The following is a 72,089-nucleotide window of genomic DNA, read 5'->3' as shown; positions in this document are numbered from 1 at the left end:
TCTCTTATACCAGCGGGGAAGTGAAAATCCCATTTCCCAGTTAGCACAGCTGGCTGAGAGAAATCATTTTCTTCATTTCATTTAATTTCTTGTGCAGAATGGGCTAAGGATATAGCCTGAAGGCACCCTAGGGTTCCATATACAAAGATGCCAAAGCACTACATTTCCTAAAGAGGAAATCCACCATAAAAAGTGTTCCCCCAAGCCCATCTCCCCCCCCCTCCAAACACACACAGTGAAAATGTACAAATATCAGTTCAGATAACTCTGAGTACAGATTACAGGCTTCCTGCTGTATAGCACCTTGGCAAATTTGGGGCTATCAATGCAATGCTGTAGCATTATAAAATGGAAATGTATAAATACAAGGGAAGATTATTTTAAATAAAATTACTGTAACTAGCTTGTGTAGTGGTTAAGAGTGCAGAACTCTAATCTGGAGAGCCAGGTTTGATTCTTCACTCCTCCACTTGAAGCTAGCTGGGCGACCTTGGGTCAGTCACAGCTTCTCGGAGCTCTCTCAGCCCCACCCACCTCACAGGGTGATTGTCATGAGGATAATACTTTGTAAACCGCTCTGAGTGGGTGTTAAGTCATCCTGAAGGATGGTATATAAATTAAATGTTGTTGTTGTTGTTGTTATTGTGAATCATAACACTAATCATGCAAATGTTGATTTTAGGGTTCATCTCCTTCTGTACTGGGTCATAGTACCAATCCCTCTGACAACCACTGCAGATATATTACTTCTTATTGCTTAACTACTGTAAAGCAAATAGTAACAAGCCAAAGGATCACATGTATTCCTTTCCCTCCTTGTCCCAGCATTGTTTAAAAATTCTCCTTTTCTTTCTAGACTTATTCATTGACTTTTGTTGTGTGTGCATTGATGCTACATGCAAACCAAGGTCACTTTCACACATCCTTAATGAAACAGCCTGCTAACAGAACTTTGGTGGGTTATCTCACTCATTACATACAACATCATCTCCCATGCACGAACAGGTCGTCATGATCCCGGGTTTTGAGCGCTTTTTGTGAAACTTGTTTTGTTCTGTTTTCATTTTTGATGCTGCTTTTTCTCACGATTATCTAAGGTATCAATGCATCTGGAGGCTTTTTTGTGCTTTTGAAGTGCCCTCCCACAAATCTTCAACTTCTTCTCTTGCCATTACCCCTCCCACACAAGTGTCTGGCTCACATGCGCGATCATATAAGTCGTCTTTCTTTCTTTCTTTCTTTCTTTCTTTCTTTCTTTCTTTCTTTCTTTCTTTCTTTCTTTCTTTCTTTCTTTCTTTCTTTCTTTCTTTCCTTTTAAAAACAGTTCTTGTGCTATTACGATGCAGTGCTTGCTACACTGGATCACTCAGTAATCAGCCTATCAGTTTAGGAACAACATTGGGAACAGAACGCCATTTCTGACTTTATTTCAAACTAGCATCAAAGCCTGTTGTTTTGGAAAATATAGCAGCTCCTAGCAGTGCTTCCCTCCACCCCCGCACCTCTCCCTGCAGCATCAGTCAAGAGGGGGATGGGAAAGAGAGCAGGGGCTCCTTCCTCCTCTGATCCCTCAGCCATTGCTTGGCTTGTGCCTGGCCCTCCCAAGGCCCCATGGAGGCAGCAGGGAGCACCACCCCTGCTGCTGTGGGATGTTGGGAGGGCCTCGCTGCCACATTGAGCCTTTCCACAGCCTGTGCTGAGCTATTGTTTTGCCCCTCACTCGCTTCTTATCTCTGCATACTGCACCTCTGTGGGGATAAGGAGTGAGTGCTAGGGAACATGGTTTGCCTCTTATATAGTAGGAGGATATGAAATCGTGTGATTGTGCTACTCTCCTGTTTGCATATTTATTAAACACTTTTGCATTTAAAACTTTGGAAAATCAACAGTAGAGAATGGAGTACTACACATGCCTAGTTTATACAGAAACTGAAAGACAGGACAATGATATAGTGCAATCCCACATGCGCTCCAAAAAAAAAAAAAAAGGAAAGTTGGGCAGGACTGCACCAACGTCATTTGTGACGAGGTGCAGAAAGAACGCGCTTTTTGTTTTGGGACTTTTTCCCCTTCTACTATGAACACACATAAGAAATGCACGAGGACGCCGTGTATGGAAGGTGAGTTATGAAAGCGGGTTGGGAAGACTCAGCTTCAGGACAGAGAAAGCCTGAAAAAAAGGGAACATGTGGAAGCGACCCAAGTTTCTTCTTAATTAGGGCTTGTAAACCAGCTTCAGACATTGGTTATCGTAGAAATCCTCCTCCTGTAGAGGATTATGCAGAGAAACAGCTGTAAGAGTATAATAAAATCAAGAGTTTTCATCACCTTTCATGCTTATTTTCTCTCCAATCTGTCAGCATTATTCTGATAATAAACATTGCCCTATAGCTATTTCCAGGTAATGAAGACATTTCAATAAACAGTGAACATGAATGTCTTGCTTTGTTTCTTATGTTTTTCCCTCCTTGCTGTTTAATGATCTAGTTATAATTTACTGCCTTCATCACAGATGCAAACAATGTCTGCTAAAGAGATCTGTTTGTTTTAACCTGAATTCTGAAGGAGTCATCAAAAGAGGTAACAACCCTGATTACAATAACTTTAATGAAGAGCGGCAAATCACTAATGGCATTATAGGTAAAGCAGTAGAAAGCAAAGGAACAATAAAGGAACTATCAAGATTGAATGGGAATACAAAAAAGTCTTTTTCTTGCAGAAGAAATCTTAATTGTATTAGCTGCTGTCTTTTTTCCCCTACAGTTCAGTCAGTAGAACTACAAACCTGAAAGGCATTTTCTATCAGCTATTGCTTTTGTCTAAGAATTCAACCTTAGGCTCTTGACTAAGTTGTTGTGATATCCAATAATGTTTATGAAGAGTTTAATTGTCAAGAGGAAAGCTTCAAAAATGGAAAGAGGAAAATTAGTTTAACTGATGTAAGGGAAGCAGAGAGTTATATAGGACAGAATGACCTATACAATGTCAAAAGAGGGAATATGTGATTTTTTTTAAGTGAAAAAGAAAATAAATAAACATGCAGAATAAAATTTCACATATTGATTTATAATTCATCTAGGCATACCATTCTCCAGCTAACAAAAATGGTTTCTTTTTCTATCATAATTCATAATATCCCATATTTCATGAATTTTCTCTACCAAATTTGGTAGAGAAGCACATTTTTTCCCAATCTTTCCCTAATTTTTTATCTAGAAATAATTGGTAGTGAATTTTGAATGAGTAATCAGTCTTCCTTCTATGAACCTTAGTGGAAGTGCCTGTCCAGATTGGTGGATTAAATTACAGGGTTATAAATTTGCCAAATATCTGTTAGTTTTTAAAAAGTAAAGGCTTTTAAAAACACATGAATCAATGTTTTCCCAATGTTTCCCCCCCCCAAAGGTATATCCATTAAATTATTCATTACTGTGTTGAAATCACCCTCAAAATAATCTCTTCAGAGGCAAAGGAAATAATAACTTCTTGGAGTTCTTTGAGGTGGGTGGGTGTAGCATTTTAATCATGGTTTGGAGCATAGATGTTTCCTATTGTAATAAATTAGTAGTTATTTGTTCCTTTTAGGAATAATCATATTTTTTTGCTTGTATGTGTGTGTGCACGCTCATGTGCATGCATGCATGCGCATGTGTGTATGTGTATCTGTCTGTCCGTCCATCCATCCATCTGCTGCGATATAGATATAGATATAGATATTTATTTTAATTTATTTATTTGTGTCATTTATATTCCACCTTTCTCACTGAGACTGAAGGCAGATTACATAGCGTGGGATTAGTACAATCAGTGACAAGGACAAGGGCAGGCATTTCCAAACAGTGTCAAAAACATTTCCATAAACATAGATATAGATATAAGTCTGCCTTTCTTGTCTAGTAAAGAATCAGCTGTCTTAATGATGGTGGTGGAGAGTGCCATCAAGTCACAGTTGACTTATGGTGACCTCTGGTAGGGTTTTCATGACAAGAGACTAATAGAAGTCGTTTGCCATTGCCTGCCTCTGCAACCCTGGTCTTCCTTCCCATCCAATTACTAACCAAGACCAACCCTGCTTAGCTTCTGTGATCTGACAAGATCAGGCTTCCCTGGGCTATCCAGGTTGAAATACATGGTGACTACCTTTACTTTGGTGGCGGGGGGGGGGGGGGCGGAATCTGAAGCTGAAACCAGAATGCCAGCAGAGGTGAGAAGATATGATATGTGCCGCTTGTAGTAATTATGCTGGCTTTTTCTTTCCATAATTTGCACTTTCATCAGATCTGCTTACATTAACAGAGAAGACTTTAAACAATTTCCTGTTTAAGGGAGATTTAATTAATTAAGAAAAGTATTAGGAGATATTGCTTACATCATAAATTAGAAAATTAGAAAATATATGACTACTTTTTTTCTGCTTCCTCAACTATGGCTTTGACTCTCAAAAGCTCATACTCTAGAAATCTAGTTGGTCTTTATGGTGTATCCAAATCTTGACTTCACATTGTAATTCTTTCCATTATATTTGAAGTATAATCTGAAAGGAAATCCCTATCTGTAGGACACTCATCATTTCTTAGTGTATCAGTAAGAAACTTCATATTTATCCTCTTTTGAAGGAGGTTGGGAAATGGGAAGTCCTCCTGACTCCTGAATACTACCTACACTAATTTTGAGAGGTTCTTTGCATATTTTTCCAAGAATTACTTCCTTAATTGAAACCATTTCAAGCATTACAATAATGTGCCCACATATTTGATGACAATGAGCAATTTGTGAATTAACCCTAACGTCTCAGTTAACAGCACCAGTATAGTCAGAGCCCAAAATTCCAGATTGGTTTTCAAGATTGACACTTTGGCCCTTTTCACATTTATGGTTTAAACCGCCATTTAAGAGCATTCACCGCAATTGCAATAGCTTCGGCATGACACCCCCATGTTCCACACTGTCCGAGGCAGTTCCAATTTGCTGTCTTGTTTTTCATTTTAGATGGGCTTTGAAGCCTTGGTGTAGTTTAAGGCTTTCGGGGCTTTGTAATTCACATCACACTTTTTAAAAAGTGTGAGCAGGCATAGTAATGTTGCAGTGTTGGAACCCAAGCCGGTAAAAGGTTAAAATGTTACTACTTCATCCCTTCTCAGCAGTTTCTCCGCTGCTTTGTTTTGCAAAGGGTTGTGCAAAATGCTTGGGGGGGGGTGGCATTGACAGGAGACCCTGGGAGGGAGGGGGGAAAACAGCCATTTAACCCTTTCTTGGCTTTTAAAGCCAGGAATGATGAGCAGTAACATTACAACACAACAACTCATCCCTGGCTTTGAAAAAGAGAGAGAGTGTGAGCATACCCTTGAGGGAGGAAGGGCAAAGCAGCCATTTAACCCTTTCCTGGCCTTTAAAGCCAGCAGGAAATAAGCAGCAACATTAGAAATCATTCCTGGCTTTGAAAAAAAATAAGAGTGTGTGTGCATACCTGGGAGGAAGGAAGCCAACGGAGAAGCAGCCTTATGACCCTTACTGAGTGTTACTGATAGAAATGGCAGACAAGGAGTTCAGAGAGCTGAGGATGGTGGAAGTGGTTAATTCTGCATAGATCAATCAGCTCCCAGGGAAAAGGAGAGGGGGGGAGAAGAGAAGCAGAAGGGGAGTATAGAGTTTGCACTGACATTAATCAGATCAGATGCAACTTGGCAGTGGCCTGTCTGCATAGGGTATGTCTGCATGGGGAAAAATTGGGAACAACGTGGACAAACATTGGTACTGCATCCCATGACTATTTTGCAAGTCTGAAACTCGTGCAAACACAGGAAGCAGAACAGATACTGAAAAGCTTTAAAGTCTCAGTGCGAAAAGGACCTTTATTCTTTCTCTCTAATTCCCCCTAGCTTAAGGTAAAATATGTGACTCCTGTTGTCCAGCTCTTCAATTTTATCCTCTCATTCTAAGATCATCATAATCCCTAATAGCTACCACCTCATTAATAATATATTTAGATTCTAATCTGCATTAGATTTTAATCAATAGTTATTTTCTGTTCCTAAAATTCACATATTCTCTGCAACACTTCTTCTGTTCTTTTCTCATTACTTAACAACCTTTTCACCAGTTGATCAATTTTTTCTTCCAATAGTGTGTTAGATTCCTTGAGTTTATTCATAATTTTCTCTTCAAAAGTCATTTAAAGAGATATTTCAACAAGAGTGTAATCATTCAAATTTCTTGAAAGAATGTTTCCATTTCTATATAATAACAATAAAATGTTTTCAACATTTGCCAAATCATGTTTCCCAATGTGCAATACTACATTACAGAAATATTAAATCAATCAGCTTTGTATAAGTGCCATAACATGGAATGTCATGTACACAATACTAGAAATCATTTTTAGACGAACACCCCAAAGTCCGAGAATATCAAAGCAATGTGTCTGTCTAAAGAAATTAAGCACATCTTTAACTTCTTGAGCACTAATGAAATTTGCAAAAATAGATTGTATCATTCTTATAGTAAATATCCAAGGGTGGCTTCCATGTGGATAAAAAATTCTGCGCAATGGATCCAATCAATGTTGCTTCTAAGCTGTGTGGTGTTGTGAGCCAAAAATCTACTTTGTGAGCCAAAACACGCACCTCCTTTTTTACAAACATTATTTCAGTATACAAATATACAAAATACAAAAACTAACTACGAATTACTTTAATTTGTATTGTTTCTCACTTAGAAACAACAATGCAGGCCGTCATTCATACATGGTTTCTAAATATCAAACTAAATTACTCTGCAGGTAAAGTTATTAATACTTCTCCTTCCCAACTGTTTGATATACAAATTTAAATATATCTGAGAATATGTGCTAGGATTTGCATCCCATCCTGGGCACATCCTGTACAAAGTAACTCCAGTCTAAGCCCATTGATTTATAGCCTCTGTAGAATCCAAAAACAGAAACCATGTAATACGTTTTGATTTCAATCAAAACAAATTAACAATAAAAAACCAGTTGTCCATGACCATCTATTCCCATTATGTTCATTGCTGATTGCAAAGGGGTAGCTGTGTTAGTCTGTTGCTGCAAAATAAAGCAGACATCAAGCAGCTCCTTAAAGACAAACACATTTATTTCAAGATGAGCTTTTGTAAGTCAGTGCTGACTTTACCAGATATGTGTGGAAATCAACCTGAGAATCATTCTTACTTTTCCCCATATAATGAATCTGCACTTGAAAAACTCATGACAGAATTCATCCTTGATCTTAATCCCCGCCCTGCCCAACCTGCCCTATAAGAAGGATTCTAAATTTGACTTCCACATCTGAAGAAGTGAGCAGTGACTCACAGATAGAGGAGGGCATGGACTGAAAAATGGACCAAAATTCAGCACAGGCCAGCCCAGTTTGATGTTTGCAAACAGGCAGGTCGTGGGAAGCACATTTTTAATGGATGCGACAACTTTTGGGCCAGTCCATCGGTCCATCAGTCCATGAAACCAGACATCCTGGTGTTGAGCAATCAATTCCCTAGGCAACATAAGGGAGTCACCAGCAGACCTTCTATTGCCTTTGGAACACACTATTTTTAGCTCTGAAAACCTTGATAGGCAGCTCTGGCTGCCAACCAGAGAGCTCTCATTACTCTCTATGAGAAAAAGAAGTATATATAACACCCAGCACTGAGCTGCAGTTTCACTTTCCAGCTGGTTACTGAGGGACGAACAGCTTGTTGCAGGAGTTTTTTTGGATTTCACAAGAGGGAGTCTTGGGCTTGTGCTGCAGCAAGGCTCTGGGAACAAGCTTATTGGGTTTCCTTGGCTGAGGGCTCACTCTTCTGTTTAATATTTTTAATTGAATTCTTATTTGCTTGTGGAGTGGTGGGCTAGCCTAGGCCTCTGCCCCAGCCCAGTCTCAGGACTACAGGAAGGCTCTGGAACCAAGCTTATTAGGGACCTTGAGGGCTCACTCTTCTGCTTCATTGTTTTTTCAATTCTTATTTGATTGTAGGGTGTTGGGCTAGCCTAGGGCTCTGCCAATTGCTGCAAGCCAATGCAAGTTAATTGGCATTTGCAGCTCCTATCTACTGGAAGTTTCCTGGGGGAAATCACTTTGGGAGTCTGTAACTCAGACCTCCGAAATGCAATCTTGGCCAAACTTGGAGGGTGGCTGGAGGAGAAGTAGACATGGGCATGGAACAAAAAAAAATGAACCATGAACCGTGGAACTGGACCAGTTATAAACCAGTTCATGGTTCATGGGGTTTAAATGCCCCTTTCTGGCCTTAACAGCAGCAGAGGAAGGGGCATTTAACAGTTTAAAGGGCCCTTTCCTGCCTTGCAAGTGGCAGGTCCCTTTAAATTATCAGCTGGCAGGCGGCGGGGGGATCCCCGCCTGCCGCCTGCCAGCTGATAGTTTAAAGGGACCTGCTGGTGGCAGGGCCTTTTAAACTGCCCAAACCCCAGCCCCCCTCCCCCCACCCCTGCCCCCGCCCCCGCCCCCGCCCCACACTTACCTTATCCTGCAGCACAGTCCTTTCTCTCCTCCCAGGAGGGGCAGGAAGGCCATTTTCGGCCTCTGCTGCGGTGGCCATTTGAGGGGTGACAAGGCCATTTTTGGCTTCCTGCCCCTCAAATGGCCACCGCGGCAGACAATTGAAGGGCAGGAAGGCCGTTTTCAGCCTCTTTCATTGCCCTGCAGGCCCCCAGGATGGTGGACAAGGCCAAAAATGACCTTCCCACCCCTCCTGGGAGGAAAGGAAGGACGCTGCACTGCAGAATAAGATAAGTGTGGGGCTGTGGCTGGGGGGTGGGGGGTAGGGGGGCTGGGCTTTGGGCAGTTTAAAGGAACCTGCCGTGGCAGGGCCCTTAAAGGGGCAGATTAAATGGCCATTTCCCTGGGGAAATGGCCATTTAAACTGCCCCTGTAATTATGACCCAATGAACCAGCATGGAAAGGAGCTTCCACAAACCCTGGTTCATGAACCCCGAACCAGCCTGGTTTGTGGGGTTTTTTGGATTGTATTTAGGTATGTGCCCATCTCTAGAGGAAAGCCTGCTGAAGACCCACTGCGAGTTTGGCATCTCTGAGTATGAAGTGGGCAGTCCTAGGGCCCCCATAAGTGACAGACCATGGACTGACGAACCAGTCCATGAAAAGGTGTGGGTCTGTGAAAAGTTCATGGTCTGTGGTCTGTGATGGAACACGGACTGATGGTCCATGGTTTTTTCCAGGTCCGTTCCCACCTCTACTCACAAAAGCTCATACTGAAATAAAAGTTAATCTTTCATGCTTATTATCTTGTGGTTCGTGTGCAATTCTGACTGGATTTCTCAGCTCAGGTAGTTAGCCATTACCTTATACAAGCACCTGTAAATCTAACACCATATACTTTGAATAATTATGCTTTAGACAATTACAAAACACATAAAAGCTGTCCAAATGCAGTATCTCTCTAATAGACATCTAATCTTTTCTATGTCACAAAGAAAATGTGGCTTATCTACCCCTTTCATTTTAGACAATAGCTCAGGAATGGCAAACTTGATGCCTTAGTAACTTTGTGCATGCAATTTCAATAGCCTGAAGTCCATTTGCCAGTTTTCTGGAGCAAATGAACAAGATCTGTACAGTGTTGCAAATCAGAGGGATAGGATGGCTTTGCTCTGTTCCCTAGCTAGAGAGTCCATGGTGGCTGGAGGCACTCTCTAGCTCCACCCCAGGAGCCCAGCCAGTCACAGCTAGGAACGGAGGAGAGAAGCGGGATGGAGCTCCATTCTTATAGAGTCCATCCATAGGCACCAGCTGAGTGGGGTGGGGCTGCCTGAAAGTTAGCACCTGTAATGATTTTAAGTAAATGTGTGTATGTGTCTTTAAATGTTTGGTGTGGTATAGATGAAGAGTGGGGGTGAAAGAGAGGGATGAGTGAGTGATATGATTGGTTGATGACTGAGAGTGTGGGCAAAGTGAATGCAGTTTTAGACTGAGAATGGTGAAAGAATATTCAGTCAGGAGAAAGCAGGCGTGTTTATGTTGTCTGAGCGTGTTTATGTTGTCTGAGAGAATATAGCCTATGTGGAAACCTGAACTGATGTTTGTGAAAGAACATTCAGTCAGGAGAAAGCAGGCAATCTGTGTGTGAAGCCTGAGAGAAAATCTGTGTGACTGGGTTTAAGTAAAGTAACTTTTAAGAATTGAGAATTACTCTTTTAAAACCATCACGTTTTAGAAATAATATTAAACCGATACGCTTCTTATAAAAATAAAAGTTTACTTTGGTTTTTTTTAATCCTAGAGTTATTCCTATATCTCATTCCTTTCCTCAGGACCTAGGGATCCCAGGCCCCTGGTGGGGGCAGGGGATCTCCTGCTCCCACTCCCCCCCCGCCCCCACTTACCTAACCAGTGGGGGGGCGCGCACCTTCCCTGCAGGCTCCCCCACGGCGCTGTGCACTCCCGTGTGGAGCAACCACCAGAATCAGGCCCATTTTGGCCTGGATTGGGGCCACTGTGGAGCATGGGAGTGCTCCTGCACTCCACAGTGCCTGAAAACGGGTCCAATCCATGGCAAAATGGGCTCATTTTTGGGCCCCAAAATGAGCCCGTTTTGGCACGAATTGGGCCCATTGCACTCTGCAGCACCTCAAAAACAGGATTGATCTGCGCTGAAATGGGCCCATTTTGAGGTGCTGCGAAGTGCAGGAGCACTCCTGTGCTCCATAGCGCCTCAAAATGGACCTGATCCACAGCAGAATGGGCCCATTTTCAGGCACTGTGGAGCACAGAAGTGCTCCTGTGCTCTGCAGCGCCTCAAAATGGGACCATTTCAGTGCGGATCAGGCCCAGTTTGAGCCCCTACGGAGCCTGGACGTGCTCCCAGGGGCTGCACAATGTTGTCACTTCTGAAGTGATGTCATTGTGCTTGTGGGCGCATGCACCCCCTCTCCACCAAGGTAAATGCCAGGCCCCTATCCCCTGCCCAAAGGTTGAGGGGGGCCTGGCAACCCTATCAGGTCCACATAGTACCATGAAAAAGCCTGACCCTTGGGCACGTTACTAAAAGGAGAAATTTAAATTATTCTGGAATTTAATTCCTGGTGGCAGCAATCTACAAAAAGAGGGTGTAAGAGAAAGATTAAGGGCAAAATCTACCCAAGAGAAAGAAAGGGTCATAACAGGTCCTGTGAACTACAGCTGAGAAGCTGCGAGTGAAGGAGTCATATTCTGTGAGCAATTGCTAAGTTGCTCACATTAGGGGGAAAATTGGATCAAATTAGGCTAGAATATATTTTGCTGCAAAGTTATTGGAACCCCCAGCTTTGCAGGGGGGGAAAAAATCTGTTTTGGGGGGGAGGGGGCCAAAAAGAAGGTTTAGAAACAGTGAAAATGAAATCTGCATGCACAGATGTCACAATTGCTCCTCTCCCCAGAAGTTTGGATGGTGTTTTGGATTGCCTTGACAAACAAATATTGCCCCAAGTAGGTGGTAGTGAGGTTGGCAACTACCAAAAGTAGGTGAGCTGGAGGGTGGGTAGAAGTATGAACTGGGAAGCAGAGATAAAAGAAAGAAGAGAATGAGGGCTACTAGGAGTGGAGTTATGGAAGTGGAAGGGGAAGTGGCAGCTAGCAAGGGGAGAGAGGAGGGAAGGCAGACCTGGGGAAGGAAGTGGAGCAGGATCATACTTGTGGGGAGGGACAAAAAGTAAAACCAAAGGTAGCAAGTTGGGGAAGTGGGGATGAAGGTAATTGGTAAGGCTCAGAAGTAGAGCCAGCATGGGAGAGGGAGAACATCACTTATACCTTTCAAAATCTACCTAGGATGTCTTGTCTGGGTGAAGAACAAAGTCAAAACAGACCAGGGCTGCCAACTTTGCTAATTTGAGATGCAGAAATTATAAAATGATTTTAATTTGCTACGTGCTATGAAAAGATTCAACTAGATTTCTGCATATTCAACTCCGTAATAACTCCATAATTTTTCCTGGTGAGTTGGCAGTCTTTAGATCTTAATCTGTTCTTTCAGAACATTTAGCACATTCTTTCCCAGACAGCAGCAGAAAATCAATTTAGCTATCATCTTCCAAAGAGATTTTTCTGGATATTCTTCTAACCTGGAATATACAAGATGACTATGAAAAGGGAGAACAAAGTTCCTTCCTTGAATAGCAGGCACTGTCTTTGAATATAGTCTCTCTTTATATCCAGCACCATCTCCCTTTTCTTGAGGGTGTATTTAGAGATGCCTTTAGTAACTGGAATTGTAAAGTAGCTTGTGCTATACTGCCCTTTCATAACTGGGAATGCAAGTAATTGCCTTTGTCACAGACAGCATTTGCAGGACCTACAAAGGCACTGCAATCCAGCAAATTCCACATACCAGCCATACTCAGGCTGTGTCAACTCATTATGTCTCTCTTCTTTTTGAAGTGGGCTTGTGAGTGCAGACATGTGGAAAAGCTATGTCAGAACTAGTCTTCACTTACTTTTTCTGAAGTTAATACTATAAGCAAGACATTACATTCCTTTCACCATATCCTGCACATGAAAAGATTGTGTGAGTTACAATTCTTTCAGATATAACTTTCCATATCTATTTTAAAAATGGAGATTGTGAATGTCAAAACACAACTCTATTACAGATGCTCGCTACAAGAAAACTGCTGCTTAAGATGAATTCATACTTATTTTAGTAGGTCCGCATTGATTATTCACGACGAGATTTCATTTTTAATCCATCAGTGTTACTTGAAAACCCTTATTGGTTTAGAAATTATTTCTCAGAAAGCTCAGGGTCTTATCCTAGAAATTTTTGAAACTGAATCTTCCCTGCCTTATGCCTCACCCAGTGTGTCTCTTGTGACATCCACCCATTAGTAGCTATATGGGGCAAAAAGCTGCTCTCTGGAGTTCTTTCAGGTCAGGTGCATATGAAAGGCTTAACATTCCCTTTCCTTTCATGCCACAGTTTTTTATTTGAATTGAGACCCCCCCCCAATCTGTCCTAAGGAAAAGAAAAACACGAGGAGCACTATTCACAGACTCCCATCAGCATGTTTTAGCACTTACATAATGATAATGCCTGTGCAGACTGTAGACATACACAAAATATTTTCAAGGATGTGAGTAATTTTGTCCACAGTTAATACATATGATGATAATGATAATGTTCAGTTTTCAATGTCATGAATGCATCTCTAGAAGAAGTCCTGGGCACATCTGAGGTCTTGCACCCTCAAACATGATCACTTGGGTTGGAATGCTCACACCAACTGGGTGTCCCACATGCCATTCATTTTGGTTGGCAAGCTTCCATACACCACACCCCTGATACAGAAAGCATCACCACCAACTGTTCCTATTCATGCTAGTAGCCTTTGTGTACTGGCCTTCCCTCTTCCCTCACACTTATACACAACATGCATCATGCAGACTTCACCAGCAGTGACATAAGAGAGTATACTTCTTATTGTGTGCAACCTGTGCCCTCCATTTTTGGGAAGTTACTTCAGCATAACACTGTGCTGTAGTGCTCTTCTACCAGCATATCTACAAGGGTTATCATCCTCTGCACTATAAAAAATTACTGCTAGCAACTGTTGAGGAAGAGAGGGTTGTTGGCACACAATACACAATAGGTACAGGGAATGGGGAAGTTATAGAAGTTAAGTCTGATTCAAGGAATTCACCTCTATTTCTTTCCTGTGTGTACTCCTTGTCCTTGAATTTCTAGCTTGGGGAGTGGAGACTCCCTTTTGGAGTTTGTATCCTGCAGTGGAATACATGTAGGGGTTCTGAGCAGAGCATTGTATACACATGTGACAATAAAGGTTGTTCTTCCTGTGACTGTTTGTGCATAGTGCTCTCTGATTGTGAAATGTGTCTTTCTATAGGGTTCCCATAATCAAATCGCCCATGTGTATTCTAAGTGTGTGCAACTTAAGACTAGACATGGGCACGATCCAAAAAATAATCCCAATTTAGCTGATCGTGATTCAACGGCGGTGCCGAACCCAGGTACCCGAACCTCACCGATCAATTCCCGTTTCCGATACAGAATCGGGAATCGGGAATCGGGAAGGCCGACGTGGGAGGGCGCCCTGCGGTTTCCAGTGCTAAAGGAATGGTGGGTGAGGAGGATGGCTGCCGCCGGGCCCGGCAGGCCCGTGGAGGTGGCAGCGAGCCGCCTCCACTCAGGGGGCGGGGGGGTCTGTCCCCATGGGAGTGTGCCGGTACTGTCACGGGGGGGGGGGCAGAGGAGATAGCTCCCTATTCCCTAATTCCCTATCCACTGAAGCCCAAAGCTAAAGCTCCCTCTCTCTCTCTCTTGCACTTTCTCTCTCCAAAAGCGGCAAGCGAGAGCTCGCCTCTGTCCCACTCCACCCACGAGCGGAAAGTGAAACTTTGTTGCGCAGCACATGGCTATTTATAAAGCCTGGGTCTGCTACGCAGGAGGGCTGTGTTTGGCAGTAAGAGCTGCCTCTCAGGCTTTGCAGGGATGAGATTCGGGTGCCCATGGCTACAGAAGAACACCCCCTTCCCCCGCCCTCCCCTCTCTTCTCCCAAATGGACGAGACGGGCATGCGTTTTTCTGGCTGCTCCGTGGTTGGAAGGAAGCCCTGCTGATCAAGGAAGGCTGGGCTTCCATTCGCGTTTCCAGGGCAACAGAAGGAGAGCAAACAGCTCCGGCATTCCCCAGGCTCCATTTCCACGGGGCTCTGTTCCCTCGGGAACAGATGGCTGGCGCCAGACTGTCTGCAGACTGCAATCCCGAACGTAAACCAATCGATCCGATCGAGACCCGATAGAGCACCCCACCCAAGCACTGAACCGGGAGCCGTGGACGGAACCGATCAGCCTGGTCCCAATGGCGCAAATGCCAAAATCGGGGCAATTTTCAGTCCGTAATTCCGATCGTGCCCATGTCTACTTAAGACCAGAGAGGTACATTATGAAATTCCTGAGCTGAAAATATTTGTGAAAATTGCTCTTTTGGATCATTGGTGTGATTCTCTGAAAGGGTAACACAAATCCAAGAGTTGTGTGTGTGCATGTGTGCATGTGTGTGTGTGCACATGCACATGCATGCGTAGACACACACACATGTGTAAAGTGCTGTCAAGTCACAGTTGATTTATAGCAACCTGTGCTGGGTTTTTCAAGGCAAGAGGTAGCTTTCCATTAATAAACTCTGTGTAGCAACCCTGGTCTTCCATGGTGGACTTCCAACCAACACTAACCATGCTGACCCTACTTAGCTTCTGAGATCTAATGAGATTGGGCTAGCCTGGCCATTCAGGATTCTTAAGCATTACAAAAAATATCTCCCAACAAATCCATGTTATTTTTCGTGTTTGGGTGCTTACTATCATCATCAGTAGCAGCAGTTGTATTGTTTTTCTTTAATTCTCTGAATTTGCCAGGAAGTAACATTTCTCCCTTTCAATCAAATGCTGGTAAGGGATCAGGAGTGCTCCCAGCCAATCCCTTTTGGAAACAAGTCCCAGAGTTTTCTGTGGAGAAGGCTGTGCCAAGCTGTGAATGCTTACTCTGTAGTCAGCTACAAATTTATGCAAATAAATTATGACTGGGGGGGAGTGTTCTTTAGGCTCATCAAAAAGGCTGGGGGGGGCAAGACCCCTGTCTTCCACCTGTGTCACCCCTCGCCTGCAAAATCAGCTTGTATGGTTTTTAAACAATGTTCTTGTAGTTAATGTGTGAATCTGATCAAAGCAGCGAACCCGGAGACAACTTGTAAATAAACATATCATGTAGCTTAGCCCGCGGACTCCCCCATACTTCAACCTCCTGCTGCTACCTCCTCCTTCTCTTCCTCCTCTTCCAGGAATTTGCAATCTTAGCTTGAAAATTTGTGTTCTTTGGGGAAAAGGTATTCTTATTAAATACAGAAACGTAAAGGGAAGGTCATAGGGCCACTGGCAACTTTGAGGATAACCACCCTTGTGAGCCATTAGCTTCTACCAATGCCAACAGGTTCATAAAAAGAAGAGGATGAATAAAACAATATTACTTATAGAGGTTGCCATGCGAATGAGTACACATTTCAGCTGTTTCTCTCCAGAGTGAAATCACACTTGGGAGGCATCTTGAGTTGACATAATGTCCAATGGAACACTGTTTCCCTAATGTGAGTTTACATTGGCTGTTGATTGTACACCCTCTGAGTACTGACATTGTACTGTACTAGAGAGTATAAGGGTCAGTCAAGAGTGGATGGCTGCAGACATGAACAGTACATTTTTCTAATTATTCAATAGGGATTTTATCTGAAACATGGATTTCCTATCACTCCATCGTCTTAATATTTGGCCAACTGAAAAGGCAGAAACTTTGAAGGAATTTAAGGATCGATGTATTGTTGAAGGCTTTCACGGCCGGAGAACGATGGTTGTTGTGGGTTTTCCGGGCTGTATTGCCGTGGTCTTGGCATTGTAGTTCCTGACGTTTCGCCAGCAGCTGTGGCTAGCATCTTCAGAGGTGTAGCACCAAAAGACAGAGATCTCTCAGTGTCACAGTGTGGAAAAGATGTTGGCAGGTCATTTATATCTACTCAGGAGGGGTGGGGTTGAGCTGAGTCATCCTGTAAGAGTTTCTCAGGGTGTGGAATGCTAACGGAGGGAGGCTTCACTGTATCCTGAGGAGGTTCATTTACATATGGATTGGTGCTTGATGTGATAATCGTCTCTGCAGGGCTATTGTCGGGTATAGAGTGCTTTGTTAGCCTGGTGTTTTTCAGAACTGGAAACCATGCTCTGTTCATTCTTAAGGTTTCTTCTTTCCTGTTGAAGTTTTGCTTATGCTTGTGAATTTCAATGGCTTCCCTGTGCAGTCTGACAAAGTAGTTGGAAGTGTTGTCCAGTATTTTGGTGTCCTGGAATAAGATACTGTGTGTGCCCTGTTTGAGTTAGGCTATGTTCAGCCACTGCTGATTTTTCAGGTTGTCCAAGTCTGCAGTGTCTTTCATGTTCTTTTATTCTTGTCTGAACCCCCGATGTAAACTTGTCCACAGCTGCAGGGTATATGGTATACTCCTGCAGAGGTGCGGGGGTCTCTACTGTCTTTTGCTGATCGTAGCATCTGTTGTATTTTTCGGGTGGGTCTGAATACCCACCTGACTGAATCACCAGTCAGTTGAGAATATATTCGGGGTTGGTGTAGCGCGATTTAGGCGGTCCCTGGAAGTGCGTATAGACTCAGCACGTGAAAGATTTTGTGGGAGAGTCGGAGAAATAACATCGTGGTAGGAGAAATAATGCACCGCGAAGAAGTGCTCATGAAACAAGCTTGAGATACCCGGAAGCTTGTCGGGCGGGGAGGTCCCCTTCTCGGGGACTCCCGGTTGCTTTTCTCCACCTGCATATTCCATCTTCTCCTCCCAGCTTTTCAGCTCCTCTCCACCATCTCCTGAGGGACTTTTCATCTGCCCCCGCGGTACTAGCGGGAATCCTCAGTGTATTAATTGAAGAGAATTCATAAGAGAACTCATGGCATTATTTCCTTTTTGAGGATATACACGCTACTTAGTGTTGTAACATCTTGCTGTGTTCAATTCATTGTTATGATACTACAGTGATTGATGGTGTTTTAGAATTTCACATATTGCATTCAATTTTTGTATATTGTTCTCAAGTTTACACATAAAAAATATTTTTGTGAACAATGTGTGAATAACTCAGTGCATTGTAGCATTGCTCATCTGTGTTTTCTGGCAAGTTTGGTTTGGTGAGCATTCTTACAGCCTCACTTGGGTTTATTCAGCACTCCAGCAATTAGTTGCAATGGTGTGCAGTGAGCACTATTACCTCATCTGGTATCTTATAAGAATGTACACGTGGCTTGTTCAATAAATTGCAGAATCTCATCTATGACAATGATGAGAAGAGGATTCAACTAGTTCATCTGATGTCATTTATATTTGAACTCTGGATAAACCATCACTAGATATACTAGGGATATGCTGTAATGATTTTCCTTCCTTCCCAGCGAAGAACACCCAGCTAACAAATATGAAATACAGGTAGGGACCCTCAATGGCTTGCAGGGCGCATATCAGCCCCCACATGTCCTCTTTCCTTACCCTCCTCCCAATAGACTTCCCCCATTTTCTACTTCATTTTCTCCTGCCTACCCACCTTTGTCTGTCCCCCTGTCTTCACCTTTCTCTCCCACACTTGGCAGCATCTCCCTTACTACTCAGTTGCTTGGTACCAGCCCATTTTTATGGTGGGCAACCTGCAAGGACTTATGGGGGATACTTTACTTTTCCCTGTATCCCCTTCCCCACACTAGTTCCTCTTTCCTTCCTCCTGGCAGCCTCCATATACTCATCTTTTCCTACATCTTTCTCTCCTTCAAACCCACTAAACAACTTACCTTTTATATGCTCCCCATCTATATTTATTAATTTACTTTATTTATACCCCGCCTTTCTCCCCAGTGACTGAGTGTGTGACTGGATCAAATTCACTTTGTGAGCTTCCACAGTGGAGTGATGATTTGAATTGGGGTCTCTAGGTCATACTCTGAAATACTAACCACTACACTATACTGGCTTGAGGGGATGGGTCTGCTGTTGAACAGTAGCAAGCAGCCAATCATGCAAGTCATGTGGTATCAAGTAATCTGGTGGTTGATTTTGGCCTGGCCCCAATGACTCCTCCCTCAAAGGCCAAAAATAGCCTTGAAAACGGCCCTTCCCCTTCCCCTGCCCTTTACTGAAACAAAGCCTGGAATACTAACTAAACTGTTATGGTTGCCTAGCAAGACCCACTGAGGACATCAGGTTAAAGCTACAGATACTCCTTTCATCATGTTGGGTTTTTTTTAACCCTCCCAATGTGTGTGTGTGTATTTAGATGATTTTTCTGCAAACCTGGGTCATTTTTCAGGTGTGTAGGAAGATCAGTCTTGTCTGTTCATGGCTCCAGTCTCTGGATTTAAGTATCCACATATCAGGGGCACTTGACTATTGGTATATAAGATCCTTTAATACAGACATCAAATACTTAATTATTAATTGACAAAAGCTTTCAAGTCTGGTTGTTTGATTGACAGGCAGGCTGCTAGGAGATAAGGCTGAAAAGGTGGAAAAGCTCAGTCTAGATGGTAATGCCTACCTCAGGCTAACCCCCTCACCCCAACTATACTAGTACTACTGAATAGTGCTTTTCTAGGTGCGGAAGTGGTCTTATCATCATCATCACCACCACCACCACCACCACCACCACCACCACCACCACCACCACCAATAATAATAATAATAATAATAATAACAATAATAATAATAATAATAATAATAATATAACATTCAATTTATATACCACCCTTCAGGACAACTTAATGCCCACTCAGAGCAGTTTACAAAATATGTCATTATTATACCCACAACATACACCTTGTGAGGTGGGTGGGGCTGAGAGAGCTCCAGAGAGCCATGACTAGCCCAAGGTGACCCAGCTGGCTTCAAGTGAAGGAGTGGGGAATCAAACCTGGCTCTCCAGATTAGAGTCCCACGCTCTTAACCACTACACCAAACTGGCTCTCTTATTATAGAACTCTCAGCTAGTTATGTAAAGCAGCTTACAGTAAGATTCCAAAAATAATATAAACCAATAGAACAATGTAATGTAATAAAAGTGTAGTATACCAGTATGATAGACAAGACCATCTTGGTTGTGGCATCCAGCTGTGGAATTTCTTTTCTCATCCATCTGCCCAGCTGATCATTTAAGTTTTGGCACAATGTCAAAAATGTACTTATTCTCCTAGGCATGCTGTTGGTTTTGCTACCTTTGTTGTTTGTTTGCTTGGGGAAGTGGAGGGAGGAGTTTAAAATATTTACTTCTATCTACTTTCTATCTATCAAGTTTACCTATTTGTATTCATTTATTTGATACTGACCTGATGACATTATTATTATTGATTGTTACTAATACACTTGTTTTAAGATATTATTTTAATATTGTATTGGATCCCTACTTATACTGCCATTATATTAGGGCGCAAATAGAAACAATTAGCACTCTATCAAAGTGGAATTTTATGCCTTTCCTATAAGCTTCTGGGAAAAAGAAACTGCATGTAGTTAATCATATACAAAGAAGCTACAAATTTCACTGTGAACACCATCAATGGTAGAACTTACCAAGTTCAAAGGCAGCAATCAGAAGTGAGCCAATCACTTGGTCAGTTAGTTCATATTGAACAACTGTGAATGCCTGCTGAACCAGTTTGCATCAGGTTTACCCAAAACTGCACATGCACAAAGATTCAGTTGATTCAAACTGATCAGAAGCCATTAGCATCACTAAGGACTATGGTTGCAGTATGGGCGGGAGGCGAGAGACCTGGCATTCACCTTTGTTTCTGTCTTCTGTCATCGTGCCCACTCCTGGGACTGCACGATGATATCACTTCCACACTTCACAGTAGGCCAATTTTGGCCCATTTGGGGGCTGAATCAGGGCTGTTTGGGGCCTAAATTGGCCCGCTTTGAAGTGCAGGAGCTCTCAGGGGCCCTCCTAGCAGCCCAGGTGCACTGCTGGGGAAGCACAACCGTCCATGGAGTGCTACTGCACTTTGCAGTGGGCTGACTTCAGCCCCGAAGGGGCCTAATTCAGCCTGCTGCCAAGCAAGGGAGTGCTGCTGAGAGGGCCCTGGAGAATTCCTGTGCTTCACGGTGGGCCAATTTTGACCCATTTGGGGTCGAAATCAGCTCACTGCAGAGTATGGGAGCATGCCCTGGGAGGCGCATTCCCCTGCTTTCTCCCCCGCCAGCCAAGTAAGCGGGGGCAGGGGGTGGAGGATGAGAACGAGGGATCCCCTGCCCCCATCAGGGGACTGACAACCCTACTAAGGACTACTCTGATGAACACCGAAGGGTAGGATTTTTACTGAAACACAGCATTTATTAATGACTAATTTATCCACTTTGTGAGTGATCTAATTGCCCATTTAAACAATTGCCTGCTGAGTAAAACAGTTACGTAGCAAGGATGACAAGATAGTAGACCTCAACTGGGCTGTGTGAGAATGCTCATGTGCAGAAATTGCTCAATACTGCATGATTAGTAGAATACAGTAAAACAACTTGTTGAACGCCCATGAACAGATGGAAGAACTATTGAAGTGATCATCAAAAAATCATGTCTCTGTTCACATCTAGCTAACAGAACACATGTCAAACCAGTGACTGTTTGTGTATCCCTAATTTTATATCTAGATCTAGATAAAACTGGAAGAAAATTAAATAACCAAATTGACAAGCCAGTAGAAGTCTAGTATTTCCGCTGACACACTTACTCATGGAAGGAAAATGATAGAAAAACTAAAAAAGCTTCATGAAGCCCAAAACAACAAAAATTTACTGGGTTTTGTCATGCTGTTTTTGCTGAGCCCGTAGGCAAGGAAGTAGCTTCGACAGATATTATAATGAAGCACTGTTTTGATCATTAATGGCATTGCTGCTAATAAAGAACAATTATATTGTTTCCTTCAAGAAGACACCTTCATTATTGTCAACATAAATAAAATAAACTACACCTAGCTAAAAGGAGATATATCTTTATTCCCATTTTCAAGAGTCTGGCGGCAATCTTTTGAAAGGTTTAATGGGATGGGGAAATATGGGTAACTCCTGCAGTCTCCCCCCACCACCCCATGTCCCATTTAATATAATAATAATGCATTCTTCTTGTACACACATTGCTATGAATTTGTAAGAAGTAGGTACACACATAAAAGGTGGGTCACTTCAGTAGTTGTTACTATTAGTTTATTTATTTACACCCCATTACACCCCATTCTTCAAAGGCATAATGGGCTAAATCAGGCAAGTTCTTGGTCACAAAGGAAGTGCATAGAAACTCCATGTGTCACCACTCTAAAACCCCTGACAACAAATGACAGAGATGTGTATGGAACAGTGAGGGACAGGCCTTGCCTCCTTGCCCCTTCGCTGCTGCCACCCACCTTAGGTGAGGGGGATGCTCCTGCGTGATGTCACTTGTGACGTTATTGCACAGGGCTGGAGTGTGCATGTGCTTAGCGCACGCGCACAGGGCAAGGGACACAAGTAGGTATCTTGCCTCAGGTGCCAGAAACCCTGGCACTGGCCCTGGTGAGTGGGAATTACAGACTATGGCAAAAGGGAAATATGCATTTTCTCTTATACAGATAGCTGTTCAATGCATTCAGATGCAAGATATTTCTATAGTTAGAGTATAAAGTGAAGGAGAACCCCGCATATGAAATCAGAGGGCTTCTGTGCTCACTTGGATATCCGAATTGCTTTCACTTCTATGTTTTTATTAAATTCAGTTTTCTTCCCTACTGTTGTGCAGCTACACAGGAGGGCAGGAGGACTGCCTGACCCACACCTCTAGAGGATACTTTGGCTTTGATTATTTTCCCTGAACCTGAGCTTAACTGTTGTTAAGTATTCATCCATATTATATACTCACCGCAGGTTGTACAATAGCAGCTGGGAAAACAGTGGCTGATAGGGCTCTGGGATAGGGAGATTAGTGGCTATTAGTACAATCTTCCACAGGATCCCGTATGCCTTTCAAGGAGTTTTATTCCAAGTCTTGATAGTTACAATTTTTCTGGTGTGTGCTTCTAGTAGTTTATAATGGCCTAAGAAGTTATGGGGACCTAGTAGACAAAGAGGGTATGGCTTTGTAGGTCAAACATACCTTCCTACCTGCACTTTGCTTCCCAGTCAAATTAAAGGGTTTAAATCTTTTCTGGTCTGTAATAGCAAGTACTTCATTACAGGAAACAACCACTTGTGGAGCAATCAGGGCCTGAAAGTGAAAAGTGTCCCAGACAGCAGCTCCTAACTAAACTAAATCAGGGAGAAATGATCACAGCTTCAACAGAAAAAGAGAGACGCTGTGGTTAAGGAATCTTTCAGCTTAATAAAATTTAAATTTTATAGGATTAATGACAATGTTTGTACTTGATGTAACAAAGGAAGAATTCTGTGTTCTGGGATCATTCTTTTTTGAACAAAAGTTCATAGCAAACTGTGAAACAGATATAAAATTTGGAATGCAAAGACAGCTTGCCATCTGGTTTAATCTCTATCTGTATAGAAAAGATGTCTGTGACAAAATGAACCTTAATATACTTGGCTACAGGGATCCCAGGTCCCCAGTGGGGGTAAGGGATCCCTCACTCTCACTCTCCACTCCCCGCCACCCAGGGTTTTTTTTCTGGGAAAAGAGGTGGCGGAACTCTCAAGACGGAAAAGAGGAAGAACACATGAGTTTCTTTGAAATAACATTATTTTCAAGCACTATTGTCAAGTATTTTCAAGATGTGCTGGAACTCCGTTCCACCACGTTCCCCCTGAAAAAAAGCCCTGCCGCCACCACTCACCTGGATAGCGGGGAGAGGTGGGGAAACAGGCCGCCCAGTCACACTCCTAGGGTGGCACAATGACATCACTTCCCAGGACCCAAATTGGCCCACTGCAAAGTGCAGGAGTGCTCCCAGGCCTTGCACGATGACATCACTTCCCAGAAGTGACGTCGCTGCAAAAAGTGAGTGCCAGGTCCCCCCACCCCCCACCAAGAGAATAAAGGTACCTGGCACCCCTACTTGGCTATGAGTGTTTGGCAAGTAATTTTTTTTACCAATTTTGGCCTCTGAATTATTATAACTTTTATTTTAATCTTAACTGGCTAATTGCCTATCATCTTTTTGGGTATATAGTTTTATTCATATCGGGCAACTTTAAGGTCTTAGTTTTTTTATCTTATTTTTTTATTGATGCTGAAGAAGAAATGGGATAGATTTTTTTTACATAAATATATAAATGCCAACAAGATCAAGGGTCCCAATTATTCAACCCAGGATCCAAGTATCTAACCCTCTGCTGCCTTCTTGCAGATTAGGAGAGCACGGGACTAGGACACAGATAATTTTGAGAGAGGTTATTGTGCATAAAAATCATGGACTTAAGTTCCCATATAGGTGTTGAAAACCATGTTCTGTTTAAAATCTCGCACTAGTGCATGTTTGAGACTAGATGCATGTGACTTGTAATCATTTGGTATGGTTACACTGGCCTTATAAAAGTTAGGTGAAACATAAATGCGATGCACAGATAGAACTACATCCTTTCTTTGCTAACCAGAAAGCTGAGTTTGCAGTATTTCAAGAACCAGGAAATAAAAGCACCTGGTTATAATTTACCACAATTTTGTTTGGCAAGGTGAAAGTGCTAGTCTTGTGATCTTTTATTGCTCTTGAATTCTCTCATTAACTCTTGCAAACTTCTTTTTATTGCATTTCTTATAATCTGCACCAATATCTGCTGTAGACCATAACAGCAATTTTATTGTGCATGGGAATAGATCTCACAGTTTTCTTTGAACAATGTCATAAGCTGGAAAAACATCCAAATCAATATTGTAGAGAATTTATTGTTCAATTTGATTTATTTATTGCATGATTTTGCTACCTTTATATGGACAGTAAATTGCACTCTGAAGGGGTAATATTCCCTCTCTGTTCTGTAATTGCTTTGATTTATTGATCACAATCTCTCATCTCTTTAGTGTCATTTAGTACCATTTACTTTAGTATCATTTAGCACCATACAGTTGCAAAACATGCCTAACCACATCATTGATTTATCCAAATAAGATGCTCAAGTTATGGTATACAAGTAAGATTACAAATGTAAAGGAGTAAGTTCTGTTGAACTCAGTAGGCTCACATCTGACAAATGCTTAGGATTGTGCTATAGGACCACCGAATATCTAGCAAAGTATATGACTGGCCATTTTGAATAAATACCTGCTTAACTTACCTGATCATCTAGTATATAAGTCCACAGTACTTTTGATTTTTCATCTACCTTCCTACTGTATCTTCTCTCCTTAGGCTGCCCATGAGGTTCTAGATGCACATATTTTCTCATTTTCTCCTTCAATTGATGACTCTGCTTCCACTCCAACTATAATAATGAGAGATGTGCAGACATGGGTGTATTGACCAACAATATGATTGAGTCCCTAAGAAACTAGATCCGGTAGCTCAGGATTGATGGTCTGGGCTCATTATTCAACCAAATAAAAGAAAAGATGCCTGCCGAGCATAGAGTGCACAAGTCATGGCTATTTATTAAACAGATGAAAGTAACAGCACCTTTTTATTTATAAAACTAGCAACTCATTCTGTAAAACTATTCAATAACGGACCACCCGGTATTGGTGCCTAGATCAATTTCTTGATGTTAATATATTACAGTTCTTCTATTTAGAGAGAGCAACTTTGTTTTTATTTGCTTATATATGGCATTAAGGGTATGCATTAGAATATTTCAGATCTGAAACAATTTCCAATATTTCCTGTTTTGTTTCAAATTAGAAATACCTGAAACAAAGCAAGGTATTCCAGGGGATTTCCCTGGAATGTGGGATTTCCAAAATTCATCTCGCAAATATTGTTTTGACTTCAGCTGATTACAGTGGGTAGCAAACCCAGTGTCCAGAGGCCAGGTATAACACCACTGTTTTCAATACCTGGTAGACCTGGTGCTCCAGATGTACCGTCATTGATTCCAGTGGGCAATAGACCTGGTGTCCAGAAGCCCAATTTATTCGCATTGATTCCAATAGTTGGTATACCTGATGTCTGGAGAGAAAACTTCAATACCTGATATTCCCAAAATGATATTCTCAAACCCAAACCCAATACTTCCCAAATCTCATACATTATGCCTTTTCTGAAATTATGAAATGACATCAAAATTATTTTTTTTAAGTAGGCTACCCTTTACAGCATGAATAAATGCAGTTTTAACAATCTGAGCAGACAATTTTATTGTCTTGTGGGCTAAAGCATGCTCACAGACACTGCATCAAAGTCATGAAATGGGCTATAATGCAACAAAGGGCCCTTTTTGCACTTATGGTTTAAACCGCCATTTATGAACATTCACCGCTATCGCAAGAGCTTTGTCATGGCACCCCCATGTTTCACACTGTCTAAGGCAGTTTCGATTTGGCATCTTATTTTTCATTTTAGATGGGCTTTGAAGCCTCGGTGCAGTTTTGGGCATTCGAGGCTTTGCAATTCACATGACATTTTTTTTTTAACTTTGAGCAAGCGTAGTAACATTGCAATGTTGGAACCCATCCCCCCTCCCTGTTAATTACAACAACAACAACATTCGATATATATATATATATACTGCCCTTCAGGACAACTTGACACCCACTCAGAGCAGTTTACAAAGTATATTATTATTATTCCCACAACAAAATGCCCTGTGAGGTGGGTGGGGCTGAGAGAGCTCCTAGAAGCTGTGACTAACCCAAAGTCCCAGCTGGCTATAAGTGGAGGAGTGGGGAATCAAACCTGCTTCTCCAGAGTAGAGTCCCATGCTCTTAACCACTACACTAAACTAGCTCTCTTTGCTGATTGGGCTGTCCGTGCCCACTGGAGAGGCAATTGGTGGCAGCGTTCTGGGAGAAAACATGTACTTTTCGTGCTTGTTCCACTCTCATTTTTTAAAAGCCAAGCCAGGAAAGGGCTAAAATGCTGCTGTTTCATCTCCTCCTGGCAGCTTCCCTGCTGCTTTGTTTTGCAAGGTTTGTGGGGGGGGGGTTGGCATTAACATAAGACATGGGGAAGGAGGGGAAAGCAGCCATTTAACCCTTTTCTGGCTTTTAAAGCCAGGAGAAATGAGCAGTAACATTACAACACAGCATACCCTTGAGGGAGGAAGGGCAAAGCAGCCATTTAACAGTTTCCTGGCTTTTAAAGCCAGCAGGAAATAAGCAGCAATGTTAGGAATAGTTCCTGGCTTTGAAAGAAAAAAAAAGTGTTTCCATATCTGGGAGGAAGGAAGCCAATGGAGAAGCAGCCTTATGACCTTACCTCACTTTACTGATAAAAATAGCAGAAAAGGAGTTCAGAGAGCTGAGGAGGGTGAGAGTGGTTAATTCTGCACAGACCAATCAGCTCCTTGGGAAAAGGAAACAGAGGAGAAGAGAAGCAGAAGGGGAGTATAGTTTGCACTGACACTAATTGGGCCAGACATGACTTGGCAGTGGCTTCACGAGAGATGTTGGTGTTATCAGACTTAAAGATGTCAAAGTGAATTCTATCTGAGTTTGGCACTCTTTCACAAGTTAGGTGCTCCAAGTTTAACACCTGCACAGCATGCCTTCCTCTTTTCTGCAGACCTCAGGGTACTCCACTGAGTCAAAACCCTTTTAAGATACTGGGTAGGAGTTATAGTTATGCCCCAGCTATAACCCTGTTCCTGGTGCTGAAGGGGAGACTCCTTTCTACTCACTTCCTTGGCCCAGTATAATTCCTAGATCTCTTGTCTACATGAACAGGAAAAAAAACATGAACATGATGTTCATTGTTTGTTGCCATCCATGAACAGGGACTCACGAATAACCATGAACATGGCGCTGTTCATGAACAACTTTGTGGTTGGCTGTTCGTGGGGGCCAGCAGGCTCTCCTCCAGCGATCATCCAAGTCAAGACCCCTACCGCACCACTCCCAGAAACCTTACCTGAGCAGGCACCAGGAAAGGTACCAATAATAAATAATAGCTTGGCCCAGAGCCTGGCAGCAGCCCTGGAACTTGAAGGGGTAGATTCCTATCCCACCACACTCAAAGAAAATTCAAGCTCCAATGCACTCTCTCTATCAAAATGCCAACAGCAACTGTCTCTCCACTGTCTGCAAAGTCAGAGCTGGGAGCCCCCTCCCCCCTACTCTTTGCTCCCTTGTTGTAACAAATTTGGAGCTCCACACTTGAAAGGAAGACCTGCCTGTCAAGCTAAATTGGGCTTAAATTGGGGTTTCCAGGGCAACAGCAGGAGTTCAAACAGAGTTCAGACAATCCATGCCTAAGTTGCCAAGGGAATTGATTGCAGGTGCCAGACTGTCTGGCTTGACGAACAGCAATGAACAAGGCTTGCAACGACCACCTGTTCGTTTAGAATGGGGCCTCATGAACAGCTTGTTTGCGAACAGCAGATTGGGCTGTTCGTGGCATTTTTTTTGTTTGTATTGCTCTTCGTGCCCATCTCTACTTGTGTCTACACAGAAGTTAGTGCTGTCTGTTCCACTTGAAAGGAAGACCTGCCTGTCAAGCTAAATTGGGCTTAGATTGGGGTTTCCAGGGCAACAGCAGGAGTTCAGACAGAGTTCAGACAATCCATGCCTAAATTGCCAAGGGAATTGATTGCAGGTGCCAGGCTGTCTGGCTTGACAAACAGCAATGAACGAGGCTTGCAACGACCACCTGTTCGTTTAGAATGGGGCCTCATGAACAGCTTGTTTGCGAACAGCAGATTGGGCTGTTCGTGGCATTTTTTTTGTTTGTATTGCTCTTCGTGCCCATCTCTACTTGTGTCTACACAGAAGTTAGTGCTGTCTGTTCCACTGTAGTCCGAGGACTAAAAGTGTTTCATAAGCGTTATGATTTCTCTTGTAAGGGTACACCTTCCCTTCCTCACACCAAGGACTCTCTGGCTGACCCTCTCTAGTCAAGTCAAAAAGAGTCCAGCAGCACCTTTAAGACTAACCAACTTTACTGTAGCAGAAGCTTTCGACAATCACAGTTCTCTTCATCAGATGTGTGGAGGTTAAGAAGAAACTGGTCAGATATATAGGTGGAGAGGGGAGGGGGAGTGGTTTCTTTTGCTCAGAGGGCATATATCACGTTGAAGGATGATATTTTCCAACATGATATATGCCCTCATGTGCCAACAATGTCTATCTGCTCTGTACATTGGACAAACGAGCCAACCTCTGCGCAAAAGAATAAATGGGCACAAATCTGACATTAAAAATGGCAACATCCATAAACCAGTGGGAAAACACTTCAATCTACCAGGACATTCCATCAAGGACTTAAAGGTCACTGGAGTTCAACAGAAACCTTTCAAAAACAGAATCCAATGGGAAGCTGCTGAATTGGAATTCATATGTAAATTTGATTCAGTCAGGCTTGGACTGAATAGAGGCTATGAATGGTTATCTCATTATCAGAAGCCAACTGATCCCATTATCAGAAGCCAGATTGTATTTGATTACAACAAAACTGTTTGATTTAAAGACAAAAAAAAAGAAATATCAAACAATCCATAGACTGCTGGAAGTAGATATTTATTTCAAGTGGGTATTATATGGTTATTGTATCCTTGTCAGGATTCACCAATGTGGCTTCATTTACAAGGCAAATAAGCATGCTCAGAAGTACACTGCTAGATCACCCTGCAAAAGTCAAGGTCAAGCCAACATATTCTGCTCACCTTAAATTTACGTGTTGAAACTGGAAATTTCTGAGTACTGTATAGATCATAAGACGAGAGCTATATTTTGTGGTTGTATAAGGCTGAGGTATATTGGTAAACTTTCATCAATCTTATTCAAAGTTCTGCTTTAAAAGAAGAAGTTACCAGCAATGTTATTAACAGAATACATTTTTGCTCATAAAGACAGACCACAGTTTCATATTACTTTACAAGTGGCTCAACTGAATTATGGATCCTTTCAATGAACTTTTTTGTTTTCTGTGCTGTTATCAAAGAAATTCATGCTATCTGTGACCCCTGAGTCACAGCTTATGTTCACAGATGTGTGTCTTGCAATGATGTATATATCTGCAAACTACGAGCCCAGGTTATTGCTTGCTTTTATATGATCTCTGACTTCCTAACTCTGACTATTCACAGCTATCAATCCAACTGTTTGATAGTTTCAGGTAGTCTTATGACCTGTGGGATCTGACATTTACTATACAATAGTAAAGACTGGTAAATTTTACTGTGCAGCCAATGATCTGAGCTGCAACCCTCTTTTCTAACAGAGTCACTTCTAAAAACATAGTCTGGAATGAGCAAGATTCCATTCTACACGATTCATTCCACGAGAGAGATAAGAGGTTAAAGTGAAGATCAGAAGTTGGAATGTTCACTCTGTGCACAGAGGCAGAAGAGTAGTTGGAGATGAGCCAAGATTTATAGGAAAAACTCAAAATAGAGACAGCTGTGGATTAAGGAACAAGGGACAGTGCCAGAAGAAGGAGGAACAGGCAAGAATGCATGAAGGAAAAGATCAGGCAGGTCTGGAATCGGATACAAACAAGAGTGGAGGAAATATGATGCTAGCTGGCTTCTAAGATCCAAGCAAAGTAACAAGGCACAAAACTGCAAGCTGCTTTGGAATTATTTATACTGAACAGGGATCAACAGTGGTCAATTTTATGCCTTCAGGGGGTGGAGCATAAGAAACAGCAGCATGAAGATGAATTGGTGTACCTTGAAAATGAGGTTTTGAACCAGAAAATGAGGTTTGGTTCAAAACTGGTCATTTCTGGCTCTAATACTGCTTTTGAATTAACTTATGGCCGTGCAACACCTCAGGCTATGAAACTGCATTGGCATGAGTAGTCAATGAGTAGTCACTGTGTTCCATCCTAAAAGTACATTTGCCAGAACAGCTGTTCATATGATGTTCATCGTTCCCTCACACTTCTAGTTGGGATTTTCCATTTTCAGTAAAGAAAATAGGTCAAGTTATTATGAGTACATACTACTGTTTAAAATAGTCAACATTCAAGTCAAACTTAACTATATTACTCTGTATTTTTAAAGAAATCCACTGAAAAAGATTCTACAAAGAATTTTTCAGGTAAATGTATAAAATATAAACATGTACTTATTTTATGAACTTAGACTGCAACAAAAAGGTCTTGAATGTAAAGCTATCTGAACTGTGGCCTGTGTATATGGAAGCACGTTTCTTTCTGAAATTTCCACATTAAATACAGAAGAAAATAAAGAATTGGAACTATACATTACTGAAATCAAAGTTCAATTTATAAACATTTTGTACTTAAAATTAAAACCACTAGAAGCCACCTAGTATTTAATTAGATGATTGAATCAACAGTGCTATAATAATGTTTTCCTTGTACAAATGCATTAGCTAGGTCCTATATGTGCTGTTTGAACAACATACCAAATTGTCATTTGGAACTGGAGTTACTTGACAGCTGCATTTTTGACAAGGCATTCAAAGAAACACAAACAAACCCCCAAATCTCCTGTGTTTATTGGATCTGTCTTTAAGATTTCACCTGCAGGGCAAATCTGGCACTAATGTACATTACAGCCTCCTAGCTGTAGTGTAACGAGGGCCCACTGGCATGAGTGAAAACCTTTGGGGAGAGCCAAAACTGGCAAAAATATCCATTCAGTTTTATGCTTTTTGACATGCTTTGTATAGACATGATGAAATCAGGGATGGCATTTTAAATCAACCATTGAGACTCCTTTATAGCAAGCTTGTCTGCATTCTTGGCTCTATCACTGTTATTCTTAAAAGATTTACAGAACAAAAGCAATGTGAGCTACCATTCAGGGATGATGTGTAGGCTAGCAGTTGATATTTTAATACATGATCCAGCGAATTCTGACACATTATATGGTTGATAGGTATGTATAATGCTCTATCAAACAAGTAATTTAATGCAAATAGTTAAGTGCACATAAGCATTTGAAGTATTATATCTGGAGTGACTAGCAACCAAGCCTGTAGTGGGCTCTAGAAAACTGTCTTCGGAGGGCTGTGCCACCACGGTGGGCCTTCCCAGGTCAGAGGGCCTGAAGAGGCTGCCGTGGTGGCAGGAAGGTAAGCCATGTTACCGATTACTCACTTTTTATCCTCATGGAGTGGCATACAAATGTGCCTGCATGGGGATAAAAAGTGAATCTTCTCCAATACGGCTTGCCTTTTATATAGTAGTATTATTTTTAGCTTTTCTGCCATATCATGCATATTTAAAGGTTCTGGAAGATCTAATATTTATCATTTAGTTCTGAAAGTTATGCTGTAATGTTCAGCAATGAAGATACAGACTTACTATGGGAACTGGCAATCCTATGGCAAGTTTTCTGCATCCTTGCTATATCACATATTAGAACTTACTATGTGAGGTCCCTGCAAGAGAAAAAACCATGAATGTAGGTAATGTAATGGTTCATGAGATCTGTTAACACCTCCAGTGTTAAAGAAGAGAAAGAGAATAGGCATTAATAGGCAACATTTTAATTATTTTGGTTGTAGAGTCAGCTTTGAAGTTCTCCATATACTTGAAAATAGATTTTTATTGCAGAAAGCCTGGAACAATCACTTACAGTAGTTTCTCCTCTGTGTCCTTAACTACCCTGGCTGTGCTTGGCTCTTTTTTCTGTAGAAAGATGTTCCAGTTCTTGATTTGTCCCATCCTGTGTCCTTTCTGGATGGGGGCCTCTCAGACTGCAAAGGAAAATTACCCTAGTTACACTGAGAAGCTCAGTTCTCTTTCCAAGGTGTCAATGTTTCCTTTGCCTGATTTCTTCCTGTTTTTTCCCTAGATTATCTTCCTAATGCAACACTGTGAATTCATGTATATCCTGTTACAGGTCTTCCTTTAGCCCAAGAACACTAGGGTAGAACCTGCAACCAGCAGGAGGTTCCATGTTCTAGCATGACTAGGAACCTGTGGTGAAATAGAATTCCAACAGAGATATGGAAAATCAGGCTTAGTTCACTATTTCCATTACTGCCCTTCATCCAGCTTCAGGGATAAAGACTCTGTAAGTTTCCCCCCAATTTACTTCCAGTAGCTGCCCAATATAGTTGAGGAAGAGGAATCCAAGGAGAATTTATTGTCTTCTAGAACTGTAAGCATTTTTCTCTTCTTTTTTTCCTAACAGAGATTCTGTGTTGTAGGTATGCTTGTCCAAAAATCAAGATTTAGTGATGGCAGAACTCCATATACCAGAGTCCTTTAGAAAGAATTCTTTTAAAGGCAAACCTTGCTTTACACATTGCTAAAAAAACAACAGAAGAACAAATGTGTCTTTCAAAAGAGAACAACAAAAAGAAATGTAGCACAATGATAATTCTTTTCTCCTCACCTCCCTTATAGAAACCTTCAAAAGCACCAAAGTATAAACAAAAATTAGAAACAAAGTTTTTTTAAAAGCTATAGATAGGTGTATGGATCAGATTATAAATTTCATTCAGTTGAAAAAAAATAAGAAAACGTAAAAACTTAAACATGACAAATCTCACAACATTTCTTTGTCATGACAATTCAAACAGCCCTCCACTGAGCAATCCTGTATAGGGGGCTGCACCAAGAAAGTTTCTGTTTCAGTTTCAGTTCCAGGGAATTCTGAAATAATTCTGTTCCATTACTGGTTTACTCCAGATCAGCCAGTGTCGGCTCAGAAGTGATCCATTTGGTTTTTCATTTTCATGAGTTTCATTTATTTATTTATTTTATTTCAAATTTCTATTCCACCCCCCGCCCCTGCGAGCAAGCTCACGGTGGATACCAACGTATTAAAATACAATAAATACAATACATCCTGTTGCACACACTTTGGTCGTACATGTGTGAACAGACACTCTTCTTTTCGTGGGGGAGTGTAGAAAAGAGGCTCTGGGGCAGTTGTTTCTGAATTCAATGGCACCAAATTTGCACAGAGCACAGTCCTCCCTCTAAACCATCGACCCACTGAGTTTGAGAACAGGGTCTGTGTTTAATAGATCCAAAGGAGTGCTTGGGAAAGACACACTTCAAAGCAAGTGTTGAGCTGCAAACACACACACACTATTGTTTTCAATGGGGGGGGGTGGAATTGGGGAAATGAGGCTGTATTTGCGCTTAACCAAACATCGCCTGAAAAACCTTTGATCCAATGAGTTCTCCTCAAGCACATGAATATTCACATGACAACGGACCCCAAAGAAGGTGAGTCTTGGTGGACGCACATAATGGCAGGCTACTTACTGGCAAAGTGGTGCCAGCATGGCTCATCATCATGACACACAAGCAGGAAAGCACTCCATTGCCAACCAGTACAGCAATTTTTTTTAAAAAAAATGCTTCTTTATGATAGTGACAAAACTAATAAATTATTACTTGTGAATCTTGCTGTTATGCTATGTTTCCCTGTGCCTTGTAGTTTCAATTCCATGATGAAGGGTGGGGGAATCCTCCTTTTTGCAGCAGCTTGGGACTCCCTGCCCCTGTTTAAACCTGCTGGTCACCAGCCTGTCCTTGCACTATGCAAAAAAGGACCCAGAAAGGGAGGACTAGATGTAAGTTTTTCCTTCATGGGAAAGGAAGTAGAGAGAGGATGGCCCTCTTTCCCCCCTATTTTTTACTAGTAAAAATGGGAGACTGGACAGGTTGCTGGCTGCCAGTCTTCCTTTCTGACTAAAACTGTTAACACAGAGTTGATTGAAGAAGAACGGTCAGGCAGAACTGAACAAGTCCCCCAGACTGATCCTTCCATGTGGAATACTGATCTGGAAAGATATGGGGGTGTATGCATGGGTGAGTGTGCCAAAGCGATGGTACAAGATGAGCCTCGAACCCTCCTGGGCTGGACCCAACTGGCTTGCAAGATTGAAAATTGGGAATAAATAGTGAAGTTGCTGAAGTTGAAGCATCAAACTGGTCAGTGGAAAGGACTGGCAGATGGACGACCGCAAAAATTATCTACCTATTTCGTTGTTAAATAATGATTATAAGATATTTGCGAAAATATTGGCGGAGAGGCTGAAAGAATGGCTGGTTGAATTCATTGCAGAAGAGCAAGCAGGATTTTTGCCAAATAGATAGATCAAGGATAATTTAAGGACTGTAATAAACACAATAGAGTACTATGATAGACATTGTGAGAAAGAAGTTGGTTTCTTTTTTGGTGACGCAGAGAAGGCTTTTGACAATTTAAATTGGAATTTTATGTTCGCCACAATGGAAAAGTTACAGATGGGAAAAGAATTCATTCAAGCGGTGAGAGCGATATATAAAGACCAATGTGCAGCAATTGTAGTAAATGATGAATTAACTAAAAAATTAGAAATAAGGAAAGGTACAAGACAAGGCTGCCTACTGTCTCCACTGTTGTTTATTATGATTCTGGAAATTCTATTGATGCAGATACGAGAAGATGATGCCATAAAAGGTATAAAAATCAAGGAATTTACTTATAAAGTTAGAGCTTTTGCAGATGATGTAATGGTTATTGTAGAAGACCCCATTCAAATTATGCTGAGATTGTTGAACAAAATAAAAGAATTCGGTGATTTAGCTGGATTATTTGTTAACAAAAGAAAATCAAAGATACTATGCAAGAACTTGGTGAAACAAAGACAACAAGAATTAATGGAAATTACCAACTGTGAAGTAATACATAAAGTAAAGTATCTAGGAATAGAACTTACTGCAAAAAATATTGATTTATTTAAGAACAACTATGAAAAGCTATGGCAGCAAATAGACAGAGATTTAATTCAATGGAACAAATTAAACTTGTCATGGCTGGGAAGAATAGCTGCAATCAAGATGAATGTGTTACCACGGATTATGTTTTTGTTGCAAACAATACCAATAATAAGAGATAATAAACAATTTGAAAAATGGCAAAGGAAAATTTCAGACTTTGTATGGGCAGGCAAGAAACCTCGAGTGAAGATGAAAGTTTTATGTGATGCTAAAGATAGAGGAGGACTGCAATTACCAAATATCAGATTATACCATGAAGCAGTATGCTTGGTGTGGTTAAGAGATTGGATGCTGTTGGAAAATTGTAAGCTCTTAACTCTTGAAGGATACAAGAAACTATTTGGTTGGCATGCGTATTTATGGCACGACAAATTAAAAGCAGATTCTATGTTTCTGCATCATTACATTAGACGAAGCCTCTTCACAATCTGGAAAAAATATAAAAAGTATTTGGGCGAGGGTATCCCCATGTGGGTGATACCATTTGAAGTTATCGATCCGAGAACTGTATATAATAAAGAACAGTGTTTACCATATAAAGAAATATTGAAAATGGAGCAAAATATGACAAAGATTAAAACAGAAAAAGAACTATCTTCTCACTATGGATGGTTCCAATACAGACAGATTAAAGATTTATATGACTCGTACCGTCTAAAATGGGGGCTTAAATGGAAAAATTCAGAATTGGAAGAAAATATACTTCAAGAAGGCAAGAAAATGATATCTAAAGTTTACAAGATATTGCTAAAGTGGTATACAGAAGATGAAATTGTTAAAGTTCAGATGGTGAAGTGGACCATCAATTGTAACAGAGATATAATGATGGAATCGTGGGAATACTTGTGGAAAAATACATTGAAGATTTCAACCTGTACCAATATTAGAGAGAATGTATATAAGATGATATATAGGTGGTACTTGACGCCGAAGAAAATAGCATATGGGAATTCCAAAATGTCAGATAAATGTTGGAAGTGTAATAACCATGAAGGATCATTGTATCATATGTGGTGGACCTGTGAGGTAGCTAGACAGTTCTGGGGAGATATTATAGAAGTTATTAATGAAATTTTACAATTTTCAGTAAAAAAGAACCCAGAACTGTTGCTGCTGAACTTGAACATGGAAGAAATCCCTATGCAATACAGAACATTACTATTTTATATGACAACAGCAGCAAGAATTTTATATGCACAGAAGTGGAAGACACAAGAAGTACTATTGATTGAAAATTGGATACAAAAATTGCTGCACATGGCAGAAATGGACAAAATGATAAGAAGGTTGAGAGATCAGAATCCAGAAGAATTTTTTAATGACTGGGGGAGACTAAAACAGTATTTCGAGAAAAAGTGGGACGTAAAAGGGAAATTATGGCTGTTAGAAAATTATTAATTTTGTAGATTGGAAGAGATATGGATCTTTACTAGAGAAGAAGAAAGATATACAATAATTGTTATTATTAGATTGAGGTTAAGGTATATTGAAACTATTAATATATTATCCAGTATAATAATATATTAAGATATGTAATAAAAGAATAGAGAAGTAGGTAATAGAATTTAACAGAGGGTTGGAAAACTGTTGGAAGTCCTAGATAAAGGGGGGAGGGAAAGGGTGGGGGATATTACAAATAAGGGTATTAACGAAAAAATTCTAATTGCAAATTATACTCACCCAATTTTCAAAAAAAAATTTTTTAAATAAAATGATTCAAATAAAAAGAACTGTATTTTATTGTAATATATTATTGCGTTGATGATGTGATTTTATTCTGGTTTTAAATGTAATTTATATCTTGTTGTGACCTGCCCTAAGCCTGCTTGTGGGGAGGGCAGGCTAGAAATCAAATATATAAATAAATAAATAAAAATATTTTGCAGATTAGGTGAAATTTGGACCAGGCATGTGGACCAGGTTGCCTTGTGCTGCTATTCTTCCCTTAGGTGCCACTACTGTGACTAAGGAAGTCTTCTGAAGATAATGGGTCAAGGATCATTAAGGTGAACTTCAAGCTGCCAGGAAAGACTTCCATCTTTTCTGGACTCTTCTAATTAAAACTGTTAAGCTTGGCTTAAAGAATGTGAGAGAAGGGCCTTAGCAGGTCTGTGCCTGTTCTCAGCAATCTTTCCAAATCACTATTGCATGTGGGAGGACTGATCTGGTTAGATGTTTTTGTTTTCTGTCAAATGTCACTTGGCCTTTAATTCAACTCATTCACTTTTTTCTTTCAACTCCGGATTAACAGTTTTAGTTGGAAAGGGAGATTGGTGACCTGTCCAGTCTCCCACTTTACTAGTAAAAGATAGAGAAAAGAGAGGTTCATCCTCCTTCTACTTCCTTTCCCATAAAGGAAACCAACTACTTTGCCAACCAGTTTCCCACTCACTGACACTCATCTTCTTCAGGGTCCATTGTAGCGTGTGTTTTGTGCTTGTGGAGAAAGTCATTGGACCAAAGAATTTTTGAACTAGGAGGAAGGACTAATGGTTGGTAACAAATTTGCAGGTACAAATAAAGCCTCATTCCCCCCCCCCCCAAAAGAATAGTATCTGTGCGCATCTGCCCAGCACTTGACTTGACACCTTTCCCAAAGCTTTCTTCAGGGTTCATAAACACCAAATCTCACTGTTGTGTTGTGCTCGAACTTGGTGGGTTTATGATTTGAAGGGAAGACTGTGTTCTGTGCAATTTTGGTGTAGTTAAGTGCAAAAACAGTTGCCCCCAGTTTCATTTCTCCTCCCTTTAAAAGAGCAGTGTGTGTGTGTGCACATGCATGCATGAGTGTGTGCGTGCATGTGCATGTGCAGCCAACACCTGTCTTGCCTATGCACAAAAGGCTGAAACTTATGATAACAAAAAAACCCTAAATGGATTAGATCCAAACAGGCACGGGTCTACCCAGAACAAACCAATAACAGAACGGAGTTCATTCGAAAGCCCCAGATACGAAACTGAAATGGAAATTTCCTCAGTGTACACCTCTAGTGTTTACAAAATAAGCCTTAACATTCTGGCCTGAAACATCACTCCCCACCTCCTTTAAACATACAGCCTGATGAAGAATTCTGGAGAACTTGAATGGTGCACACTGTTTTGTGCTGCTTTTACTGGTCCTAATAAAAGGTATTACATGACTTTTGAATCTGGATTTGCTTTGAACTGATGCTTCTACCTACAACCTCAATCTGTTCTATAAGAGGTTTTTTGGCCAGCATTTTGTATTTATCTTCCTCCAAATTCCTGTCCATTTTCCTTTAAATAATAGGGAACATGGAGTAGCTCTTGTATGAACACACATAATTTTATTCTCTTACAGTACAGTACTATAAATCCTGAAAATAAGGCTTCGAATCTCAGAGGGATGTCTTAATGTCAGTTTAAGGTCAGTTAAGCCTAGCAGTTCCTTTGAGTAGTCGTACTTCTTACAAACTTTTATTTCTCTTCTTATGCTCAGATGTTGTTAATCTATTGTGCAAATATATGCTTTTTCTTTTTGCAACCAATGACTACTTATACAACTAATATTTTTCTTCCTTGACTGGTGTTGCAGTTGGTCTCTGCACTCATACAAAGCCTTACTCGGCTTATACTTATTATGACACTAAGAGATTGAGAGATGCCCATCTGTGGCTGAATAACCTTAACATCTTTAAGCTTTTCCCTACTTCCGTGGTAGTTTGTAGTAAAAGAGTGATTTTTAATTCAGAAACAGAGGATTTAGGTTTTCAGAAACAGAGGATTTGGGTTTTCAGGTTACCAGACAAATGTATCTCTGAGGGCCAAGCTACACATGACGAATGACACTTGAACGGCAAGTGTATTTCTCCCTGTTCACTTGCCCTCCACTCAATCCACTTGCCGTTCAAGTGTCATTCGTCATGTGTAGCTTGGCCCTAAGACTGCTTCCACATTGCAAGGATTCTCCATTTCCTTGTCATCACACTGGCAATGGAATGTCCACGTGGGAGTTTTGCACACACTTTCCTCCATCAATCACCACTTTCTCTGCATTTTTTCCTCACAAGAGCACCAGAGGGCTTTCTTCAGGCTTAAAAAAAAAATCCAGTAATTGGTATCACATTGTAGCACAGTAGCAAAATGATGATATATTACAATTACCTGCTAGTTTCGTTGAATTTCTAGTTTTCATTTTTTTAAAAAAAGTAGGTCTATCTTTTTTTCCCTTCATATAGAAGGGTGAAGGTTTATCTCCACCACAGAAAGGACTAGAGACTTTTTTTAAAAAATGAAAGTTGAGAATTCAGAGGGTCTGGTAGATCACAGCAATGGACAGTTCTAATGTCTTATATACCTATAGCAGTCTAGCCATTACCATTTTTTTAAACCAGAAAACCAGCAGAAGAGTGTGTGTGTGTGTGGGGGGGCTATAGGGACTGTAGTCACCAATGTGCAAAGGATGTATAGAAATCTACACCTTCCTGTCCAAACCGTGTGTAAGCACAGTGTCACAGCAACATTGAACAGGTTTAATTTGGGAAACTGAAAAAAGATGAGGTGATGAATGTGAAGTATGCACATACTGGATCCATTTGGTAAGCCAACCTAAATGCCATGCAATAGAAAGGACTGAGGGTCAAGCTACAAATGACGAATGACACTTGCCTGGCAAGTGAACAGACTCACGTATATTCCTCCCTGTTCACTTGCCATTCACTTGCTCTCCACTTGATCAAGTAGAGCGCAAGTGAATGGCAAGGGAACAGGGAGGAATACACGTGAGTCTGTTCACTTGCCAGGCAAGTGTCATTCATCACTTATAGCTCGACCCTGAATTGGAGCCTATGTCTCCATGAGACCACCATAAGGAAAGGTTCACAGCAGCACAAAATGTCCCCAAGTAAGTGATGCTTCTTCTCCTTGATGGATTCTTGCCCATTCTGTACCAATTAGGTTGTAGTTTAACAGAGCTGAAGTGACCTTCTTTGCAAGCCTCTATTCTAATAAAGGTTCAAAGGATTTAAGACAGTAACTATTAAACTAGCTTACCTGTGTTCAGGGCTTTTTTTCAGCTGGAACGCAGTGGAACGGAGTTCCGGAACCTCTTGAAAATGGTCACATGGCTGGTGGCTCTGCCCCCTGATCTCCAGACAAAGGGGAGTTTAGATTGCCCTCTGCACCGCTGAGCAGCACAGAAGGCAATCTAAACTCCCCTCTGTCTGGAGATCAGGGGGCAGGGCCGCCAGCCATGTGACCATTTTCTCCAAGGGCCTGTGCCCTGCCTGTGTTTATTTTGGTATTTTTCTCTTGCTTTTCTCACTGCAGGGAACCCAAAGTGACTTACAAAATGCAATATACAACAGTATATTTATTTAAGTATAATATAAAGAATGCAATTTAAATAAGCAAAAGGGAAAAAACACTGTAATGCACCACTCCCTGACTTGTGGCAAGGAGCAAGGTGAGGGTGATGGGAGCTTCTCATCCTCCTTCCTCTGCGGCAGGTCCGTCTTTGCGTGGGTGGCACAGCACTGGTGAGGGGTGCTCCTTTGTGAGGACTGGAGCGGTTGGCTGTTCCTGCATTCTGCCTGGCTATTCTATCAGTGGTAGCAGCAGCAGAGTGAGGCGAGGAGGCTGAGGATCAGGTGAAATGGCCTCACTGCAGCCTCTTCACCCCCCCCACAGCCTCTTCACCCCCCCCCCCAAATGCTGCATACACCACAGCCTGGAGTAGCCTGGAGCCTGCTGCAAGCTGACAGCCAAGGGCCACAAACCTTTTGTTTTGCATCTCTGAGCACATGTTGGGTAAATACCTACAAGCAAATGAGAAACAGAAGCTTGATAGTCATTAGAACATTTGCTATTTTTCTCCCATGATAGATTGCTGCTGTAGCATAGTGGTTAGGTGCTTTGGCTCCCACTAATGCCACAAGCTCAGTAGGTGGCCTTGGGTAAGCCACTCCTCTCAGCTCCAGCTCCCCAGCTGTATTGTTGGGATAACACTAAATTGTTCACCACTCTGGGTGGGGCGCTAATCTGTCTAGAAGAGTGCAGTATAAGTGTAGTAATAGTTGTTGTTATCTGGTACCTATGCACCTAAACCAATAATAATAATATTCTATTTATATACTGCCCTTCAGGAAAACTTAATGCCCACTCAGAACAGTTTACAAAGTATGCTATTATTATCCTCACAACAAAATACCCTGTGAAGTAGGTGGGGCTGAGAGAGCTCCAGAGAGCTGTGACTGACCCAAGGTCACACAGCTGGCTTCAAGTGGAGGAGTGCGGAATCAAGCCCAGTTCTCCAGATGAGTAGAGATGGGCACAAACAGAAAAAAACTGAACATGATGTTTGTTGTTCGTTGCCATCCACGAACAGGGACTCATGAACAACCATGAACATTGCCCTGTTCATGAACATGTTCCTGGTTGTCTGTTCATGGGGGCCAGCAGGCTCTCCTCCAGCCATCATCCAAGTCAAGATCCCTACCACACCACTCCCAGAAACCTTACCTGAGCAGGCAGCAAGAAAGGTACCAATAATAAATAATGGCTTGGCCCAGAGCCTGGCAGCAGCCCGGGAACTTGAAGGAGTAGATCCCTATCCCACCACACCCAAAGAAAAGTCAAGCTCCAATGCACTCTCTCTATCAAAATGCGAACAGCAACTCTCTCTCCCTCTCCACTTTCTGCAAAACCAGAGCTGGGAGCCCCCTTCCCTCCTGCTCTTTGCTCCCTTGTAACAAATTTGGAACTCCACACTTGAAAGGAAGACCTGCCTATCAAGCTAAATTGGGCTTAGATTGGGGTTTCCAGGGCAACAGCAGGAGTTCAGACAGAGCTCAGACAATCCCTGCCTAAGTTGCCAAGGGAATTGATTGCAGGTGCCAGACTGTCTGGCTTGATGAGCAGCAATGAATAGCAACGAACAAGGCTTGCAATGACCACCTGTTCGTTTAGAATGGGGCCTCACAAACAGCTTGTTTGCGAACAGCTGATTGGGCTGTTCGTGGCTTTTTTTTGTTCGTATTGCTGTTCGTGCCTATCTCAAGATTAGAGTCCCGCACTCTTAACCACTACACCAAACTGGTTATCAGGTACCTAAGCACATTGGCAAATTGCCTTGAAAGGATGTAAATCCACTGGAGATGGTGCTGCTAAATATTGACTATTGATTGTGTGATGAGTGACACACTGTTGCACTATCAAAAAGAGTCCAGTAGCACCTTTAAGACTAACCAACTTTACTGTAGCATAAGTTTCCGAGAATCACAGTTCTCTTCGTCAGTAGCTACTACTGTCACACTGTAGTAGCTAATATTTGTTGAGCCTTCTGTTTGTTTGAGCATTTTGAGCACAGTATTTTGTTCACTCCACCTACTATCTTCCCACATTCCGTGAACAACTGAAAATGGCCTCTTTTCACAGATACAGCTATTCTTTGTGCAGTTTTAGCTTTATAGCCATACCTCTAACAATTCTGACACTTTTAGAACACTCAGATCATGGGAAAGCTCAACAATAGAATATATTGAGCTTTTTAGTCTTGCTTGACACTTGACCCAATTTTTTCCGTAAAGCATTCACAAAGTGTCTCTCTTTTTGGGGGGGAGAAAAAGGTGTGACTGCCTAACCTTAGAAGCCTCCAGCCCTTGCAATCTCTTTCACAAAGAAAAGAAGAATGGTTTTCCTTAAAATAATCACTTCCTTGCAATTGGTGTGATCTGTGGTTTGAAATGATTTGGCCTACAGATTGTTTAGTATCTCTCTAACCTAAGGGCAGCTCTCATTTGTTCCATGTACTTTGCTATTTGTTACCAATAATTCTCATCTTTCAAGGGTCATGACTCACATCACGGTGCTCAGGAATAAGGTCTGTTCAAAATATCCACAAAACAGAGCACTTGAAAACGGAACTGACCCTTACTCTGGGACACTGGCCTATTGACAGCTCACTAGATATACCGAGCTTGCCCTTCTGTTCTTCTCTTCATCATCAACCCAAGACTTCCAGTTAAGTGTGAGTTTTACTTTGGCAAAAGCTTGCAGGGTGCACTTGGGTTGCCTCCAGTAGAGCTCCTGGGTCAGGATGGTGACTCTCACTTTCAAACTCCAAACCTGTCTTGAATGAACTGCTAGCATCACTCTGTCAGGTACTTTGCCTTAGAATTCCAGCAACTGATCTCTGTCATTCAGAGGCTCATATCAGATGTAAAAAGCAGGTGCGTATATACTCCCTTGGATTTTTCTCATCCAAAAGAAGAGTTGGAAGACTTCAAGTTTATTGGTGTTATCTTAAGCAGGGTTACACCCTTCTAAAACTGTTGAACTAAATAAAATTAGACAGGTACAATTCAGGTTGCACTGTAAGTGCAGGGGATGAACAGCAGGGGATAGACAAGTCTTAACCAATGAGTCACCCAAATAGGGAGTCTCCTTGTAAATTGGGGGAATTAGCACAAAAGGAGACACCACGAGAGGGGGTAACTACAAGATATCCACCAATGTATACTGGATTGTTCCCTTAGAGAACTCCCTGAATGAACCAGGTGGGTGTTCAACAGGAACAGTTTTTATTAAAGAACAGTAAAAGAGCAATTGCACAGAATACATACAACACGCACACAAGGCTAACTAGGAAATCAGTGACAAAGAGGGATAGAGATTCAGGATAGGGAGATATTTACCAGTCTAGGAGAAAGGGAGGAGATCCATAGAGACAGCAGCATGAGCACTTTGTGGCAAGAAGAAAAGGCTCCGACATGTGTCTGAGGGTGTGCATATGGGTCCAAGTAACACACACACTAAGCATGTGGCTGGGCAGTTCAGTTATAGTGCAAATGTACCCTGGGGCAGAATTACATCTTCTGCTCCTGAAAAATAGCTTAATGGCTTGTCCAGAGGTGAAACAATGAAACGGGAAAGACTTGATTGGAAGAAACAATAGGTGAGGAGGGTGCTTGATGTCCTGCAATTACCAGATGGCAAAAACTATCAGGTCCCCGAATAGCTCTGATTAGGAAGGTGGATGAGGGAAAGACGGAAGGGTGTGGATGAGATAAACTCAGGAACTCCTAGAAGACCACTTTGCTTTACTTAAGTGCTTCTCCGGGGCATGGAGGGGCAGCTAGTCAATCTGGCACGACTTTCTAGTGTTTTTCCAACTCCAGCTGGGGTTGACATCTGTTCTGCCTTGCCAGGCAGTGTTTTGTGCTTAAAGCACATGAGGAAAAGGGCTTTATGATATTCTATATCCATAAACTGCCCTTTCAGTGTGGAGATAGCGTTTGATTGCTATCACATGCAGCTATAGTTATTTTCCAGTACTATTTGGAGCCACCATGTTTTTAGGTAAGAATGTAAACTGCAAAGGAAAAGAACAGCCTAGTCTCCCTGTGTGTTTAATAACAATTTCATCTGCAGAAATCAAGAAGTAAAGCTTGTACAGAAACAAACATCATTTCCTGATAATGGCTGCAGATTAACACACTTCTAAAGTATAAAGTCTGCTTCAAAAATTGACATTATCTATTCATTATGTCAACCATTTGGAGGGTTTATAAATGGTCAAGATTTAAGTGATGAGGTCTGAGAAGAGGTATATGAAAATAATTCTTTTTGGTTTTATTCCATTTTAGCACATACTCCTTAAGAATTAGATTTGCTTGTGATATATGAATTTATAAGTCCTTAGGTAATGATAGAAATATTAATTTTAAAGAGCTGTTTTCCACTAAGAAAATGTCACTGAATTGATACTAACATTACTAGTAGAATATGGCATTGGAAATATCATAGAATCATAGTTGGAAGAGGTCTTACAGACCATCTAATCCAGCCCCCTGCCCAAGACAAAAACAGTTTAACTACTTAAAAATGGGCATGAAACATGGACCGCTTTTTAAAATATGTTACAAATATTTTCTTCTACATTAAAGTTTTTCCCCCAAAGCCAAGACACCAATTCTCAAATAGATAAATAAAAATGAAAATAGTACATTTTACTAGAGTGGAGACCTTTGTTTCTCAATATAATTTCCAGGTTAGCTTGACTGAAAGTATAAAATTTTCCAAAGAAAATATTTTCACTAACAATTCTTTAGTAGTTTGCAAAAATGTCCAGACATATTTCCTTCAGATATACAGACTGTGTTCCAACTACATGAATTTGCAGAGTTTTTTTGCTTGTACTGAACATTTTCTAGAAAAGGAGGCATACTGGTATGTATAATGTAGATTAATTCATTAAAGTGTTGTAACATCATGCCTTAAGAATGATAAACATGTATATCTTCAAAGCAGTTGCTACTCAGCTTTAATGGACTTAAAAGGGTATAACTGTTTGGGATTGCACAGTAAGGCTCAAACTGGAAAAAGCTGGCTGAGTTGAGCTGAACATTACTGAGGCCGCTTTTAGCCCTTCCCTGCTATAACTTACTCTATCATTACTATCACATTATGTTTAATAAGTGGCAAATGCCTAAACCTCTGTCAAAGTCCCCAAGTGAACTCACACAACAAATCTTTCCACTGTTAAGATGAACCCCTAGAACCTTGACCGCTGTATCTCTTTCTCATCCAAATATAATCTGCCTTCAGCTCACAGGCGGTCCATTTATTTAACTCACACCTTGCCTACAGCGTCTCTACTCGGCCCTTTCCTGTTCCTGTATAACATATAATTCCTGTCTGCACTTGTCTAGGAACCTCCTGGCCCCATCCCCACCACAAAGATGCAGCACTTAGCTCTAATACTTTCTCTATGCTTCCCTGTTTCCGCTATATTTCCTTTGATGCTGCACTTCTTTTTTTCCTGGCCTAACAGAAAGCAATATCAGGCATACCAAACAAATAAGGATCAAATACTAAACACTTGCTGCCTTTGTCTAGCACCTGAAGGCCAATATCAATGAGCCACACCAGGCCAACCAACACACATCAGACTCTAAGAAGAAGAAACCTCTAGGTTTACATGGAAGGAGCCTCATGACTTGCACTGTTGGCATAAAAAACAAGGTATGTTTGACTGTTCTGCCAGATCTTCTGTTTGAAACCTATTGATACGTTAAAGCCCAGCACTGACAGTTTCATGAGATTTCCTAGATGACGGCAGTGATTTCTTATCAGATTAGCAGGTCTGTGGCTGAAAAGGTAGAATGCAGTGTTACCACATGTGCTCCCCTTTGTGTCTATCCTTAGACATGTATGGATTCTCTAACCTGCGTTTGAGATTCTTACCCAGAACTGCAATGAATTTGGGAGAATTAAGTTCAGTGTCATGGGGTGGCTAGCTTGGAAAACTGACATACTTGCCAATTAGGGGGAGCAGAACATGAGATATAGGCATCTTTTACCTGGATAGTGGGCAAGCAAGATCAAAGTGCCTCTCATAGGCTACCAGTAACCACAAAACAACCAGGGTCATTTCCATATGACCTTAATGGGGCAGCCTGCTAATGGAACTTTGGCAGGTTATTTCACTCATTACATACGTCATCATTTCCCATGCACTAGAGGGACTCGTGATGATCCTGGTTTTTGAGCATTTTTTGTGAAATTTGTTTTGTTCCATTTTCATTTTTGATGCCACTTTTTTGCACAGTTATCTACCATATCAATGCATCTGGAGGCTTTTTTCGCTTCAGAAGAGCCCTCCCACAAATCTCCAATGCCTCCTCTCACCATTACCCCTCCTACTCCCAGACACATGTGAGCATCTGGCTCACATGCACAATCATATAACCCCTCCCCCTTTTTTAAACTTTTAAAAACAGTCCTTGCGCTATTACGATAAAGGAAATCATACTGCAGTGCTTGCTACATTGGATCACTTAGCAATTGGACTGTCAATTACAACGGGCCCTAGCAGCACTCGCCCTTCATGCCTCTCCTGGTGGCATCAGTTGAAGGGGGAATCAGGAAAGAGATCAGGGGCTCCTCTTCCTCTGGCCCCTTGGCCGCCAATCGGCTTGTGCATGGCTCTCCCAAGGCCCTGCGGAGGCAGCAGGGAGCTCCACCCCCAGCTGCTGCAGTGCCTTGCCTGCAGCCTGCAGTGCCTCACCGCTGTGCTGAGCCTTTCTGTGTCTCTGGAAGCCCAAGGAGGCAAACAGTTTTGTCCCTGACTGGCTTCTTATCCCTGCACACTATGCCTGCATGGGGATAAGGAATGAGTGGTCAGTTACACAGTTTGCCTTTTATATAGTAGGATACGGATTAGTGCGATCGTGCTATTCTATTGTTCGCATATTTATGAAACATTTTTGCATTTAAAACTTTGAATGGGAAATCAATGGTAGAGAATGCAGTACCATGCATGCCCAGTTTCTACAAAAGCTGAAAGATAGGACAATTGTATAGCGCAATCCTACATGCGCTCCCCCCAAAAAAAGGAAAGTTAGGCAGGAATGCACCAATGTCATTTGTGACAACGTGCAGATAAAAAACACAATTTCTGTTTTGGGACCTTTTTCGCAACAAACATCCACAAAACACTCATGAGGATGATGCATGTGGAAGGTGAGTTCTCAAAGTGGATTGGGAAGATGCAGCTTTGGGACAGGGAAAACCCGAAAAAATTGGAGCATGTGGAAGTGACCCAGATCTTTTCCAAAGCAATGTTTAGAATTTATTGAGGGACATATAGGGGTACAGGAATTGAAAAGGTACTCAAACATAAGAATAGTGTAGTTGTTGTGTTCAGAACGAAGGACAAGCATATGGAGAGTTACATGAGAGGAGTGTAAGAGAACGTAAAAGAAAACCAAGCCTCTGGGTGAGAGGGAATTCTGCACCTGGGAATGGCCACAAGGAGAAAAGGGGAAGGGGATTAAAGAAGGGAAAAGGAGAGTGTTAAGAGGGAAAGAATGAACAGAGAAGGAGTTTACCTATCCTCAGTCTGCTGAGCTATGTAGAGTACGTTGTCTGCTTTTACGGTGCAGTGATTGAGGCAGAGCTTCTGAAGGTCCCAAGGAAACGGTGGTTGGTTCCAAAAGAGAAGAGTGGGGTAAGCAGCCTCTGAGCCATCAGAGGAGATTGCCCACCTTTGGCTGGCAGAACAGTTATCATTAAAGGAGCCTGCATAAAATAGTATTAAAGGCATAATTGTAACATCTAGGAATTCCGGGTGAACCCAGAATGAGAATCAGTGAGTTTTCTGACTTTGAGTGAGTTAGGAAGGGGGGGGCTTCCCAAAAAGATAACAAAAGGTGATTGCATTTAGGCAGAGTGGATAAAAAGGGCTGGCAGAGTGGAAGCTTTACCCATACTTGTGTCAGGTTAGTAGGAGACATTCAGACAAGGTCAGTAAAATAATCAAGCCTGCCTGGCTGCTTGATAGTAGTTAGATTTTGTGCTCCTGTGGCATAAAATCTGTGGCAATGGATAGGCATGCAGATGTCCCATCAGTGAATTGGTCTTTCACCCAAAGTTTCAGCCACTTGTTAGCATAGCTTGAAGAGAGCCTTGGCCTTACCTTCTCCAAAGAATGACATTGCTAGCTCCTAAAGTGGCCAAAATGAATACAGCCATGAAGGAGTCAGATCAGACAGCACAAGTCTGGGAAGGGGGTCCCTGGTAACAACAGGAGGTCCCAATTCGCAGGTAGTGTGATTGAGAAAAATGCTTTCACTGCCTGAAACATTAGCGAGCTACTGTCAGAAAAAGTGGACAATATTGAGCTAGATAAACCACGGCTCTTACTCAATGTAAGACAAGTCTCTGCCTTTTGAAACAATGTCCATTTGCATTTGTAAACGGCTCTGAGTGGGCAGTAAGTTGTCCTGAAGGGTGGTATATAAATCAAATGTTGTTGTTGTTATGTGTAAAGCTCAGTCTGGATAGATAGCCCTCATTGGAGGAGAAAGAGAACAACACTGCCTATAGTGTAACAAAAAAATAAGTTTTTAAAGATAAATTACAAGAAATGATTATAGGAAAAGAAGGAACAATACCAGAAATGTTCGCAAATAGTAGAAGTCCATTTTGGGAAACTGTTATAGAAGGAACAAGACATATTAATCCAAAGACGGGGTTTTAAATAAAAGAAGTGCTTAAGAATAATTTTGTGAATAAAAATATATCCAGGATGAGTACAATTATCCAACAACCCAGAACACACTAAAATATTTTCTTGTTTAAAGATCATAATATTATCATAACTAATATTTTTTCAGAACATTGGAAACAGAATATAATTGTCCTAGCATTTGGTAAAGAACTATAATGGATCGGGCCAGATACATTTCAGTGATTCTTATATGCATTCCAGGACAGAAATGATGTTTGTGTGAAAGACAGAAACAGAACAGCAAGACTTTTTATTTAGAAGATTGTTTCTATCCAGGGATCTATAGTTGACTGCACAATGGCATTTTGAACACTTTTATTATCTCATGACAGATTATACATTTTTGAAGCTATGGAAGTGTTCTTGCCATCCTCTACCCAAACTTACGGCAGTAGAAGACAGTTACCTGGATTGTTCTAATCCTGGGTCCCCAGCATGATGCCCATGGGCATCATTGTGCCCCCCCCCAATACATTTCCTGTTGCCAACCAAATATTTTTAAAAGGGGGTGGGACCTGGTGGGACATTTGCCAAACATGGCTTCAGATTGGCCATTAGAGATTTGATTGGCTGTGCAGATTTTTAAAAGCATTGTTTTGGGAGAAGCTGTTTCTATAGCACAAGGATATTCCCTGTGTGACTGAAGGTAAGCTGTGGCTGGCTCCTACTCCTGCAGCAACCATTTTGTGGCAGCTGTTTAGTTGCTGCACCCATCACACTGTATCAAAATTCCAAATGTGCCCATGGGCTAAAAAATGTGGGGCTCTCTTCTAATCCTTCAGGACATAACTGTCAGAATTTAAAACTTTTAACAGTAGAGAAACCAGCACTAGTATATTTTGGATAATATCCATAACATCAATTGTTAATGCACAAACCATGCTCTACCTTAAACATCTATGGAATTTGGGAAATCATTTAACTTATATGTTTATAGAGTGCCCGTAAAAGATGAGGCTTACCTGACTTACAATATGAGCACTTATATGGCCCTATCATACCCCTCATGGTAACTTTGTGCGCTCATTGTTTTCATTCCTTCCGAGTATCACATGGTGATTACTGTAGGTAATTATGCTGAGTTGTAAACCACCTTGAATGAAGTGTCAGAAAGCCAGTATCCAAAAACAATAAATAAATTGAATAAGGGATTTTCTGAAAAACCATCTAAGCTATAGGTCCTAGTCCCCTTTTTTGGTACTGCACTCCATATGTGATTTCTAACATCAGGGCCCTTTTCACACTACATACCTGCTTCCAGAACATCGTGAAACGCAGTGCAAAAAAGTGGAAGATAGCGTCTTCTCGCGAGAGTTCTGTGCGATGTTACGCAAAACTCTCGTGATGTCGCACAAAATTCTTGCGAGAAGACGCTATCTTCCACGTTTTTTGCGCTGTGTTTCACGATGTTCTGGAAACAGGTATGTAGTGTGAAAAGGGCCCAGGTTACGAAGTACTTTTATTCATCCTGAACCTCCTGTGAATCAACTTCATTGGATCCCAAAATTAACTGGCAGATTAAAATTGTTCAAGAGTAGTGAGTTATACAAGAATTGATTAGATGTATGTTGCCATCCAACATCACCATGTTAGGGAAGGATTCCCATCCCTCCCTAATATGTTTGTTGTTGGGTGACAAAATGCACAATAGCAATATACATACAGATGTACAGAATATGAATTGGAAACCATATACACATCATACATTGCACACAGTTGTTAATCCATCATGGGATAAATGCGCAGACCTGCTCTGCCTTTGTTGTATCAAGGCAAATGAATGCTGACCATACTAATAAACATTCAGCCACTCATTCACTGTCAAATAACATGAATAAAAATGAAATTTTGGAAAGGTACAATGTTCTTCTTGTGCTTCCTATTTAATTATTTTCAATCAATCCTTTTGTAGCAAAGCATCTTATGTAGAATACAACCAGGTACTGATTCAGAATCTCCAGCCGATGAGGCCACACACGGGTAACATATGTATCTGGCGTTCTTATATCCCTTGAAGTCCTATTAATGATTTTAAATGGAAAGGTAGAAATACCGGAAGGTGGTCATTTCCTTTAAACCAGTAGCAAGTAGTACAACATGCAGATGTTTAATGGAGCAACTATGGGGGACCTTAAATACTAGGGAACTGAAGTTGGGTTTGTACCAAGAATCTGCTAAAAATCTGAATTTCATCCAATAAAATACAATGAACTCAATCAGGAAATTAATATTTTAAGGAATTGCTGAGTTTACTATACAAAGGGTATAATTGACACCTCACAAAAAATAAACATTCATGTGTGGCACTGAAACTATCTAACAAGGAAAGAGGGTTTTTTTCCTCTTATATATGTGGTTACAGATGAGTGTTTCAAACCCACGAACCCAAATGTAGTTTTGCCAATACATTAAAGCATTTTTGAAGCTCTGGCAGCTGAAGAGCGATATGATCTTAAAATAATTTTAATCGCCCAATTAGTGCTTTATGCTTCATTATCAGAAAGAGCTGCAAGCGCAAGGTTGTATGACTACCAAGAAATCCAGCTACCATATGTTATGAAATAGTATGCACATGGTCCTTTGAGGAAATCTCAGTTCTCCTAAATGTCAACAGAAAACCCCGAATAGTTTGATGTTTAAAAGGTTACTCTCCAGTTTCACAATGTAAGCATTTTAAAAATTTTATTAAGTCTGCAGGGTTCTTTACTTAAAGAAATATTTATGTAAATACAAGAGTCTCTTTTGTTTGATGAATGTACAAGTAGCCCACCAAAAACCAAATTCTGTGGATTGATTTTAGCAGTGATGGAACATCAATGTGCAGCGACTCCTGAGGTATCTATTGCTTGGCAAGTGAGCTTGGTTAGCCTCATGTAAAGCCACTAGCCTAGTTCCCAGCCTCAGAACCCAGTGTCCCCAGTTCAGTTCCCAGAATTTGGGATAGGTATATCAATTTCCATAACATCCATCTATAGAGTTACCAGGTACTCAACAACCATTCACAGGTTTGCCGGTAGGGGTGTGCAATCTGAGCATCTTTCCTGGATTAATTTAGAGAATCCCAGATCTTAACTGGTTTCTGAATGAAGATTGCCAGATAAATCTGGGTTAATCCAGGTAAATCTGGGAAACATAGCTTCAGCCCCTTCACTGGCTATTTCCCTGTTTTCTCCCAGATTTTTTTCCAAGAGAGGAGTGAGGCAGAGGTAGGAGGGTGGAAGAGTGAGGCAAGGAGAGGGGAGTGAGTGGCCAATCTGTGCAGGAGCTTTCCTAGTCTCCTTGGCTTCTGTGAGTGATACTGATTCAGTTGGGCTAAGTTGCAATAGCTTCAGCTTGGTTTGGGTTGAATTCTCTGTTTTGACATGATTATCTGGTTTAACTTTGGTCCTTTGCTCCACTTTGGTTCTGTGGGGGGTTCCATTTCCTTGTTTCAGTTTGTTGTGTTGGACTTTCTCTGGGTTGAACTTGCATTTGGGAGTGTGCCTTGTCATTGGCAGCCTTGCTCAGTGTGTTTGGCCTGAGACCCAGCTTTGATTTTTTTTCTTGCCATAGGAAACACTGGAGGATGGCCATGGGCAGCTTGCTCAAGGGGTAATAGGATAGTGGGGGGGGGGCTTCAGTTTGGCTTTCTGTGTGTTGAGCTTGCATTTGGTAGTGTGCCTTTGGCATGGCAGTCTTGACTCAGTGTTTTTCTGCAGTGGGAGTCAGCTTTGACTTTTTCCCCACCATAGGAAACAATGGAGAGTGGCTGGGGGCATCTTGTTCAGGGGCCCATAGAATTGGTCTCCAGGGTCCAAGCTTCTAGAAACTTAGGCGATCCTTATAGGACAGTTAGATTCTCTGCAAATTTGGTGGAGATTTCTTGAAAAATGACCCCCCCCCCGATGCCCCCAGATAAGTTTCCCCCAAATCCAGGATTCTCTAATCTTGCTGAACCAAATAAGACACTCTTATCCAAATTTCAGAAAACCCAGATTTTTTTTGTTTCCCTGAAGCCCAGGGGTTTTTTTGGGGGGGGGGTGCACTCCCCCCCCCAAAACCCTCCCATTGCTTGTCACCACTACTGTGGCCAGCAGAAGAAAAAAAATTTAAAAGCCATTAGCATGACTTCTGTCATGACCTCCTTTGACCAGCCCTCTGACTAGACCAGTGACTCAGACTTGGAAAGCACAGAGGAAGAGCCTGAGGACCAGCAGAACCAGGACAGGCCTGCTGCTGTAAAGACACTGACCAGCCATGCACCAGAAGCCACACTGCCAGAGCCTGCAAGCGAGACTCTGGATGACCAGGCCTCGGAAGCGTCTGAAACCACCTCCCAGAACCTGCAAGCACACCTGCAAGCACATCCACATTACCTGCCTCAGAGACCCCCACTGGAGCTTCGCCAGCAGGACACAAACCAAGGCCAATAACCCCTCCAGATTGCCTCCCACTGAGGAAGTGACAGAGGCAAAGGATCCAGGCAGAAATAGCACAGAGAAGACAAGGTGCAAGGCTGGCAATATGCCATCTCCTTGCAGATTCAGGTCAGAACTCTAACAGTGATACTTCTTTGCAGGACCATCGAGAGAACAGTGCTGTCCCTGCCCCCTCAGACTCCTGCAGGTTACCAGCTGTTGGCTGGCAACCCTATTCATCTACCGTGGGTAAAAAGGGCTGGCACAGGATGATGAATAAAATAATCTTTGATGGACCAAACTCTATTTTGCAAAGCAAGGGTATTTGTGATTAGGGGTGGGCAAAAGGAAACAAACAAGGCAGAAATACACCCAGAAATCATTGTTTTGCTTAGATATAACATTAGCAAAAATCCAATACAGAGTTGAAGAAATGTTGAAACAGAGCTCAAGCAGTTCTAGGACTGACATTAGACAACATAAAGCTACCCAGTAGGATCATACTTAAAGCACAGGTAATACATAGGAGCACATACTTAAAGCAACAGATAGGACGTAAGGAAACAGTGGGGAAGTTTATGGTCCCTGATTTGTTAGTGAAGCATCTCATTGAGACCACCTCCCTACAATACAGCCCTGCCATCTGAGTAAAAAGCCCTTTTAAATAATACAGTTTTGCAACTTTGTGGAAAGCCAGGAGAGGGGGCTTTCCTGACCTCCTCAGGCAGGCTGTTCCATAGAACAGGGGCCCCCACAGAGAATGCACATATATGAGCAGCTGTTGTTGATTTTGACCATGTGCAGAGTGGCACCTGCAGGAGACCCTGTTCAGATGACCAAAGCTGCCATGGAGGAACATAGGGAGAGAGGTGGTCCCATAGGTATGCTGGACCAAGGCCATGAAGAGCTTTGATGTGATAGTCAATACCTTGTACTGATAGGTAGCCAATGCAGTGACTGCAGGATGGGAGTGATATTCATGCTTCTGTTTGCTCCTGATAACAGCTGAGTCACAGCATTTTGCATCAACTGGTCCTAGTTAAATTACAGGGGAGATCTATGTATAGTGCATTACAATAGTCAAGTCTTGATGTTACCATAGCATGGATCCAGGTGGCCAGATCGGCCATGTTGAGGGAGGAAGCCATCTTCTAGGCTAGGGAGAGGTTGTAGAAAGGGGGCTGGGGTTTGGGCAGTTTAAAGAACCCTGCCACTGGCAGGTCCCTTTAAACTATCAGCTGGCAGGCAGTGAGGGGGGATCCTCCCTGCTGCCTGCCAGCTGATAGTTTAAAGGGACCTGCCGCTTGCAAGGCAGGAAAGGGCCCTTTACACTGTTAAATGCCCCTTTCCCTGCCGCTGTTAAGGCCGGAAAGGGGCATTTAAACCCCATGAACCATGAACCACAAACTGGTTCGTAACTGGTCGAGATATGTGGTTCGTGATTCGTTAAACCCACGAACCTCCTGGTTTATTTTTTTTTTTGTTCCGTGCCCATCTCTAATCTTCACTTGCTTTTCTAGTAGTAGCGTTGGATCTAGTATTACCCCTAGACCCTTAACGGAGTCTGCAAGGGTCAGACGAATTCCATTAAAATTCGGGAGTATTTCCTTCTGATCTCTGTCTTCCCCACAAGCATCGTTTTCATTTTGTCTGAGTTCAATTTCAATTTGTTTATCTTCAGCCATTTCACGATGGCTATCATAGAATCATCATAGAGTTGGAAGGGGCCATACAGACCATCTAGTCCAACCCCCTGCCCAGTGCAGGATCAGCCTAAAGCATCTCTGACAAGTATTCATTCAGCCTCTTCTTGAAAACTGCCAGTGAAGGGGAGCTCACCACCTCCCTAGGCAGCTGATTCCACTTTTGAACTACTCTGACCGTGAAAAAGTTTTTCCTAATATCCAGTCGGTACCTTTGTGCATGTAGTTTTAGCCCATTGCTTCGCATCCTACCCTCTGCTGCCAACTGGAACAGCTCTTCGCCCTCCTCCAAATGACAGCCTTTCAAATATTTAAAGAGAGCGATCATGTCCCCCCTCAACCTCCTCTTCTCCAAACTAAACATTCCCAAGGCCCTCAGCCTTTCCTCGTAGGGCTCAGTCTCCAGACCCCTGATCATTCTCGTCGCTCTCCTCTGCACCCTCTCGATTTTGTCCACATCCTTTTTGAAGTGAGGTCTCCAGAACTGCACACAATACTCCAGGTGTGGCCTGACCAAGGCAGTATAGAGAGGGGCTATGACCTCCTGCGATTTTGATGCTATGGCCCCTTTGATACAACCCAGGATTGAATTAGCCTTTTTTTGCCACCGCATCACACTGACTGCTCATATTCAGTTTACAGTCCACTCTTACCCCAAGATCCCTTTCACATATACTACTGCTCAGAAGTGTATCCCCCATCCAGTATTTGTGCTTCCCATTTTGTGGCCCGGATGTAATACTGTGCACTTGTCTTTGTTGAATTGCATCCTATTCACAGCTGCCCACTTCTCCAGAGTATTCAGGTCTTGTTGAATTTTAATTCTATCTTCTTGGGTGTTTGCTACTCCTCCCAATTTGGTATCATCAGCAAATTTAATGAGCAGCCCTTCCACTCCTTCATCCAGATCATTGATAAAAATATTGAAAAGTACCGGGCCCAAAACCGAGCCCTGCGGCACCCCACTGGACACCTCCCTCCAATCTGATGAAACGCCGTTGACCACCACTCTTTGAGTGCGGTCCTCCAACCAGTTCCCTATCCACCGAACTGTCCTATAGTCTACTCCACAGTCTTCCAGTTTGCCCATCAGAATGTCATGGGGGACCATATCAAAAGCTTTACTGAAATCCAGATAAATCACGTCAACAGAGACGTGATCAGGCAGCGACCCAAGATTTTTACTGCATCCTGGGACTTGGATAGTGGGATATAGAGTCGGATGTCATCTGCATATTGATGAAATCCTACTCCATGGCTGTGAATGAGTTCTCCTAAAGGCTTTACATAGAAGTTGAATAACAATAATTTGGAATAATTTGGACTCACTCCTAATTGTGGGAATGAAGCTGCCAAGCACAAGGAAACAACAGTAACAGCAGGATGTAAAGGTAATAATTTGTTGGCATTTTAGAAAAAGAAAAAAGTGAAAATGAAGCAAAATTTTTAATTTTGCTGCATTGCACTGGTTGGAATGCTCTTCTCCTTTGGCACAACCCTGCCACTGCCCTACTATTGCTTTGCCAGCTAGTTTCCAGCCATAGTTTGAGCCCACTAACATTCACTTTCTTCAGGGTCCGTTGTTGTGTGTGGGTGCATGATGAAAAACTTGGTGATATGGTGTTTAAGAGAGAGGGGGACTAATTGTCAATGCAGTTTTTGGTTAAGAGTGAAAATAATCACCCCAAAGCCTTGGTTCTGCCTCCTGCCGGAAAAGAACAGTGTGTCTGTGTGTGCAGCCAGCATTCATCTTGATGCCTTCCCCAAGCATTCTTAGGGATCTGTAAACACTGAACCTCATTATTATTTGTGCTCAAACTCAGCGGGTCAGTGGTTTAAAGGAAGGACTGTTCTGTGTGTATTGGTGCCATTAACTGCAAAATCTGCTACCCCAAAGAGCCCAGAAGCCCTCATTGCAAAAAATGGGGCCAAAGCTCATGATAATGGGAGAAAAAAAAACTGATTAGCTCCAAACCAGCAATGTCTCACCTGGAAAAAGACAATAATAGTACATAGTTTGTTTGGAAACCCCAGATTTGAAACCAAAACAGAATTTTTCTCAGTGCACATTCCTGTGACTGCTGCTGATGTACTTCTTAAACTGAGATGAACAGTCTCAGATGAAAAAGGAAAAACTATTTCATTGCAGCCAGTTGACAGGATCAAGCTGTAAAATCTTCACATATTAAGAGTAAAATAACATTGCTCCTGTGGCTGAGGTATACTTGATGTATGATGTAGTTGCTATTTCAGCTAAAGAGTTACATTAAGTATTTTCTTTCAAGTTCTTATTCATTGGAAATTAGGAGGTCATGAAAACTAGTACAATATAAAGGCTGAGCCCTGAATCAGAAATCCCCAATTCAAAATTTACTTTGGTTGTGAAGTTAGTAGGTGGCCTAAAGCAAGCCACTATCTCACCACTGGCCATATGCGATATGAAGATAATAATATTTACCTACTTTACTGGGTTGTTTCTAGGATTAAGAAGTCTTTTGAACACTCTAAAGTGCTATATTATTGAGTGTTTTGATGGTGGTAATATTTAGCTTCAGCTCCTAATAATTAAAATTATTAATTTTATTATTAATTATTAAATAATTAATAATAAATTAATTAATTATTAATTAATTAATTAAATTAATTAATTAATTATTAATTAATTATTAATAATTAAATAATAATTAAAAATATCCACAGTGACCAAGAAAATGAGGAGAAATATGAGTAGTTAAGAAAAGGTAAACTGAAGTTGGTGTAATTTCTACAGCCTCAGATAAATTTTATGGCTCAGTTTAGTGTTGATTAAATCAAAAACAAGAATATTTTATTTTCCACACTGGATCTACCAATCTCAGCATGGGTGGCCTCCCAAAAAGTTAACAAAACCTGTTTTTGTACTATAGCGCATCTCCTGCCCTGATACCACCATATACTTACTTGCATAGTATTGCAGTTGTACTTATTGAAGAATGTCTATGATATAGAGTTTTCATATAATCAAAAATGAAGTTTTTCTTCAGAACTTGTTTGTAAGTGAAAATACATATAAGAATGGGGAGGACAAAGACATTTACACACAAGCTGTTTATTCACAATTATACAATTATTACTTTATCTCATTATTTTAACCAAACATAATCCTGCTGCCACATTTAATTCTTTGGGAGGCTTTACATGTCGCACTAGCTACTATTTTATTCTTTTGTATAGTGCTCCTAATATCCCTATCTTCACAATTACATTTTTAAAACCATTTTTGAAAGGTCTGACACATGAAAAATATTTAGTTAAGCTTGTAGGGCGTAACTCCTGTTGTAGTGGTCTGGCCTCCCCATTCCTCATTAGTGCATATGGCCTTACAGTCTGTTTCCAACTGTGGCTTGATACGTTAGCAAGTGAAATGGGGGTGTCCCTTCAATGTCATGCTAATGCATGACATCACTTCCAGTGTGGAAGTGATGTCATCATATTGTTGAAATATTCTAGGTCTCACCCAAAAGGTTGTGCTGACACAATGATGTCATAATTATGCAATGGCATAATACTGAAGACCTTCTCACTTTTCTCCAAATTCTCCTATCCCCACCCATTCCTATGTGTATATTTGTAAATACGTATACAGTGCTTTTTTTCTGGGGGTACGCAGGGGTATGCATACCCTAAACATTTTGTGAATCTAACAGAAGAAAGTAAAAATTTAAAATGTTGGAATTCCCGCTAAACCAACTCCAAACGTATTATGGATATTTATGTGATTTATTAAGTTTTATGTAGCATATGTTGGCAAAAAAGATGATTAGTTACAATTAAACTCACTAGGAGCGCTGTTTGTCTTACAAAAAATGGAACGTCTTTGAGTATTGAACATGCCACTGAGATCACTGGCATAATCGGTGATTGTTAGGGTGCAGACAAATACAAACAAGTCTTTTCTAAGCCACTTGGAGCTCTGATAGTTGGAATCTAGCACGGTGATTGGTCAGTCTTGTTGCTACCCCTGATGGTGGTAACCAATTTGTGTATTTGTGTACATTTTGTGCAAAGAGTGCAAAGAGTTTGTCTATACTGAAACTCTTTGGTTGTGCGCACGTGTCACTATAGAGGGGCTTGGTTGGCAATACCCATAATTCTCATCACTGACAGTCTTCTGATGTCATTTCCTTTCATGGTGTTTCCTGAGACTGAGATGGAAGCAAGTGTTTAATCTGTGAAGTAGTGTGGTGTTTTACTGATGAAAGTTTGGCCTATAACCTCATTGAGTGGCAGTATTTCAATATGAGTAGGAAAATTACTAACTATTTTACATCATCGCAGCCAGCAAAGAAGTGTAAAGTGAATTATGACTCTGTAAAAACAAAAGATGCAACAACGGTGCTGTAGACCACGTGGAGAGTGGGCACACGGCCTAGTCTTCTGTTGACCACGTGAAGAGTGAGCATGTTCTTGGTAATTTTGTCCATTGACTGCATTTATTTTTTCCGATTTGAACTATAAAATGGTGGTTTTCTTGAGTCAAACTGAGAGAACCCCTAAACATTTTTTTAGAAAAAAAGCACTGTACGTATATATATAATTGAATCAAAGTTCTATATATTTGTTGATAAATCAAAACTGATACTGGGCAGCTAGCTTCTCAAGACCAGAAAAAGAGAAACAAAAATTCTTGAGTATTGTAGAATTAACTAGTAAAACAAGAGAGAGGAAATACAATAATCTTATTCACCTTCTAGAGCAGTTAGAAAAGAACCCCCCAAAAGCTAGCATTTCCAGTCCTTCTGAAAGGTATAAGTATACTTAACTGAGACAGTAGGAAGAGTTTGTTTCTCAAGTGGCAGCAGATTGTCATGGATATAGCTAAATCTATAGGAGAACATTTTCTGGATATGACCAAAAAAGTCATTCAAGACACCTTGGCACACAGAAATTGAGCTAGCCTGACCTCATAACTAGACAGGCCTCAAAGGATGTCTAGAGACTCAGAACAGAACAATCTTGGAGAGGAGCATCAAACAATGGAGTAACTCAGTTGTATGGTCTTGTATAGATTAGAAGAGACATCTAACTCATATCACTATGTACAATGTATTAAGGCCCAGGCGCAGATTGAGAATGGCAGGAATGTCTAACTTCATAGAAGCTGGTGATAGGGTTTCCAGATCCCCTCACCCTCCTGGTGGGAGGCTAGAGGCCTGGCACTCACCTTAGTGGAGGTCTTCTGGGAGTGACATCATCACACAAGGCTTTATTCCTCCCCTGGGAGCACTCCTGTGCTCTGCAGCAGGCCGATTTTGGCCCATTTGGGGCTGAATTGGGCCCATTTGGGGCCTAAATTGGCCCGCTGTGAAGCACAGGAGTGCTCCAGGACCCTCCTGGCAGTGCTTCTGCGCTCCACAGTAGGCTGAATAGAGCCTGTTTGGAGATGAAATCAACTCGCTGTGGAGCATGGGAGCGCTACTGGGGCAGCACAATGGGCCCTGGAGTGCTCCCGTTTGGGACTCAAATTGGCAACCCCGGCTGATGATATTACTCAAGGATAGATGTTAGTTGAGGGCCAAAAGAGATTCATATGTGTGAGAATCTTGTAATCACCAATTTTACAAAGCCTTGGTTAAGATAAGCAATAGCAAGAATGAACTAAATATTTTAATATATTTTAAGATGTTTCAAATATGGATAACCTTGTCTGGTGTTTGAAGTTATAAGATAATGTTAGCTAAGATTATGGGTCCCTTTGAAGTGGGATAGACAGTATTGAAAGGAGAACGTTCTGATACCCTATAAATACGGCAAGATGAACTGATTGAAATCTTCCTCTTAGAAGGGGCTACTTGCCTGTGACCTTTGTATCATTGAGTAAGATACTTTTTTGGACTCATGTAATTGCTCTCCTTTAATGATCTATGTAGCTATTATAATGGATAGTGTCATTTTCTGTTGATTGAGTTGATATTAAGAATGTTGAATAATTAATAATAAAGGCTTAGAATGGATGCAGAGATTCTGTCATTGTAATACTTGTATACAATACCCGGTAACAAACCTAGAATGTTATCTGTGGTGTAACTCTTGCCAGGAGCTATATGCTTTGATATAGGAAAGGTAACTAGACGCTCAGGGCTTCTTAAGTGCACACGTATATCTGAATGAGGCCTGACCAGAGTCATCCAGAACAAGATGCTGAGAGGTCTTCAGAGAAAGAAAACATAACAGAGCCCAGGATTGACTACAGCAGAGCTAAAAACAATGAATCTGCACCGGAGCATTCCCCAGGAAGTAGAAGAAGCCTGAGAGGTGTTGATGTCATGATCTCCTCTGACCAGCTCAGAGAGACTGACTCAGGGCCAAGCTACAAGTGACAAATGACACTTGAACAGCAAGTGTATTTCTCCCTGTTCACTTGCCCTCCACCCAATCCACTTGCCATTCAAGTGTCATTCGTCACTTGTAGCTTGGCCCTCAGAGTACTCAGAGGAAGAGCCTGTGGAGCCAAGGCAAGGGGATCAAGAAGGGCCTGATGCTGCAGAGGCACCTGATAACCACACTCCAGCTGTCTAAAGGCCACCTTGCCAGATCTTACAAAGGAGACCCTACCACTGGCCTCTGAAATAACCAGTATGCTTCTGTCAGCCAGGACACTAACCCAGGCCTGCAACCTCCTAAGACCCACAAAGCTAGTGTTCCCAGGGGAGGGTGGGATCTGTGACTTACCTTTGGAAGTCTCCATGTGCGCGTGCACTCCTAGGAGGTGTGATGACATCACTTCTGAAAAATGATGTCATCACATTGGCCATAGGCATGCCCCCATGTGTTGCATGAGGCTAATTCTGCCCCAAAATTAGCCCCAGTGAAGCACAGGAGCAAACCCTCAGTCAGTGAAATGTTATCACTTCAGGAAGTGATGTCATGCTCCACCAGGAACATGCCCGGTTGTTGGGGGTTGCACAGCAATGAGATATAAGTTTGCAGAGTAGCAGAGTTTGATAATGGCGCAATGGAAAATAAGTAGACAGACTTCTGTGATTCCAGCTCTATAAAAATACTTTACTACATAATAGGGTAAAAAGGGTACATTTGGTAGGAAAAACAACAAAGAGTTTCTGACTACATCTTGATGTCTAAACTAGGTACTAGAAAGAGAGAAGCTTAGATTGCAAAGAGAAGTAGACTAAGCTTAGACTGCATGATCTAGTGAAGCAGTAGTAGTGTAGCAGTGAACAAAGAGCAATAAAGTATATGTTGCTAGCTAATTGCCCCAATAAACTGGCTCATCCAATAGACATTCCTGGATTCCTTCATTAAGACTAAAGACACCCACTTTCTTTGGCGGGAAGTTCTCTCGAGGCCTAAGTGGTCCTATGCTAACTAGCTATCTGACTAAACAAACAGAATAACAATTTAACTCTTTCATGACTGAGCATAGGACACTTGCACAGATTCCAACACCGGTGCACACTTTCCAAGATTGCCTGCTGGTGGTGGGTGATCACTGGAGAGGTTGCCACCTCCTGCCAATCACCAGCAATTGGCGGGCAACTGGAAAAATCCCAAGGAGATTGGTGGGCAACTGATAATTCCACAAAGGCCATGTCGGTAGAAGGTCCAGGCAAAGATAGTGCAAAGGAGGTGAAGTGCCAGACTGGCAACAGGTCATGTTCCTGGATCCAGAACAATACCTCTTTGCAAGATCCTGGCCAGAGTACAGCCCAGTCTCAGGAACTGCAGTACCTGCAAGCAAGTGCAGCTAAATCTCATTAACTCACAGCCTATTTTAGGCTGAGGCCTGGGAAGGCTACCTTGCTGGATCAACTGGCCCACTAGGTACAACTTTGTCCTATAGCTCCCTGCCTCTAGCTCCAAAGCTTCAGTCGGTGCTCCCAAGCCAGCAAAACCTGAGGCCTTACTCTAGACAAACCTAGGCCTGGCCTGCCTGCAGAACTCATGACACATTTCCACCAAATCTTCAGGAATTTCCTAAGTCAAAATTGGAAACCTTACTAGATAGCCAAGGAAGGCCTCAGGAGGTGAGATACCCCAACTCCAAATGCTTACTAATTGCAGAAATAAGAACCTAAATAGAGACTACGCTTGAATCTGTATGGAACAAATACAAAGATTTTTTTTCCTGTTTATCACTTCACAACAGTTTTTTAACCTGTTGTTAAACACAGTTATAAAATCCGCTGCCTGTTTAAATTTTGCTGCCCGTTTCAAATTGCTTTTAGCTATATGTTATTTATTGTATATTGCATTGTGTTTTAATTGGGTTGTGATCCACTCTGAGGTTGCATTGCAGAGAGAGCGGACTATAAGTCTAACAAATAAATAAATAAATAAAACTTACAATCTGTTTAGATTCAAGGAGAGACCAATAGTTCATTTTACTTGGGGATTCAAGCACCTAACCACACTGACTAGGGATGCCTGTCCCCTTCTGGGGGTGAGGGATCCTCTGTTCTCACTCTTCACTCCCCGTCTCCAATTAACTGACCGGGGGGAATGCACCTCCAAGGATGTGCTCCAGGTGGCACGGTGCACTCCTGGGTGGCATGGCGCACTTCCGAGTGCTGCTGTGGCATGCAGAAACACTCCCAGGGTGGCACCTGACCTGTGCGATGATGTCACTTCCTGGAAGTGGCATCATCACATGGGCCAGGACCGCACACAAGAGAGGGGACCTGAAAGGTAATTGCTGGGCCTCCTACCTTTCTCCTGAGAGGTCAAGGAACCTGGAAACCCTAATACTGACCAACACTCAACAACCTGACACATGTACACAGGAATTCAAGTACCATACTTCCCCTTCCCTCTCAGTGGGCTTCCTGACTAGACCATTCCCATTATAAGCAATAAAAATCAATCTCCCTGCCATATCCTGCCTGCCTACTTTGTGAACAGGAATTTCTTATCAACTGTCTTCTCTCCCTCTTAATAGTTTTTATGACTAGATTGTCCCCATTGTAGCCAGCAAAAAGTGATGTAATTTCTTCTCCCTTCACAGGAACATTGAAAATTATTCTATTTTGTATCAGAGCAGTTAATTTATTTACTTACTAACTGAGCTCCTTTAGATTCCACCTACACATAAATAACTTTTAAAGCTTCAAAACTTCTTATCGCTGGAAGAAAGAGAGTGATAAAAGCTAAATACACCAAATTTCAATATTTAATTAGGCAAACAGGTAAGGTTACACTAAGCCTGGTGAACTAGTTTGCAAATCTAGCTCATCAGCCAACCATAATAAGAAAAACTGACCTTCTACTGATATGCCAAGGTATACAGGTAAAGCTGTTACAAGGTTCCATTCAATATTTTATATGGCTCTTAGCTACCCTTGCCCATACATAAACAAACATTTTTTCCAAACATGTGGAACATTACATTCAAGTTATTGAACTGGACAGGTACTTTCTTGGCCTTCAGATTCAACTTTTTGTGTTCTACCGACCTGTTAAAACTGTACCAGAGCCATTTGAGGCTTAAGAGCTGTAAAAAGTTTTTTATACCAACTTTTAATTAAACTGTAGATCTATCTTGAGAGTATGTGAGGAGAGTCACTGTAAAATTCCATATTTACTTACTATTTCTTATTTGCTCTTGTTACATTAGTCATATTGCCAAATCAGGGAATCACTGCAGTAAGTTCTATATTAACATCTTGTGGCTGAAGTTTGATTCACAGAGCCTGAAACAAAGGCACCTCAAAGAGAGAGAAGTAGCTAGCAAGTTTCATACAAGCACAAAATCTCGGTGCTGGGCTGATGATGACGTTAATATTTCATGTGAATTAACCTTGGCCCATTCCATTCCACAAGGTACACAGAACGTGATCTAAGAGGAAATGAGCATAACACATGACATGCTTATTTCAGAAGGGATGAAGCAAGAAAGAAGCTACCATGAGTAAACCTTTGCCATGGCCTTTATTCACAGCAGCAAAAAAGGAAACTGTTAACCTCCCAGACAAAAGCTAAAGGACATGGAGATATGGTGAGGCTCGATGTCCTTCTAAGCTGCATCGCATCCCGAGGCATGTTGAGTGTGGAGCTAGGAAATATAGCCCCCCTTCGACACTGATGTTGTGTAATGCCAGGTCCATAAATAATAAGACCAGAACATTGCACGATTATTTTGTGGCAAATGATGTGGACCTGGTATGCGTGACTGAGACCTGGGTGAGGGAGGGTGAGACGGTTGCCCTGAATGAACTAGTCCCACCTGGGTTCTCAGTCCTTCATCAGTCCCGAACGGGAGGCTGGGGTGGAGGGGTGGCAATTCTTGTCCGAGAATCTTTCTCCTTCAGGCCGCTCCCCATCCCGGAGATCTCCAGCATTGACAGTGTGGGTCTAGTGTGGGATGCCGAGGAAAGTTTGGCCATCTGTGTGGTGTACCTGGATGGGCCTTGGAGCACTCAAAACTATTGGTATTGGGTGACTTCAATGTCCATGCTGACGATGACGCCTCTAGTTGGGCTGTGGACCTGGTGTCCTCCATGGCTGCACTTGGACTTTCCCAGATTGTTTCGGCCCCTACACATCAAGCAGGCCACACGCTGGATTTGATCTTTGGGATGGGGATGGATGTGGTGCTAGAAACAAATGAGTTGGTGCCATGGTCACACCGCGTGGTCCTGAAGGCTCATCTGGATATCCCACCTCCCCCCTGCAAGGGTGGTGAGCTTATTTATGCTCGCCCGCAGAGACTTATGGATCCAATTGGTTTCCAGAATGCTCTGCGGGATCCGATGCTCCCTGGCGGCTCATTGGATGAGCTGGTAGAAGACTGGCAAGTCCGTCTTTCCGAAGCCATCGATGAAATCGCCCGCCGTCGCCCTCTCCACCCCCGTACCAAACTAGATCCCTGGTATGCAGAGGAGCTATGTCAGAAGAAGCGGGAGCTGAGACGGCTAGAGCGAGTGTGGCGGTGAACTCGTGACAAAGAGGCAAGAGCATCTTATAGGACGTTTATGAAGGCCTATGAGATGGCAGTGAAGGCTACAAAGAAAGAGTTCTATGCAGCCTCCATTGCATCAGCTAGCTCACACCCAGCAAAACTGGTCAATGTGGTTCGGTCTTTGGTCTCCTTAACAGGAGGGGACCATCAAAATTCAAATTTGGATATTAGCTGTGAGGCTTTGGGGAGCTTTTTTGCTGATAAAATCTTATCTCTCCGCCGTGATCTCCCAGCCACAGTTGATACAGTGTGCTAACTGGAGGCCCCTTGGCCGCCTTCTGGGATGATATTAAACCATTTCAGTCCACTCTCTGGGGATGAGATTGACAGGATCCTGAGAGCAGTTAGGCCTACCACATGCTCCTTGGACCCGTGCCCTTCGTGGCTGGTGAAGGTCAGCGTAGATGGGCTACGGGATGCCCTGGAGGCCATTGTCAACATGTCTCTGAGCTCCAGGATCTTCTCGAAAGTGTTGAAGGAAGCTGTGGTTAGGCCTCTCCTGAAAAAAACATCTTTGGACCCTACCGACCCGGTCAGTTACCGCCCAGTTTTGAACCTCCCATTCCTGGGTAAGGTGATTGAGCGGGTGGTGGTAGAGCAGCTGCAGGTCTTCCTGAATGATTCCTCATCCCTAGATCCTTTCCAGCCGGGCTTCCGTCCGGGACATGGGACGGAGACATTGCTGGTTGCCCTGATGGACGATCTCCATAGACAGCTGGATCAAGGCGGGTTGGCACTGCTGATATTGTTAGATCTATCAGCAGCATTCGACATGGTTGATCATGACCTATTGGTCCACCACCTTGCTGATGTGGGGATTCGAGGGACAGCTCTGCAGTGGTTTGTCTCTTTTCTCCATGGTCGGGGACAGAGGGTGGCACTAGGGGAGAAGTTGTCATCTCGCCACCTGTTGGTGTGCGGTATCCCTCAAGGGGCAATATTCTCCCCCTTTCTATTTAACGTATATATGCACCCCCTCGCCCAGCTGGTACCAAGTTTCGGACTTGGGTGCCATCAATACGCAGATAACACCCAATTGTATCTGATGATGGATGGCCAGCCTGGCTCTGCCCCAGATGTCCTGGAACGTGCCTTCGGAGCTGTGACTGGATGGTTGAAGCAGAGTCGGCTGAGATTGAATCCCTTGAGGACGGAGGTCCTGCATGTGGGTCTAGGGTCCATGGATGCGGGAATCTGGCTCCTTGCTCTCGATGGAGCACCACTTACGCCGGTGTCGAGAGTGAGGAGCCTGGGGGTGGTCCTGGATGCTTCCTTGTCTATGGAGGCACAGGTTGCAGCGGTTGTTAGATCCTCTTTCTTCTATCTAAGACAGGCTCGACAACTTGTCCCCTACTAATCGACCCATGACCTTACAACAGTGATCCAGGCAATGGTCACCTCCAGATTAGACTACTGCAACTCACTCTACACAGGGCTTCCCTTGGGCTTGATCCGGAAACTGCAGCTGGTTCAGAATGCAGCTGCACGGATGGTTGCCAGAGCACCAATCATGGCTCATATAACACCTATCCTCCGTCAGCTGCACTGTACCAGATCCGGTTCAAGGTTTTGGTGTTGACCTATAAAGCCCTATGCAGACTGGGCCCAGCATACCTTCAGGACTGCCTCTCCCCATATGTTCCCCGGAGGTCGCTTCGATCAGCCACTAAGAACTTGCTGATGGTCCCTGGCCCAAGGGAGGTCCGTCTGGCCTCTACCAGAGCCAGGGCCTTCTCAGTTCTGGCTCCGACCTGGTGGAACTCTCTGTCTGAGGAAACTAGGGCCCGGCAGGATTTGTTATCTTTCCACCGGGCCTGCAAGATGGAGATGTTCCACCAGGCATTTGGTGAGGGCTAGGCTGTCCTCTCGCCGTCCATACCACTGAAGAACTTCCACCACCCATGCAGGACAATGCTGTATTTTAATATTTTATACCCACTAATTTTAATTGTTTTGATATGATGTTTTAATGTTTTTACAATGTTTTTACTGTTTTAAGCTGTTGTTAAACTGCCCTGAGCCCATCTGACAGGGAGGGTGGTCTAGAAATGTGATTAAATAAATAAATAGTCAGAGAGTAAAGCTACGATTAGGAAGATCCAGGTTTAAATTCCCACTCAACCATGACACTCCTAAGGCAACTCAGGCCAGTCATTGTCTCTCACCTTTACCTTGCTTCTCAGTGTTGTTCAATAATCAAATAGAGGAAGGGAGAATCATGTCCTGTTCCTCGAGGGAAGCACAGGATAAAATTGTGATAAATATTCTTCCTGACCTGTACTTCTCACATTGCCACACTACTGTAACCTGAAATATGTGCTTGGCTTTATGAAGCACTTTTTAAAATGAGAGATGATGTTCTGTCCTGTTCTCATGTTCAAAATTGTCTCTGTTTGCAACCATGCCATTTCAAATGCACTCTGTAAGTAATAAAATAAGCAATAATATTAATGAAATCTGTATTAAGCACTTTTGGAGAGTCCAGCCAATAATTAATGAAATGTCATTGTAAAGCATATTCCCATAGTGGGGCATGTTATGTTTTCATAACAAGGATGTAAAAAAACACCCAAACCTAAAATATATAATAAAAACAACATTCTTTATGCTTTACTTTAATGCTGGCAATTTTAGTACAGTGTTCAAATTCTTGAAAAATTTTAGCAAGAAAAAGTATCTAATGATGGATAATGAGGAAGAATGTTTGAAATTGAAACAAATGTGTTGCATACCACAGTTTTTAGGAACTTTTTACAGGCACTAGAAGATGTAATAAACCCAGTCTCATAAGGAATTAATTTAACAGTATATATTCTGGAGAGAACTACCAAGACAGTGGATGTACCTGGGATAATATATGGAAGCCAGAATGTTGGTGTTAGTTAAGTAAACCAAGTGTTATATGCAATCTTTACATCAAGCTAGAACTGGGATGATGCAAGAATTGATTGGTAGAATTTGAAAGGCTACATCAAAAACATGTTGTATCCCTATTGTTCTCTCGCCGTGCCCAACTTTATGAATCGAGATTTGTAGAACAATTCTTTAGCACATTTTGGAAGCTGTGAACAAAAGGGAAGGCTTTGATTTGGGCTATAGTCCTAATTAATACAGTCCTTGAAAGTAAATCCTTTTGACCTTTATGGGAATTACTTTTGAATTAGAATACAATACCTACCAGAATTTAGGAGGTGAGAGCTTCTAGCTAATAAGAAGAGACAGAGTGAACCAATGTTTCAGTAAGGATTTAGGAGAGAGGACAAACAAAGTTTAACATTTGAGACCAGTTGGGCATGGGGCAAGGACAGGGTGCAGCCGTAGGGTGCTCTGAGGCTCAGGTAGTAGGATGCTGCCTATTCTGAGGAATCTACTAGTTTTCAACATGTGCATTTGTAAATAAAACAAATATTATAAAGACTGCATAAGTTTCCATGGCTCCATCATCCAAAGAAAACTAAATCCTGTTTTGCTGCTTCTGTCCTAGAACTCTCACTACTCTGAAGTGGAGAGTGTGTAAACCTAGCTTAAGCGTAGATAGGATTTTCTGGCATCATAAATCCACTCACTCCCATCTTTGGAGTTTGAGGAATTTGTAGGAAGCTGTTATTTACATGAACCCATACTATACAATTGGCTGCAACCCCAAAAGTGTTCCACAGGTCTACACTGGTGCAGTTGCAATGCTGCTGGAGAAAAGTTGGGGGTCTTGCTGCTATCACCACTACAAAGTAGGCTTTAGTATGGAGCTCTAACCCACGCCTTGTCAGATTTGCTCCAAGTCTTTCTGCACTGTCACTCCAGTCATCTCCCTTGTCTTTTCATCACCCACATAGAGTTCCACTTAGGGCCAAGCTACAAGTGACGAATGACACTTGAACGGCAAGTGGATTGAGTGAAGGGCAAGTGAACAGGGAAAAATACACTTGCCGTTCAAGTGTCATTCGTCACTTGTAGCTTGGCCCTCAATCATATCACAAGGGGCATCTTCCAGGCTAAACTGAGTTTGTAGACATAATATTTTTTGCAGTACAGATCCAGGATAACTTCTATGCTCTTAACTGAATCTGTAAAGGTCAGACGAATGCCATTGAAAGTGGACAACAGAATGTTCTTCAAGATCTCTGCCTTCCCAACAAGCATCACGTCCATCTTACCTGGGTTCAGTTTCAAATTATTTGCTTTCAGCTGGTCCAAGATCTCTACTTCATCCTGCAGTTATCTGGACAGCGAGATATAGAGCTGGGTATCATCTTTATATTGATAGCATCCAGTTCCATAGCTATGAATGATTTCTCCTAAAGGCTTTACATAGAGACTGAAAAACATGGAGGATAAGATTGAACCTATGGAATCCCACAAGATAATTCCCGCTCTGAAATAGCTAGTCTCCCACAACAACTCTTTGAATCTGTTCAATGAGAAACGATTTAAACCAGTCCAAGGTACATCCCTTGATACTCATGTCTGCTTTCAAATGCCTCAACAAGAGGGCATGGTCTACTGTATCAAAGAGGAGCAACAAAGAAGCATGATCTACATTCAGTCAGAGATCATCAATTAAAGCCGCCAGAGTCGTCTTTGCCGATAGCCTGGCCTGAATGCAGACTGAAAAGGGTCCAAAGCATCAGAGTTATCCAAGAATACCTGGAGCTGGTTAGCTACTGCTCTCTCAATCAATCTCAATTATGAGTCTTTCAGTAAACTTTAAAAACCAGTGGGTGGACATTTTTGTCTTCCTAGACATACTATGTAAGGATGTGAAAGTTGGACAGTGAAGAAAGCTGACACGAAGAAAATTGATTCATTTGAAATGTGGTGCTGGAGGAGAGTTTTTTGGATACCATGGACAACCAAAAAGAGAAGTGAGTTCTAGAACAAATCAAGCCTGAATTCTCCCTAGAAGCTAAAATGACAAAACTAAGGCTATCATTCTTTGGTCACATCATGAGAAGACAAGATTCTCTGGAAAAGTCAATAATGCTAGGAAAAGTGGGAGGCAGTAGGAAAAGAGGAAGACCTAAAATGAGATGGCTTGACTCAACAAAAGAAACCACATCCTCCAGTTTGCAGGATCTGAGCAAGTCTGTTAATGATAGGATGTTTTGGAGGCCTTTCCTTCATAGGGTTGCCATAGGTCAGAGGCAACTTGACGGCACATAACAGACATACTATTACATATTTGAAAGTCACTGTTCTACAAAATACAGAACAAAAACCTTCAAAGGGAATATACAGTGTGAAAGTGTTGAAACAGAACTAATCAAAATTTTAAACAGAATATGTCATCCTGGCTTAAACAGAGACTTAGGCTAACTCAGCCACTACAATCTACAACTCCATTAGACACACTTTCTAGAAATGTTTGGGTGTTCTTAACATGGTTTATCAGATTATAACCTTGTACCAAGGTTAATTGCCTTTCACTTAAACTTTCTACTCATCTGTTCAAACCCCTGACTTCCCTCATTATCCAATACACGTAGGCTGATCTGTTAATTTACACCTAGCCTTTCGACATCAACTCCTTTTTTTATCTTTCCATTGAGATTTACCCTTGAAAGATTCATGGTGTAATCCACAACAAGCCTTGATTTCTCCCCTCAAAACCTTACCATAAGATTTCTAGTACAATTTTCCTTGACATGTCTATCTGACAAAGTGATTCACAAA

This window comes from Eublepharis macularius, chromosome 7 (genome assembly GCF_028583425.1).
Source record: "Eublepharis macularius isolate TG4126 chromosome 7, MPM_Emac_v1.0, whole genome shotgun sequence".
NCBI classification, from domain to species: domain Eukaryota; kingdom Metazoa; phylum Chordata; class Lepidosauria; order Squamata; family Eublepharidae; genus Eublepharis; species Eublepharis macularius.
The sequence above is the reverse complement of the archived record's forward strand: the minus strand, read 5'-3'. Positions refer to the sequence as shown.